Consider the following 57,100-nt stretch of genomic DNA (forward strand, 5'->3'; position numbering starts at 1 on the left):
GATATTGTCTCTGTATGGAGGTAAAAATCTGCAAGATACACAGACACATTTCATTATGATTTTAGTGTAAATTAATAGGGTATGACCTAGTGATCTAATCTAATGAGCTAATGATCCACATGATGTAATGCTACTGATGCAGTAATGAACAAGGCTTCTCCACAGCACAGCACTATATTTGGCCTGTTCACTAATCTCTGACCTTTGTGCCACATTGGTGTATTCCTCAGCGTCTGTCCACAGGGGTAGGGGGTACAGATCAAGGGAGAGAGGGATCAAGAAAGAGAAATAAAAGCGAGAAAGAGGAAGAGTACTGATGGCTGACCGAATGGATGAAGACATACAAAGAGAGATGTAGTTTTATCTTTAAAAAAAAAAGAAAAGAACCCTACCCATTTTGTCTGCTCTGAGCCTAGCCTTATCTCAGTGAGAACAGCAAGTTTATTCAACAGGGTCATAATGGGGTGTTCAGGGGGGTCACCCTCCCAAAAGCTTCCAGGCCATGGCCGTAGAGGGGGGTCACTCTCCCAAAAGCTTCCAGGCTATGGCCATAGAGGGGGGTCACCCTCCCCAAAGCTTCCAGGGACTGCTGGCACTGCCATTCGGCTGTCTGATGCTGTGAGAATAGATTTGGGTCGTCTCATACTATTCTGCTGTTAATGCTGACAAATAATAGCAATCGAAAATCACACAGTACATAAACTGTCGACAGAATATATTTACTAGTTGAAGTTGGAGAACATTCAAATGTGCAGTCAGATCTTTTAGGATTTTACTGTAGGTCGATTTGTAGGTTTGTGTATTTCCAATAAAAACTCATATTCATGGGATGTCTTGGATCATATGGACACATCGGTGTGCAGAAGTCAGAGAGAAGACACTGAGAGCGAAGTCCTACCTTAGAAAGCCAGGGTTCGCATGGTGGAGAAGAACGAGGACAAAACAGACACCAACTCATTTTGGAATCCCTTTCCCTGCTCTTTATACGCAAGCAGATAGTAGTACACACCAGGTGGTACTAAGAAAGTTCCACTGGAATTTTCTAATGGCATTTCACCTCAGGTGTGCGTGGGAGGGCTGTCTTACCTATTACCAGATCCACGTCCTAAGATCTGGGCCATGTTCCTGCACTAACAGATGCTACAATTCTCTGCTAAGTCCACAAAGACTAATACCCAGCCACAGACCAGACGTAACTGTTGTCTATTTCACTCTAGGAGACTCTTGAACATGCACAGAAACAGAAAACACGCAAGTGTACACACACACACACACACACACACACACACACACACACACACACACACACTTGTGGAACTGCAAGTCCTTTCAATCTGCCTCAGCTACTGGGTTAATCCTCAAAAAGCTGGGCAAAGAGGGGGAGGAGGAACACACAGGCAATCCTGAAATAGGTGAACAGTTTATAGGTGAATGAAGCAGAGAGCCTTCCAAGAGAGGCTGAAGCATTCTTGACATCTGTGTAAAATTAATAATGTCTAATAATGTAATTTCATATCAGGGCTGTGAATATATTGAACATAAAAGTGCTCTTATTTTTTTTGTACACATCCACTTGACCTATAGAACTGTATAAAATCTCTCTCATAAGCACCCTATTTCGGTAGGAGGAATTCTGCTGTGAGATTTAGCATTCAGTGTCTTACAAATTTAAGGCATTTTTTGTATAGTTATGATCAGCTGTTTATTATGCTATTCTGGTTGCAGTACTGAAGGGGAACAGGTTTATTTGCATTTACAGGTCACTGCTGGTGCATTTTCAGTAGCTTTTTCTGAGGAATCATTTCAGAAATTATTGAGAGGCATCATGTGTTTCAAACAGAGGTTTGTAGACATGACCCATGTTACAGAAGCATTGTGGTGCCTGATATTTTAGAGAATCAGACACACTAGCCCATACATTTACACCCCTGATAAGTACTGGTCTGTCACATCTTCAATGTCCTCAAGGACTTTAGAAACTAAATACACCACAGATTAAGATACACTAGAGATTAACCAGGCAGTTTAATTGTGAACAACTGAGAGGAGATGAGGAGTGAACATGTCTTTAGTTACAGTGTTCTGCTCAGCAATATTGCTCTATTTTTGCAGCTGACTATTAGAAGCTTTATTCGATGGACCTCCTCCTTTCTACACCAATATTCTTCTTCACACCTTAGTTCAATCACTGCACCAAGGCCAGGGAAACAGATAATGAAAATAACTGGGCTACCCCTAATTTTATAGTTTTAATTTGTGCTTGAAGGCTTCATTCTGAAGACAGATCCACAGAGGAAGGCCCAAACCATATGATAAAATTCCTGACAACCAATCTATACAGTGCTTACTAAAGTTTTTGCCTTTAATAAGCTGTTCTTTGTAGGAAGATGAGCACAGGTTTCATCACATTTGCCACAGCTGGCTTTAACTCTGTAGAGAATTGTAATGAAATAACAAAGATATGCAGTTGAGTAAAAAAAGGAAAAAATTTATTATTTTTATTATTATTATTATTATTATTATTTTGTCTAGAACAAGAAGTTTAAGAGACTGTGGAGGGTAAAGCCAGCAAGAAGCAGCAGAGTCTTAAAAAGACCAGGCTGAGATGAAACTGGGCAGGGCAACCTCAGTTTCCATGGTTATGCCAGGGCTCCCATTGGGTCCCAGGCAGGAAGAACAATGGGTTCTTGCTCCATGACCTCGAGCACCTCGGTGGAGATGAACTTCTTGTCCACCACTACTTCATACACATATTCAGAGAACCAATCGTCTGTCAAGATTAGATAACCTATGGGGAGAAGCAGAGAGGTAGAGATTAGGTAAAGATACAAGGCAAAGTGAATGAGAGATGAATGAGAGATGATGAGCAGGAGCAAGAGAGAGTAAGTGAGCAAGAGTGTGTGTGTGTGTGTGTGAGTGAGAGAGAGAGAGAGAGAGAGAGAGAGAGAGAGAGAGAGAGAGAGAGAGAGAGAGAGAGAGAGAGAAAGAGAGAGAGAGAGAGAGAGAGAGAGAGAAAGAAAGAGAATATCAGATGGAATCCAATGGAGAAGAATCCATATGTTCAGTTTTGAATACATCATCCATAAATCTGCAGATTCTTCTTATTATGTCTGCTTAATAAAGATTTAATAGTGGATATTCAACAGCAAACTGTTGTAGGCAGCACATAAAGGGTAAAAGTAACAAGATTAATATCAAAAACCTCTGATTAAAGCCAGCAGTGCCAAGAGAAAAACTGAAAATGAAGGCTTATTGTTGCACTCCTGAAAATGAATTTCTTGTGACCCCCAAGCTGACTATAAAAACTGTTAATATTTTTTTGCACTGCCACCTCTGTTAAAAGAGGGCGTGTTCTTAACAGTGCTGGCTGATCCCCTATTCTCTCCATCACCGCCCCTACTGATGTAGTGCTGGAAGGGAGGGAGTCTGTTCTACGGAACCAGCCCTTTATCTACCACATGTCTGTTCACACTTCCTCCTTCCACAGCCAGCCAATCCTACAGAACACATGCACGCACACACATGTGCACACATACGCAAGCACATGCATGCACGCACGTATGCACGCACGCATGCACACAACCCCAAACATATAGTGAGGTGGATTTTTTGGTCTCATGCACACTACTTCAATGACCTGTTTTTTTGTGGTTAAGTCTTGGGCATAAGGTAAAAGAACCTTCTAAAAACTTCAGTTCTGTTGTTTATTTAGCTTTACGTTATCGTTAAAAATGTGCTGAGGTTTGACCAAATGCGGGATGTGGGACATGACAGGAAGCCTTTAGACATGGTTCCCAAACTGAGTGGCCAGGGTGGTCCCACTTACACCCAGCAGGAACAGAAACTGTCTCAGTGACAAACACCTGAACCCAGAGACAAGAGAGCAATGTCTGACTTGGAGCTCTCCCACCCAAACACCCAGCCACCCACCCACTACGATGTGCTTTTTCTCAAACTTCATAACTAACAGCACAAGCAGCTTACAAAATATACACATGCTGGAAACAATCCATTGGCCGTGACCCAGTATGACTGCAGGAATGCACATTCATAAATTCACGTTAAGAAGGAAAAAAAATTTACAAGCCTCAGACGCCACTGCTGACGCCACTGCAAAAACAAATATTCTGTCAAGATCAGTCACAGAAATATTTCCCCTCTTTGTTTTTGACATTACAGTCAAAACCACAAAAAAGGGCAGAGACAAGGTTAGAATAATCAATCTTAGCTGCTCTGTGCTTTACCCCTCCTCTTTCCTCCTTAGCATATCTCATTACACACTAAGCTCAGGAGGGAAACTGTTAGGACCAATCTGAGGTCTGCTGACCGCTCTAACCTTAAGCACACATTCTCTCCCAGAGTAACAATCTCCCCTCTCGCCCTTTCTCCAGCTGTCAAACAAATATTGCTCCAAAGTCCCAAAAAAAGTGGCAAATAAAAAATACAAATATAAATGTACTCATGTACAACCACGGTTCAACTGAAATAATAACTCACAAGAGCTCTCCAAGCAACCCAGCAAGATTCTTAACTAAGAGGTGGTTCTGGAAAATTCTGTGTATCTTAGGCAAGCTTTGAACTTTTAAACACAGATGATGAATCAGTTAGTAGGCAAATAAGCTGCAAAGCATCACTAAGCTGAAATAGCTTTAGAATCTGCACAGGAATGCAGGGCTTATTACACAGAGCAAAAGTGAACGTTAACGTGAAAGCTACCGAACCCTTTTATGACTTCATGGGACAGACCTACCAGTATTAAATTCATTATATAAGTATCGAAAAATATTGAAATGGAATTCTAAAAAAATATTTTTAGTGGTTTGCCATACGTGTAATTATGGCCTATGGTATTAAAAAAATGTACCACACAGAACATTTAGACATTTAGATTTCTAGTATATTTCAAATAACTTATGTATTTAGGCTCATTTTGCCACCCATACTACTGCTGGGTGACAATACAGAACTCCCTTTCGGGACTAATAATTTAATTACTAGGAATTTAATCTGCAGTTGTGTTCAGAGCAGAACCAGACTTATGTTTTATGTACAGTATGTATTGAGTATTAACTCAAAGACCATCAGGGGACCAGATCCAAAGAAAAATCACACCTGAGACAGCTTTCCTCAGCTAAGAGTCTATCACCTCATAAGAGTGGAGAACCAGAGAGAAATGAGATGTAATCCTTCTGTAAATTAGGTTATCCCATTTATAAAGTCCTAAATGTTCCGTCTACAGAGTGCTATGAGGTAGGCAGACTGGACCCACTCACCTTTATTTCCACGATCGTCACCCCATGAGTTTTCCACTCTCCACTTCTCAAAGCATGCCTCCTTCTCCTCCTAATCAAGAGAGTCAGTGGGAGAGAGATGCAGAAAGAGACATAGAGAGAGAGAGAGAGAGAGATATACATAAACAGAATATCTGGAGGATGTTTATTCAAGGCGATAGTAAAACCTGAGCTGTAATCTCCTACCTTGGGAATCATTTCTATGAAAATGTTTTCATTAGGAAGAGCATTAAGAAAATCCTAAATTGTCTCCGTAACGCCAAAACAGCCCCAAGGGGTTCGTTTGTTTCAGCCAAGTACAGCTGTAATCAGTGAGCTGTAGCTCTGGGAGTATCTCGCCACCAGTCTGAGCAGCATGTTTAAGACAACGCTGTAGTGGTAAATGCTCCACCAGTTCCTGCTGGCCTTAACGTGGTTGGGGGGGGGCGAGGCAGAGGAAAAGGGACCTCATCCTTTTCACTATACACTAGTCTCTGACTTATAAAGGATAGACAATTCCTTCTCATGCCATGTTTCGATCAGTTTCGTAGTGACTGCATGAGTTGTAAAAGGAAAGTCCAATGACAAATGCATGCACTGCTCACTGTAGCTTTTTTGGCTGAAATATCCATTTGAGCCATTCTGTGTGAACATGCAGAACTGTGCGCACTCTGTACCTTGTTGGTAACAGCAGTAAGGACCATGGCGTGTGTCATCAAGGAGTCTCCGAACATCAGCCTCTCTGCTTTGTTCAAGTTTTTCACCGAGATGCCAAACACCAGCTCGTGGTTAAACCTGAGTACAGACGCAGAGCCTATCAGACTCAGGCACTCCTCAGACACACACACCCCCCTGCCCTGTCTCCCTCCACATAAACACACAATCAAGGAAGTGGGTAATCACTCACACATTCATGTCGTTGATGCCCAGTTTGCCATGGAAATGCTTCCCTACATCACAGCCAAACCATACAGCCTGCGAGAGAGAGAGAGAGAGAGAGAGAGAGAGAGAGAGAGGATGCAGTAGGACAAAAGGTTAGACTATTAATGATTGTAGAGGCAAGTGTGACACCAGCATTTCAGAGTCCAAGCACTCTGAAATCACTAGAGATCAGGCACACCAGGGTTGGGCAGGGCACACGAGAGTTACACAGCACTCTGAGATCTGTGTGTACGTGTTTGAAAGCCCCGTCCCCGTTCCGTACCTCCCCTTCCATGATGGACTTGGCAGCGGCTGTCTTCAGCGCTTGGATGGGCTGGTTGTTGTAGAGCGTTCTGCGGCCCCCCACCATGTTCCCCAAGAACTCCACACTGTACAGTTTGCTGAAGGGGTTCTGCGGCCGTGGATCGTTCACAAGACACACCTGTGTAGGTGGGTTACAGACCATAAGCCCTGCCCCACACAGGTAAAGGGTGGTGGGCGTGTAAAGGGAAGCACTGCAGTTGGATGTGATACCTTTTCCTTGAGGTTGTACAGTGGCTTGACATGCTGCGTGTAGAACTCCTTGGGGGTCAAAGGGCCGATACGGTGGAAGTTCTTGTCCTTGTCCCTATACTCCCAACAGACGGTGTCAGGAGGACTGCCCAGACACACACTGACCACTCGAAACACCTAAACACACAAACACACAGGTTATACATACTACACACAGATTACCTAAAACGACAACACAGGAACAGGACACATACTGTCAAGCATGTGGGAATGTAAAAGTCACAGTTACCAGGCTGTTCCAGCAGGCCGTTGGCCTGTTCTTAACCAAGTGCTGTTTTCAGTTTTTTAGATTAAGCCTCCCCTGCTCTGATAGAGCTATCTGTGGCATTTCCTGCTTTCTCCTGCCTAATCCTTGAACTATATCTGCTGGAATTTTTCTTTCTCACAGCAGAGCTTAGCCCATCAATAATAATAATAGTGCGTGTGTGCCGACGTTGATCATAAACATGCACACAAAAATTTGCCCATGCATGCACAACCCTCCCCTTTTATTCTAAAAACTTCCAGTCGACTATTCACCGATTAGCGTCTGAAGTCTGGACAAATAAAACTGCTCCCATGGTGAAAATAGAGCTCCAAAATTATTTCTGGCCTGCTGAACCTTATAAGACCATGGGCACCCAGCATCCCTGCACCAGGCCCATTTAAGCCTTGCAGTCTACTACCTACTCTTAACTCTAACTTAACAAGAGAGTTTTCTCCCAGGACTGCACCCTGTATCTGCGTCTCTCCAACTCCAGCCTCCTCCCGTAAAGATAGCCATTAGGCCTTTCCGTTTGTTTTCTCTGTCCAGTCCCCCTTGGTGAAGGGTAAATGCCAGGGCTGCCCTGCCCTCTCTCTCCCTGTTGACCTAACGCTGGACCCAGATGCTCTAGGCAAACAAACAACCTCATATGCCCCTCCTCGTCCCCTCACTCTTCCTTGGCAGGTCAGACAACCGCGGGCAGCTCCATCCAACAACAACATGGGCTCCTGCCTTTCTTTTTTTTTTTTTCTCCTCCCCCATGCCCGCTGAAAAGTGCAGCCCGCACAGAACAATGGCCGGGCACCGCTGACGTCAGCCGACAGCCAGCGAGTCAATATTGAGACACCTGCGTGGGGCAGAGCAGTCCGGGTCCCACGGTAAGGACAGAGACGCTTGTCTCTTGTCTGGGGAGGGCCAGCCGCCGCAGGAGACAGGGAATGATGCGGAGCCTGCTGTGAACACTTCACTTCAGGAAAACGCGACACCTCTTCCAAAAGCGCCACATCTCACGCCCTCCACCTGAGCTCCGGCTCTCACCCTCAGCACGGCTGCCTTGCAGCAGAGCTCATAGCAAGCTCAAAAGTCTCCTGCTCAATTTGAGCAGAAAAGTGTTGTTATAACCTGCTGTCCAAGTGGGAACAGCCCACCTAATGGGCTAGAAGGAATGTAGATCTTTCTTATCTGTGAACATGTGTGTGCTACAGCTGTGGTATATGGCACCAGGATATACTTCTTCCTAACTACACTGTCAAGTGTGTTTGTGAGCTGACTTTAGAAACTGTTGGAGTTGTGACTGCCTTCTGACACCCTCCGCAACAGCAGAAAACATCCAGACAGCGTGCTGTTGGAAAGGGGATCGCAGCAGGCAGTGTGGAACTGCTGCAAGGGTGGTTCAGGCCACACAAGTATGTGTTTTGCTTTCCAGCACATCCTAATTACTGTCTTATCTGAGATCACAAGCACCTGCTAGGCACGCCAGGGCCTCCAGAAACTGTTTTTGTGCTCATAAACTCCAGGAACATCCCTGAAGCATTGTGTGCCTTCACTTAAAGGTCTGGATGGCCCAGGTTATGTTTATGTGCACTATCATGTCAGATCATAATTGTGTCTGAGGTGAACTAGTGCAGGATGGTTTGGCTGTTGACCCCGTTCCAGTGTTACCTAGGTGGGGTGGCCAACCTTGTGATTGCCCCCCGCCGCCCCCACCCTTCACCGTAAACACTGGCTCGTCTTCCAGCTTTGTTCTCCGGCGACTGCGGCCTGTTCTTCGGCAAGCATTTGTTTGTTTGCATCTGTTGCCCAAACACATCTTTGCCAAGATGGAAGCGGATGGGTCAACAACGTCCATCTCAACACCTTGTGATAATTCTCCTGAGTTCTCCATTACGCTTGCTTTGTGGGAGATCTGACACAACACAATTCAAACATATTTATGGCACAGGCAGATGATACATGGGCCCGGGATAGCCAAGTACAGGCAGAATAGACTTGATTGAAACTTCTCATGCTGTAAACATAAAACATATGTGCATCTTATAGGTGCTGACAAAAGCATTTCAATTAGATAATGCAAGACTGTGACAGCCTGCCTTTTTGGGGGGTGTCTCAAGCTCTTATAATTACACACAAGCATTAACACAAATGAGAAAACCCGAATAAGAAATATGAAAGAAAGCTCTGACCAAGCTTACTACAATCAACTCAGACTAAGCCAACAAAACTGGAGAGGTCTTCAGTCTGGTGTATTTAGGTTGAACCAAGCTCTCAACTGCATCAAATTTGATCAAACTATTATCAAAGTCCACTGATCCAGTGCTGTGTTTCTAAGGTGGTAGGGCCCTAGAAACCTTAATATTCAGGTGCTCCTGCAGTCCATGACAGGATGGACTAGTGTGTTAGATTAGGTCAGCAACTAGTCTCTGCAGGTCAGATGTACACCGTTCAGAGTTGGCCATCTCAGCAACACTTTATCGACAGAGGAAAAGGATGCAGACACAGACCAGTAGAGATTAACGTGCAGGCTGGCTGTATGCTGTCGATCAGTGTACAGCTTTTGTACGGACCTCGTCACGCGTCTCTGCTGAGTCTGTGCTACATCAGCTCACCCCTCTGCAAATGCTTTACCCAGGTTAGAGCAGAGCGGCTTTGATCTGCCCATGATCACAGACACATGCGTTGGCCACATGAAACAGGCATATGCCCAACTGCACGCATACACAGACAAAGTCAGTTGCAAATACTACAAAGTACAATTTGGGTCCATAACCAACAGTATTGGCACATGCATACAATGTCATTACCACTTACAGTCCAAAAAGTGCCAAACAATGCAGGTCAAGCATCCACAATACAGATGCAAAAACAAAAAGCTTGTCACCACCACCCACAAGATCATAACAAACTGAGGCAGTGACTCTTCACGGTCAGGTCCCATGTTTCCTCCTCCGCCTGGCTCTTCTACTGGCATGGACCAGCTCCATGAGTCTAACCCACACCAGGTGGACAAACACACACTGCATCAGCAAATGGGAAGACGTCAGCAGCGAGTGGGTGAGGCAGCCCAGCCGGGTGCAATCGAGAGCTCGAGACCTGGGAAGCAGAGCCGTTAGGCCCAGGGCCGATAAAAGCATTCGATTCAGGGACGAGGAGGACTCAGAAAAGTGGCAACAAGACTGCTGGCCTGCCCAGAGCAAAACCGCTCGTGTCGGTACGCGATGCGAGCTCTTTACAGATGGTGCAGGTGTAATAATATTGCCGGTGAGATTGCTTTTGCCACTCAGTGTCAGACAGAGAGCGATAACGATCTTGTTTGTGGAACATTCTGTCATCAAGTTTCGGAGCCCAGGAGCCCAGGAGCCCAGGGCTCGCTTTCGTTTCCTTTCTCCCTTTAACACATGCACTGCAAAATCATGACAAGCGCATATGAGATAATAACGCAAGGTAGTTTTGTTGGGCTTGGTGTACAGGTTATAGCTTTTCTTTCTGTTGAAATAGATGGTATTCACGCTTGGTCAACTCAAACATTGATCAAATCAAGGTAAACTAAAACGAATAATGACCCTCATGATATTCATCTGACAACAGTAGTCAGTGGCTGAACCATCTAAAGCTAATATTCTTCAACTTTCCTCAACTTCCTAGAGCTTTTGCATGGACCATTATGGGTTGTAAAGTGGAGACAGTAAACCTGTCATTATAGACAATGCGATATGGATCAGTAGAGTATCTAAAAACAATGTGAAGTTCTGTAATAATGCAGTCAGTGAGTATGAGTGTGATTTTGAAAACTTGGACTATGAAATTAGTGCTCTGCTAGTGCACTGTGGTAAATGATGGTCTTCAGAGTTTTCTGCTCGTTTCCTGTCATAGCCCGAAGTTTAGGAAAGGAAGCACACCTGATAAAGCCAGAACCATCTCATTTCTTGGTGGAACAATTGCTTCAAATGTTGTAATAACCGGTGCTGGTTCCAAGAGTCATCTCTCAAAACTATCCAGTGTATTGTATTTCTGGCCAGGTACATACAATCTTATGGTGCCCTCTTTTGGATGCAGGATGAAGTGACATTTTAATTTTAAGCACTGCTCACATTGCCATGAGGGAGGCATACAAAAGGTGCACTCACCTCCTCCATCATGGTGTACATGGCATCATTCAGTTCAGCTTTAGAGGCCTCACTGGCAACCATGTTCCTCAGTCTTAGACAATACTCTCTCAGCTATGAAAAACAACAAGAAAAACAAGAACAAAAAAAAAACAAAAACATTAATGTTACACAAATATTAAAAGCTATGCAAGATCTAACAAACAAAGCCAAGATGAAGCATGAAACAGAATATGGACTAGCAAGTACTGGGTGTTGGTGATATGGGGATGAAATGGATCAGGTAGATTCAATATGTATAGGATAAATCTCTGTATATTTGACCTCTTTTGGGACTTATTGCTTCAGAATTAGCACTTTATTCACATTACATATTTCTCCAGAACGTCTGTACGATCTGTTTTGTAGTAAACACCAGCTGGGTTGTTAGCTGCTGATTAGCCTTTAAAGTGCAAGCAAAGGGCATTCCCACAACAGCAATATTTTCTTAACATTACCTAAACATGGGGCTTCATATCGGGAAAGGTACATTACTGAAACTCTTACGTTATAGCAAGCATTTAAAAATATTTTTAGTTTTTCCTAAAATTACGATATATATCAAAAGGAATATCTCCCACAACTTTCATTAAAGCCTTGACACACAGACTCCGTCCGGAGGAAGTCAAGCACTTAACACATCATACCTTTTAATCATTTGTTTTATGACAGTAAGTTATCATTAATTATTTTATGACTGTAGGTCCAGGGAGGTTTCTCAGTAAAGCCTGTTGTCACCCATTATAGATTAAGAAGACTACAAATGAGTAGAATAAATACAAGTCTAGTAAAATACATGCAATAAGTGCATGTACCCAGAGTGGGGCTAGGTTGCTGATTCTCAGATCTCACCCCAGCACTCCCAGGTTGACGCACAAATCACATGTTCATTCATTCACCGGATAAGGAAATGATTACTTGAATTACACATGTGCAAAGGCCTGCACAGAGTATGTTAAATAAGCCTGCCAAATTTCCATCCCCTCAGGCCCTCTAGCCATTCACTGGCTGACTAATTCCCCATACACTAAATGTCAGAATTAAGGTTGAAGAAGATGTAAAGGGTGGCAGCAGTGTTAGGAGGAAGCATGTAAGTGAACCTTGTGATTGAGGATGTCATTCATCCTACGGGAGGCCTCTGAGCTGTGAGACTCGGGAAAGCACTTCTTTGGGATGACACCATATTTTTCTGGAACACACAATTTATGTCAGAAAGATATGATTATTCCACTTGCTCAATTAAGATTATAATCTTTAACATCATAAAATGGAGAGGCTATAATTTTTCTAATTTGTTCACACACTAGATGCATTCACAGATTTATTTTAACTGCATACCATTTTAACCGCAGTCCTAGATGATTTAAGGACAGTCTGAGGAATTTAGCAAAAGTCTATCAATCAATTAGCAGTCATATTAGCAGTGTTTTTTTAACAGGTCTTAAGGTCCTAGAAAGAAAAGGTAATGTTATAAATACACTGTTGATTTCATTTAACAAGATTATATAAGTGAGAAATATAGCACAAATACAAGTGCATTGTGGCACTGGTCGGGACGTTTGTGGTACAGACTAACCAATGAGGTTAACTAGCATGTCCCACTGTCCACCATCATTGGTGGGATTAGAGAGTAGAAATTGAACCAGTCGACCGTCTACTGGCTCCTTTCTCTGGGCTGTCTCCACGTAGGCGTGCAAAAAGTAATAGCAGCGCTCCACCTGAGAAAACCAGAATGAGAGAGAAATGCAAATTCTGCCTTTATAAAGACAATGCAAATACTGGTATAAAACATGGAGACAAAAAATTTAGCAAAAATAATAGCTCTCACTCAAAAGAGGAGTCGACACCTACATAGGGTAGGGTTAGCAGAGTGGGGTATCTTCAATGACAGACAACAACCAATACAATGCAGAGCACTACTCAATTTCTATACATTTTAATTCCCACAGCTGAGTAAAACAATATTGGGAAGTTAAATATTGCAACCTACTGTTAGGAAACTACCAATACAGTATATGGTCATTACCTTATCCCAGAAAAAGAGATAGGACTGACTGAACTCAAACTCTTCAATGTTAAACTTCTTCATAAAAGGAAGTCGCATGACATTGAGGCATGAAAATATCCAACATCTCCCTGAAAGAAAATGAAATTAAATGACTTTTAATAATGTTTGTTTAAGTTGTAGCCAGTCAGATGCAAATGTATGAGATTATGCAAATTCTACTGCTGTTTTATTTTATTTTAATAACAGTAGAGTATGATAGTAATAATACAGTAGCTATAACAACACAGATTTTTAACAGAAATCTTCTCAGATGTTCAGGGGTTGGGGGCCTAGCTTTTAGTACTGTTTGGTGGCTTTGCTTTGTGTTTGGTTACCTGAGTTCTTTTGGTTGGTGACAGGCTTGCCCTCTGTGGGGATGGTGTGCTGGAAGATGTGTACTGTGTCTTGGACTGTCTGCCGATGCAGGCACACCTCAAGTGGGTCAATGCAGGTAGACACATTCTGGGCCAGGAGGTAACGAGGGTCGGCGCGCAGACGCTTGGCAAAGGTAGACACCTTCTCTTGACTCAGGCCCAGAGCTAGATACAACAATGCAGCAGTGTGAACACTAAAATAGGTTTGCTTCAACATTGACTCTGGTTTGCGCAATACTTCTTACAGTAAAAAGCAGCTTTAAAGTGTCTCTGGACTGGATAGCTAAAGGAAAACACAGGAAACCGTGGTCAGGAAAACTGAGAGGAACTGGACCAAATAGGTTCCCTTTTCTCCTCCAACATGTGACCATAAGGGGGGCTCAAAGGCATTGAGTACAATCACTGTGAACAGTATTAAAACATCCAGATGCCTTGCAAAGGTCTAGTATATAATTAGAACTGCACAGAAATAGAAAGAAATTAGTCTGATATTTTGTCTGAACAAGCAGTGCAACGTTGCTTAATCATATATGTTGATCAAAAACCAGAAAATCATATCTGACTGGTTGGGTTTAAATGGCCACACCTTTCAATAGCTTTACATGGTGTGGAAAATCATAGCAAATAAAACAATGAAAGGGTTTTTATAAATGTAATGCCACCCTCATCTAAAGAAAGCATGATTGGGATTGACTAGTATGTTGCTTTTATTTGGAACCGGGGCCAATGGGCAGCTGACAGGGTGATCTGACTCTTTACATAATAGCAATGGTTTTTGCTCCACGGTGTTCCAGTGCCTTCATCTTCATGACCATTAGACTACTCTGTAACTCAGTTACTACGCCGAATGAAGAAGTTTTATTCAGCTAAACAGACATCTAGCTTGCTAGCTAATGCTGTGACCTACAAAGTCACCGCCTCATAGGAGGTGAAAAAAGATTAACTTAAAAACTGAGCTTAAAAACACCTGCAGGTCAAACTGAAAACAGTGAACTAATGAGAAAGCTAGGTTATCTTACCTAACCCTAGTGAAATCAACGTCCAGCTGTGTATAATTCTGCGATATGAGATAACAAATAGCTTCTACAATCTTTACACCTTCATTACTCTACGTTAAGTCGGTAACTTGAAATCGAAACCTATAACTTAGCTATTCAGAATGTAGCTAGTTATCGTCCTTTTTCTGACTGCTTATGCAGGTCTAGGTGTTTTTAAATGAGCGAAGGCAATTACACTGCTATCGACAGCTAGAAAATGACACTGTTGTTTGCTCGGCTTGATGGTTGAAGGCGTAATCATAGATCCTGGTGATCAAGCTAGATGACAAACTTAGCCAGCTAGCTATGCTACACACTTCCCTTTAGCTGAACAAAAAAAGATGTGTCAGGCTGAACCGTTGTGGATCAGCATTAGTGACCATGATTTAAAACATCACTATGTACATACCGGTTTCCATGTTTTCACGCAAGAAGATCGGGTGTCTGCAATGTTTTTCTAACAGTCAGGAGTCTTTGTCTTTGTTTATTTCATTCGCCGACAACCAGTCAGCACGCTCGGAATTCCGGAAACAGGATATTGAGATAGCAATTTAACTGGACACGTTGCCTTTTCAGTGTAAAGTCCCTCTCTCAATATGTAACGTTTGTAATGCTTTCAGTCATAAGATGGGGAAAAGTTAACATAATAACAAACAAACAAACAAATGAAAAGTAAAAATGAACTTTTAAGGAGCAGGTATGACCAGTCCTTGGTCGTTCCGTACAAAAACTGAAAAAGTGAAAATGTGAAAATAAACCCGATCTTGTCACCCGCTCAATGGAATAACAAAAAGCAGTTAAAGTAATAAAATGCATGCTTATTAATAATAATGGACCGTGTTGATTAATGACATAGTACTAGTAACATTGTATTACGAATTATAAATGATAAATTATAAATGTTACAATCAGGCAGCGTGATAGAGCCTTCTTGTGGTTGTGAAGAGGTAGTTATCCTATTCTAACCGGAGCTGGATTGTTGGCTGATCATGGCTAGGAATGAGAAAACCTTGTTTAAAACCTTTTAAAAAGTTTTTATTAGTTTAAGAGCAAGAAAGGGCAAGTTTTCTATTATGCATTAGAAGGTTGTTCAGAAATAATATATGCAGATTCGAATGTGCTATTAGATTTGTGGAGGGTTTTTTTTTGTATTTTTAGCTCTGATGTACTGTATATGAGAGGCATTCAGTATATTATAGATTGTAGCTGTTTTATTAGTTAATACCGACTAAAATAAAATGTTGGTTTGTTTTGGTTAGCGTTTAAGAAAACGCTGTTCTCTGGTGTTCGCATTTGGTGTCTTAAGCGCCCTCTAATGGAGAAATGAGAATCTTTGGCTGGTAGACGTTTTGGCTGCTTACATCGTTTAACCTCAAGATGGAGACTCTTCTTTATCGTTTGAATGTAGTAGACCAGCGTATTATTAAGATGTGGTAACCTTTTATTGTACTAAAAGTATACTGTTTCTTTACCTGAAATAATAATAATCTACACTAGACATTAGCTGTGGTATAAGAATAAAACATGCTATAAACAATGCATAAATTAATGGTAGTTATAGTAAGTGCTTTCAATGAATCATATAAGAAATGTATGTTTTTTGTGAATGTAGTTAGTATTTTGGTTCTGGCAGGAATTATTGTTACCAGACAGCTCTCGTTATGTTCATTATGGTTTTTGCATGATGAGAACAGCCAAAAAAAAGCCCATTTATGATTGAGGGATTATCAAACACCCCCATCTCTCTTAAACTACAGGCGGCCTTGTTGTGTCTCATAAATAAACTAGGAAATTTATGCCAGATGTTACCTAATCTGGCCAGCTCCTAGGGATCTCTCTGTGGGCTGCATTAACAATAGTAGCGGTGGCTGTTCTGGGGCAGATGGGGTCCCCTCTGCAAACAATGTCTGCAGTGTGGGGGGATGGGGCAATGCATTGAAAGTCACCCATGGCCACATATCATGCTGGCTTTAGTCAGGGTAGTGTTGGAGGTAGGGTGGTGTTGGGGCTTGAGGGGGGTGCTTTATGTGAACGCTTATAAATCCATACTGCAGGAATGGAGAATGTTATGTCCAGCCATCTGTCCAAAATTAAAAGGTGAGCATCTTACTCTGCTGGCTAGCACACTCTGATCTCTCTCTCTCTCTCTCTCTCTCTCTCTCTCTCTCTCTCTCTCTCTCACACACACACACACACACACACACACACACACACACACACACACACACACACACACACACATATATATATATATATATATATATATATATATATATATATATATATAAAAGCTGCAATAAGTGTATTACAGGTGTCAGCTGTTTATCGGTTAAGGGTGATTAGAGCATCTATTATCAGTTTTGAGAGCAGCATCTTTTTTGACAGCAGTGGAAAACACTGTAATAAATTGAACATAAATACAGAAAGTAATATATTTATAGCAATCATGATACAACGCACGGTGCTACGTTGTGTCCAGATGATTTCATGCTTTGCTTGTTGTAGACTGTTACACTATATTATCTTTCACAAATCAAAATAAACACTAAAATAATGATCCCTGTGCTCATTAATGAAAGATTTGGCAACTGCAAAGTGTAATGTCCCTTGCTGCTGATGTCAGTAAGTTAACAGGCACATGACGAGATAGCTGCTTTAATGCAAAATCCTTTAAGAGAAAGAAGGGAGGCAGTTTTCAGAAACGCCCAGGGCAATTCAGTTAAAATGACTGACCATAAAGAATTTACAACGTGGGCCTCAAAAAACAATGCTGCAGCTGTTTACAGGTTGCATATATATTAGTCCTGACTGGTTCTGCAGCTCCAAGAGTTCTACGGAGAATTTGAGTTTCGTTCTATACAGGTAGTTCCTTCCTTGTCATGCCTCTGTGATAATTTTTTTCCATAGAAGATAATGAATGACTTGTATTTGAAACAATCCCATGTCCCAGAAATTACTTTACAGCTTGTCCATTCATTGAGAAGATACAGTTGCATGGAATTTGGGGCTATATATAACAATTCTGACCATTAGGCAACCTTGATGATCTGGAAATATCAGTATTTGTTTTCCTTAGAGTTAGCGGACATTTGGTTGTGAATGCATATCGCAGTGTCATAAAAACTGAGAGCTATAGTTGCTGGTGTCTTAAACCCTTCTTATATGATCATTGAAAAACAAAAGACATTTCAAATGCTGCAACGGAAAAAAATTACTCAAGCACTGCAGTTTTGTTGCACCCACCTTGGAGGATTTTACTCTCCATGGCAACAGATGCAGATGTATGACTATAGGATAGACAGGCTCTAATTTTCCCACCACCCTCTGGCATACCCTACTCTATGTGATCCTCGGTCTGCTCAGTCATGTTTAGCCATCACTCCGCTCCTCATCTCAAACAATGCAATGAGCCTATGGTTTATGGGTACCTGTGATGACTGTATAATTTATTCAGTGCATTGTTGTTGATTCCTTTTCACCCCCCATTTATTTATTTATTTATTGGTACTTGCAGACAAACATTTACTCTATTACCCACTGACATTCTATAGTTTAATAGCCCCTTTAATAGAGTTAAACTGAGACAACCACTGAACAGCAAATCAATTTATAGGCCTACCAAATCATAATTAATTTTACTCTGATGTTATAACTAAAGACTCATCAAAATAGGCTTGTAAAGAAGTAAGCTATACCTGCAAAAATTACTCCCTTTTGAGTTTTGTTTCAACATAGCAATGTGGAATTAGGTGAGATAGCCAGCAGTAATATCACCTTGTTGAGAATCTGGAGTACTGTGAGAGCCTCTTTACATCAGGCCCGGTGTGGACAGAGAGAGAGAGAGAGAGAGCGCGAGAAAGAGAGAGAGAGAGAAAGAGAGAGAGAGAGAGAGAGAGAGAGAGAGAGAGAGAGAGAGAGAATGTGGTGCGTGTTAGAGGGAACTGAAGAATGCATGTGAAAGGTATGTGGCAGTGCTTGTCTAGTAGTTAATGTGCAGAGGAGTTTCATCTGGAGACACTAAAGAAAGAGCCTTTGTTGCCCTAGGTTATTATGCAAGGATTTGTTATTTTTAAACTTTATCAGCTGGTTGCAAGAAGCATTGTTTGGGAGTAACTAAAGATTTTTTTTATTAAAACATTAAATAAGTGTAAAAATAATAATAGCAATCCATTAGACAAAATAAAAAAATAATGAACACAGCCCATCATAATTGGGCCTAATCATGAACACATAGAGCATTAAATTAGTTCTCTATATATCTGATGTTTTGTAAAAAGGTTATGGTTATGGAATTAGTACAACTCAAGTTAATTACAACTCAATCAAATTTTTTCCTTTGTGTATTGTTGTTTGTACAGTGACCTTGGTATGAGAAAGATGCAATAAAAACGAAATGCATTGTTGTTGCTTATCCTCACAACCTGGAACTGGTTTTGGAAATCAGTAATATGAAAGTATAATGTGATATAAAGTTAAAATCTTCATTACATTTTCACAAATGTTATACTTCACTTTGATAAACCAGTGTTATTTTGTTATATAGTTATACATTATACAAATTTTAACATCACAGACCTGCACTTGTCCATGTCCAATTGTATTTAAACGATAGAGAAAGGGTTAATATGTTTCCTTACCAATGAAGCACTCAGTGCCCAAACATGGTTTTATATTTTCTCAAAACAATGAATGGAATAATTGTCTTGAAATTTCCGAAGAAATGACACCCTATAAAAAAATACAAAAAAATATTAACTAAAAAAATGCATAGGCTTTAAATAAAACAAGGCAAAGGGGTCGTCATATTTAAATTCTAACGACACCTCAGTACCCAGTGTTTGCGTTCTGGAATATTTTTAGTAGCGGTGTTGCGCTGCATTTTCAGTCAAGCAATGTATATGACTTGCGCTGGTTATTTTATGAGTTTTATGAGTTTTGCAGTTATTGCCAGGGTCTCGCCTGTTTTTACGCCAGTGTGCCCGTCTCACAACGACGCTCCCGCGTTTGGCCACCTCCCCTCTCATTATCATGCGACGCTCACTTCGTTTGACCGGAGAAAGCTAGACACGTCCAATCACATCTTGAGGGGGGAGGTGTTTTTTATCCACATTTGACAGTGATCCGTGTGACGTCACACGATACTCCGTGCTCCAACAGTAAGCGCAAAGATGCTCTGAACGCGAGACTGCAGCATCTTCCAGTCAGACGACACAAAAAAACGCATCTCTGAAAAGCTTGTGTCCAGACACTGCATTCTGTTCTCTGGACTCTTTTGACATATCTAACCCCAGCCCTCGAACTTCGAACCGCAGTGTAGGCTACGTTCATGCACAACCCAAGGACCGATTTAAACATAGTATTTTTTTGTTTTACCTCTTTTCTTTTTCCATTATTTATTCGACTAATTTTTCGTCTAACCATTTAAAAATATTTTTGATACTTATTTTACTGACCGTTGGGTCTATATCCATGAGGAGAGCGCCATCCCAGAAGACAGTGCTTCATAGGAAGGAATTAACCGCTTGAGCCACAACTGAAGAAAATTTCCCCAGCACCTTTCTTTTCTGGGAAGCCTGACAGAACATAATCTGGTCCCTGAATATTGATGTGACTCTTTAATCCTGCCAATCGTTTGCAAATACAAACTACTACTAGCACTCGGTGTGGTTTTGCCAGTGTTTGGAAGGAGGTTAGCGCGCCCTGGGGTCCGTACATTGAAACGAACGACACGGTTGAGTCGGCGCACCCCATATTTCGATTTATCGTAGTCACAGAATTACAGATAGGTTATTTTAATACATTACAAGAAGGATAAACGTAGGTGAGTCAGTGTATATAAGAAAATGATGGCCGGCGGGGCAGTGCAGCAAAACGGGATTTTCTCGAATCCGCACCATCACAATCAACAGCCGCACATGGAGTCGGATCCCCCGGATTCCCGCAAAAGACCGCTGGAGACTCCGACGGAGGCTAGCAGCACCAAACGCACAAACACAGGAGGTAAGAATATAAAAATGCTAATGTGACTTTGAACTGTGTGGCGTTATAATATCAGTGGTGAGGTGGAGTAACGATGGCGTAATGGCAGGAATCGCAGGTTGATTTGTATTTTCTAATCGGTGCGTCTCATGGCCTTTTGAAAATATTATGTTGATCCAGAGCATGAAAACAAAAGTTATAGAGTAATTAAACACTCCAACGTGAAACCGGATATGTAACATATATGTGCGTCCATTTTATAATAACAGTGGCCTTTGATGTTAGTGATGGCTGCGACCATCTGTAGCCTAGCCTGGTGGCGATATGTCAGGGAAGGACGGTTTAAAACATATTCGTTGCGATGTACTTTTTAATCAGTCTTTGCTCCGGATAAACATGGTTTAAAAAAAAAACAGCGGATGAATTTACCCAAGGCAATGGACAGGAGGAAAACAATAGAAAACATGGTTCATGCATGTGCACGCGCCCGCATCCTTGGCATCACCGCAGATGACCTTGCATTACGAACCGGTGCTTCCGATTTAGCGAAACTGTACTGTGGAACATCGAACAGTTGGATGAAGATCATTATTGTTTTTGCTCGAGCACTGCGCCAAACTCTAAGAGTAGTAGACATGGTCACTATGTATGGTGTATGCAATTACAAAATAGGAAAAATGGCCTGGATCATGCAGCCCCGTCCTGTACAAACTGGCGTGCCAACCCACTAATCTGTCACTAGGCTACACTGTCAGCATCGCGCTAAATGTGTGTAGACATTTCGGACCATCGCACTCAAGTTCAGTTTCCCTATAGTTGCTGTAGTTCGATGCAACACGATTCAATTATATCACCATAGTCTGCTGTGTACAATCTTTGCCTTCCACACCCCGTCATATAAGATGGTATTTACCTTATAGAATGAGCGTTACCAACAAAAAACAGCATGCAACTACAAAACTGCACATTCGTCTCTTGCCTGGTGTTTACATACGAAGGAATCATGGAGAAAGCATTACGCATTGCCAATCAGAAAAAAAACATGCTGCGCCCGTGGGAGGCATTATACACAAACACCATCCATTTGCCCAAATGAAATGGCTGTTATGATGGCAAGAGCACCCCTAGACCCAGAGATGATCTGTTAGTGATCAGCATACCCATAGCTTAGTGTCCTTCAGAATAGCACAGCAAATTCATTAAATAGGCAGACTGTTACATTCACCAGCAGTAAATATGTTGATGAAAAGCTTTAATATCAGAGTTGCCTCGTTTAAACTGAGACTTAATTTTCTGCTGGTTTTAGACTCTAAAAATGGGCAGTATGGTGAATGGGTGTTTTCAAAAACTACATCAACAAGTAAACAACAGTGAGCTGAAATATTCAAGATTTAAAAGCATTATAACACAGATACTAACAGAAATATTGCATAATTTTAAATTGGATAATTCAGTAACAAGGAAAAAATAAAGAATGGCAGTATTTTTAATTAATTCACTTTTAATAAATCAGTTATTAGTATGTGTTGTCTTTCATAGATATGTAGCTGTGTGATCCATTTGTAAAATGTTTCTTTAAATTTTTAATGCGGGAAGTAGCAATAGCCTTGTGTGTATTACATTTATTTAGTAAGGACAGGATAGAAAAACTGTATTATGTTGACTGAACTTGTATTTAAAGAAAAAAACTGTTACTTCAGTTTGACCTTTTATAAGGAATACAATTTTACAATACAATAAAATTTCAAGTCAGGAATAGCACAGTTATTGCAGGATGCTGTTATTGCACCTTACAGATTGAAAGTGGTATATGTGCTTCATAGTCATATCCAGAAATTACCCACTTATACAGAGCATTCGCTGTTACTTAAGATCGTATAATTGATCAATTTGATGATCTTGTAATAAAAGGTTAAATAAACAAATATCCATAAGTGTTTGGTTATATGGAAATACATTGTTTTGTAGAAATAATTAGTAGCACTTATCTATCCATAAAAGAATCAGCAACTGAAAAATCATGATGTCACACATTAAATGGTGCCTGGTAAAAACTCTTTCGTACATTGTGAGACTGAGCTGACTAAAAATGAAGACTAATTTGCTTGCCAAGATGTCATTAGAAGAGGAGTGTTATTTTAGCCCCATCACCACCATAAACCTTTTCTCATTTTCCATGACCTGTGCCTTGAGATATAATGTGATCCATAAGATAGAACGTGGTCATTTTGTAAATGGAAGCACTGGCAGAGCAGCAGGCTTGTCGACACTGTTGTAGGGGATGCAGATGTCCTTGGTGAGAAGTGTGAGGGGACTGTGACCCTCTTATGGAAAATGGGCCAGATAAAGTGTCTGTGTGTGGGTGTGTGTGTGTGTGTGGGTGTGTTTGTGGGGGTTTATTGCAGGTTTGTCGCCGGGGGGTGGTGGTGCAGCAAAGGTAGATGATAGGGATTTTAGCTGGTCTATAACTGATTTCTTTTTCCATTTTATTAACTGATAGCTATGTAGCTCTCTCTGCTCTAACCTACTCAAGTACCTAGCTACCATCCTCCTCCTCGTGTGAGAAAGGCAGAGAGAATGGAGTGTCTCCTGTTTAGTGAATAAGCTGAGGAGCTTTCTCAAAAGACAGTCTTACATAAACATGATTTGCCAGCTGTGGTTGAAGATACCCCCCCCCCACACCATCGCCCTAAGACATTTACATGGAGCACAAATAGCTGCTTCCTCACTCTGGCCCACTTCACTGAAAGAGAGGTGTTGTACGGTGACACTAATATCTCTGCGTGGCTAGCCAGACCTCCCATCCTGGGAAAACTGTAGTTTTGTATTGCGTGTGCTGTGTTCTGCAGATCTTGGCTTAGGGTGTAAGGCATTCACCCTTTTACCTCCCAATCTCCCCTCCTGCTCTCTCAGCAGCCTTGTTGAACACTGCTCACGTGTATCACGTTGACCTCCCCTCTCCCTGCCAGTCCACCTCCTTCTGCCCACGTGTGCCATGTTGGCCTCCCCTCTCCTCGCCAGTCCACCTCCGTCTCGCCCATCGGTGGTGGCCAGGTCCACAATTACCTTGGCAACAACTGCCCTGGCTACCTATTGATCTCTTAACGCTTTCAACATAAAGAGGGCGCTGCTTCTTCCTCTTCTTCTTCTCCTTTTTTAAAGCACTGCGTCAAAGCAAAAAAAAAATCTCCTGATGGGCAGGGGGCTATGGGTGGGCGGTGCTCTCAGAAAAGGTGGTGCAGGATTGGACAGCGAGATTGCCTCTGTCTGCTTGCCTGCGACGGAATGGGGCATGGGGCGCTCGATGAATATGGATGAGAACAATGAAAAGAGCGACACGAAAGGAGTCAATTCAGTCCTCCCTTCACGCCATTTTCTGTGCCAGTGCAAAACATGCAACCCTTCGCACTTTCTTTACGGTGTAGGGAGAAGGAGTTAGCGTGAGCTTCTATATTTTGGTCAGGCAGTTTATGGGGCAGACCCATTGTGTCCATTTTTTCTCAGTTTAGATGCACTTCGCCTTGTGGATGATCACAAATGAATTTTAAAATAGCTTTGATGAAATGCTGCCTCAAGCAAGTAGAATTGTCCTACCCGCTGAAGAAGCAGTGATACCATTGTTACCAGCCACCTGGCTAATATGACAAACAAGAAACACAGAATGCAACCAGAGTCTGTTCCCTTGCTCTTTCTTATGTATCTTAAAGGAACCATATTTGCCCCTGTTGCCCTCTAGCTGTGGCCTGGCTTGCTGTCCTATACGACTCCCGACACAAGATCCTAGGATTGGAACCTTCAATCCCCAGCCTGATGCCGCCTATTCTGGGCATCCCGTGTCTAGAGAGCCCCTAGCAACCAGCAACTTTGTTTACACATGCCAGTTAATGCATGATACCCATTTGGTTTATGTTGTGACCTATGTACAAATACAAATGAACACACAGTCAAAAAGGTTTAAGAGGGAATGTAAGTGTAAGGGAAAAAGGTGCTTATGGCACTTAGAATTAAAGTATATTGTTCATTCTTGTTTTCTTTACACAGTTGCATGTTTGGGGTGCAAGTCTGGGTTTTATATATATATATACACACACACTCACACACACACACACACACTCACACACACACACTCACACACACACACTCACACACACTCACACACACACACTCACATACACACACACACACACTCACACACACACACACACACATACACACACTCACACACACACTCACACACACACTCACACACACACACACACACACACACACTTCCCTCGATAACACTGTAGCACATGACATGATGGGGGTGAAGGGGTGTGTTGATATTTTCTAGACTGGGCACTGTGCTGGCAAGTGACAGGAAATAGCTTTGTTCCTGCTGAAACCTGGACTGCCGAGTCATTGCCCTCTGTTTACACTGAATTGGAATTGGGGGACACTAAGTCCCTCTGGTAGCAGAGATCCAGGCCAAATATATTCCACATTTGCCAGAAAATTAAGCCGTTCTACCTGGAAATACCCTGGGAAATCCTGCGAGGCACATTGCTGGTCGGAGCGCTATGCCCCAGAGGGGTCTGGCACTCTGCTGGACCTGCAGGGCAGTGTGGCTCTCTTCTCTTACCAACAGCCTGCTGCAGCCACTATCATCCACCTGTTACCTGTTTTAGCTGAACACACTGGATGACCAGCAGATTTATTTTAAGATTGCCAGATGACAAATCAAAAAGGATACCCGGAGGAGTACAATTTGTGATTGCAGTATTTGATTCATGGCAGAATTAATACATCGTATAATTGTAGAATTTTGAAATTGTAGATATCTAGATATATTATTAGACCAGGTTGTTGATTTTTGTTTTTTTATGGTATAGTTTTTTAATTGATTTTTGTGAAGATTAAGTAATTTCCACAAAATGCCATGAGATTCTTTGAAGTTTTTGTTTTTATTTAACTCAGCGAGAGCTGAGGATAGGTCAGGCAGGTTTTTATATTTGATATCTACACCAGTCGGATCATATCAGCCTTCATAATGTCCGATAAAAAACAGGCATAAAGGTGACCTTGTAGGTTGTGATGCTGACATGTACATCTGATGTTTTTATTCTACACTGGTCTGTTATACCCTATTACTGCATTTAAGTCTTTGGTGAGAAATTGCATGCAAGTGATGATCATTGGTCCGTGTTTGTCAAACGCTTGTTCCCCATTTCCCAAGCAGCTCTTCCAGCAGCAATCAATAGATCGGCAGTCTGTTCGACAACAGTCAATCAGCTGCATACCAAACATGTGCCGAAGTCTTCTTTCTTAGACATTTTTTTGAAGATAGAATACTTATAAACGCAGGATACACATTATTTATGAACCCCCTGCTATATTAATCAGGGGTGGTTAAAATTAGACACATCCAAATCAAAAGGAGGGCAGTCTTGGCTCTGTGGGGAATCTGGGTCACTGCAGAAAGCGTGTACTTGCGCAGTTTTATAGATGTTTGAATTTGCACTGCAATATATATCAAAACAAAATACTAATAAAATACTAGCATTCCAGGCAATGAAACAAAAACAGGACCTGCAAATTCATTCTCCTTCATCCTTGCAGTATAATGGACTCAGTCAAATCCAGGGACAATAGTGGCACTTTCGTTTTTAATCTAAGGTCTGCACAGACTAATCTTGCCACACAGTGATAGTGTGAACAGCCTGAAAATTCTAATGAGATTAAAACAAGAAGATTGGATAATTAAGAGACTGTTAAACCTAGCCAATTAGAAGTGTGTTATGCTAAACCCAGGAACCCTTTTTAAGCCCTATAGTGTATACCTCTGACCCTGTTGAGACAGAGCATCTTTTCCAAAATCCTTCCCAACTTTCCCAGGTGCTAGCGATTACTGCTTAAGCAGTATTACGTTTGCCACTTTTCTCCCAACCCAGACTCGCTGTGCCCTCGTGTGTTCATTTCCATTGTTGCCTTGTTGGCACTCTTTCTTCAGCTGTGCCTGGTAATTAATTGTATAGTTACTGTTTTTTTTTTTGTTTTGTTTTTTCATGGCTGGCGTCATTTGGCTGTATAGTTTAGACTGTCCTCCAGAGTGGTTGTGGATGATAAATCGCTCCTCCAGAATTCCAAACCAATCTGAAGCACCCGTCTTCTGGGAGCCGACACGGATTAATTGTGGAGGAATATTAGGTGTGTACCCGAGCGGCGGAGGAGAGTGGATACAATGTCATGTTAAAGTCAAAGCACTGCGAGTGCTGTGGCTCTGCTGACCTGGATAAACAGGGAGGCAGGTACAGCTCCACCTCACTCCTTGCCATCTTTTCTGGGCCTGTGCAAATAGCCTTTTGTCACTACACTTGCACATCAGTGCTCAAGTAATCCTTCATGCCCAAAGTGATTAAAGACCTCTGTTATATGTGATATTACACAAGCAGTGGTGCCTTTGGGTCGTGTTCGGTTGCTGTAGCTCTGATCATGATGATTGGACCATACAAGCCATAAAAATGTTTGAGCATTGAAATGAGTCAAAAACAAAACAAAACAAAACAAATAAGCAAAACATTTTTTGAGAATGAGGGTTCTTTAGGAGAAGGCTGGAAAGCAGTTTAGGTTACTAGTGTACCTGGGCTCAGCCTTTTTTCATTTTTTCATTTTTTTCATTTTTCCCAATATGCCTTTTAAGAGTGTTTGACTTTTGAATTCATATCAGTTTAAATATATGGTACCTGCATCCACCACTGTATCTGGGGTAAGATCCCCTTAAAGTTTTGGTTAGGTAGCGAAGTCTTATTTTGGTCCTGTCTTTCCTTCCCCAGAAGAAAGGCGAGTACTTCTTGAAGGTGCTGATTCCCAGCTATGCTGCAGGCTCCATTATTGGCAAGGGTGGTCAGACCATCGTACAGTTACAGAAAGAGACGGGTGCCACCATCAAGCTGTCCAAATCCAAAGACTTCTACCCAGGTGAGTCTCAAAATGTGAAATTGCCATGTATGGAGCCTGTGAGCCCCCCTCCAATGTTCTTTTCTCTTCTTTGCTCAGGTATTCTATTATTTCACCAGTCACACAGTGAAGCAAAAACACACTGGCTATTTTCCTTAAGTGTTTAAAAAAGGTGCATCATCCATAGTCTAAACTAAGGTGCTACAGTCTGGTCTTCCTTCCTAGAGGCACCCGGCCTCATCTTCAGTGAGAGTCATATGGGAGGACGTCACCTTTGGGCATGTGGCCACCACACATGGCCTTTATCAAGGCTCCAGGTTTGCACAAGCGTGGCAGATCAAGAGGGGACAGGCAAGCAGATAGACTGTAGTAAAGAAAAAGAAAGCTATACCAGAACATAGAAGGTTCACTCATTCTAGATCCTGGAACACTTCAGTGATATGTGCATTGTGCTCTGTATATCTATGGGTTCTTCTGTGGAGAATAGACACTTTTTTGGCAGGCTAAGTGTCTTTGGGATGTTTCTGGGAGGAAGTGAGGACTAGCAGGGGGCTTCTGGGCTCACGCTTAAAAGAGCTTTGTGCACCCTGTTCGTCCTCCCATGGCTGGCGCAACTAACAGGGCACCTCTGTCCCTCTTCCTCCCGGGACCCTCCGAGCTTCAAGCGGCAGCCAGTTACGGCGGATGCCAGATGCGAGACACCTCGAAACAAAGCCCAGTCCTACTCCCTTTTCGAGGGCTTTGCCAGCTTTCACTGTTCTAATGCTCCAGTGTTTACAGTGCCGTTGTTGAAGTACCTAATGAATTATGGAAAGAGAGAGGGAGGGAAGGCAAGAGAGAGAGCAGCGGAGGGCAGCACAAGGACAGGGAGGCATTTTCGCAAGGGGATGATGGACGTGATGGCACGTGATGGTGGTCTGTTGGCAGGGAGCTCTGTGTTGAGGTGTAGGGAGGGGTCTTCCTCTGTCGTGAAGGGGGCATCTGTATGGAAATGAGTGCGAGCTTTTCCTTGATTACAAGTCAAAAGATCCACCTGCTGTGCTGCCTCCAGGGTGGAGGAGGAGTGGTGACCGGCACGCCTGATCTAGGCTGGTTTGAAACCTTTTAACAGAAGGCCCACTTCCCTCCGCCACAGACTCTCTTCTTACTTCATCTTGGGCATGTGCCACAGCAGCATTTAATTCAGAGGCAATTAGCTGGCCACAGCAGTATTGGCCTCCAGACTGGCCAGCATTCATTACTGCAGGAGAAAAGATATATTAGATGCCTTCTCTCCAAATATAGGCCCTGCAAGGTTTGCTGGAAAACGACAGCCATATTTTACAGTGACCTTGCTTCTGTGAGATACTCTCCCCTAACTTGCAAAGGCAACCAAAAAAGTGATATAACTGCATGATATGGTCAAAGATAATTATCATGACAGCATTTGGGATGAAAACATTAATTATGCAGGGAATGTTTCATGTACAACTTACAGAAGATTTTCAGTGAAGGTAAAAGAAAAGAGGATATCGAAAATAACTACAAAACGAATCATAATTTGCCAAAATGCCATGAAATGTCTGAAAAAAATAAAACACTCTACAACTAAAAAAATGTGTTTCAGAAATAAAAAGCTTCTGTTTATATTTTTGGCATTATGTTTTTGGAATGAGATGCTGTGGTGCATGAACTGACTGAAGTGAGTCAGTCAGTAAGAAAGTGAGTGAGGGAATGAGTGAGTGAGTAAGTGGGGGAGTAAGTGAGAAAGTATGTAAGTGAGTGAGTGAGAGTATGCTAGTGAGTGAAGGGGTGAGTGAGAGAGTATGAGAGTGAGTAAGTGAGGGAGGGAGTGAGACATGTGAGAAAGTGAGTGAGTGAAGGAGTGAGTAAGGGAGTGAGGGAGTGAATGAATGGGAGAAAGGAAGACAGAGTGATTCTCACTGACACTGGAGACAGAGGTGTTTGCTGCTTTTTGTAGACCACTGTGTCAGGCAGGAGTATCTGCTGATCAGCTCTTTGGCTGCATGATGATGGCCGACAAGCACTAGCGTGGCAACACTAATTTGCTGTCATGATATGGCATCCCCAGGTTGTTATTTCCTGGTTGTTATTTGTTCAAGGACTATTTTTTCGATAGTTTTGGCTGACATAGGTATTTGTGTTTACTAATTTAAGATAGGCATCGCCCCTCAGGCTTAAAATCCTTAATCATTTCCAGACTTGATGGACTGTAGCCTGAGTTGGTCAGCTCATGGAGCAGGCATATTGGTTTCACTTTCTATTGTTTACTAGCTAACACTGCAGATCCAGGGCACAAGCAACATGCATCCACAAGCCCTACTGGTTGTTAGAAAACTTACTGATGTCACAACATATAACACTTTTATTTTGTCTGTCTGCTAAAAAAACACGCCAGCGCCATTAACACCGCCAAATATAAAAGCATTTGTGAAAACATGTATGGCTATGAAAAAACTCATTACTGAGAGAGGGCTTTTAAGCCAAACTGTTTACTGATGTTGATATAGCTTTTATCATCATATAGGCCTGGGGGGAGCTAGATTTAGAGGAGCAGGAAGTAGGCACAGTCAGACAGCACAAATCCCCGTTGAGATCACACAAGACGAAGGGCACTGCAGGTACTCCTTACAGTAATATTACAAATCACATGCTGACTTAGGAGAGGACATTAGCATACATTATTGAACTGGCATTTTCTTCCTTGTTAGTGTGGCAATAATTTACGTGTGAGTGACAGTGCCGCTTATTGCATCAAAGTATTTCAGCGTCCGCCACCTAAATTTACCGTGGAAAATGAACAAAATGTGATACAAATAAATGAAAATAAATTCTTAGCTAACTGACTAATTAAGGGTATTCCTAAAACAGTGTTCATGCCTGATGAGTCTCGTACGCAGCCACTGCTACACCTGACTTGAGTAGAGCCAAATGAGCGAGCTGTTGCATCATCCATTTCCTTAAAGCCGAATGGAGACTGGGCCCTTGCTGAGCAGTCCTGTATTTATTTCAGTCCCCAATCCTGAGTCCAGTGCCCGTGCCTTTGAACAGTGCATGGCACAGTAATAAAGCTTTGTCTTAATCCTGCACCACGATTGCAGTTTTCAATAGTTAATACCCCGGCAGTGGCTAGTGCTCCACCCCCACCCATACATACATACACACACACACACACACACACACACACACACACACACACACACACACACACACACACACACACACACACATAGTGTCACTCACCATCCCTCCCCCACGCATTATCGACATTGTTGATTTCTCCCCCGTAATCTTCTTAGGGCTTAAGCTTTTTGACTGTAGGATGAAAAGCTGCAATATTATGCATGGAAATTAGTGTCTTGCATGTTTGATGGTTTTTCACCTTTCTCTTTCTCTTGGATTTACCCAGAACTGTTCTGGTTTCATCCCAGATCACTTGGCCTCCTGTGTGCTGCAGAGATATGAGGTTCTTTTGTCTGCTGCTGCATCTGTAACAACAGAGTGATTCAATCATCATTATTAGATGTTATCAATTTCCAAAAAAGATACTTGTTCCAGTAATTAGTGGGGTACTTGTCAGTGGCTGTGATGCCACTGACTAGTGGAGACTAACAGATTAAGAGAATCCTGAATTTCCAAGATGTTGAAAAAAATCCTTAGTTGATTGTACCAAAATTATTTATGGCAAATGACTTCTTGAAGTGTACCTTTAGTTTATTTAGTTGGTGTTTTGTGCTAATATTTGCCCAACATACCGAAAGAAATAAATCTAGCTAAGGGCAAAATAAATAAGGGTAGCTGAGTAAGCCCAACTAATTAGATTTTACAGTGTAACTGTGATAGAGCTTTTAAACTGCATGTCCAATATTTTCATCAGACCAGTAGAATGTGTTTAAACCGGTGTGAAACCCTGGAATCAGTTCTGTCTGAGTCTCCCCAGCACAAAGAGTCACCCACACAGGCCTCACGTTAGCTGAGTATTATTCTCACTGGGGTGTGTAAAAGCCACATTGTCCTAGAAGATGGGGGTGACGAGAGCGCTGAAGGAGAGGCGAGCTCCCTTTAACTCCCAGGGCTTTGTGTTCGTTCCCATGCGCGCAACGTCATGCGCGGTTCCCCCTGCAGGGCCAGCCGTGCTCTCAGTGCCAGTCCGTGCCTGAGACCTGTGTTTCTCCCGACCTTATGGAGGAGTCAGGCGGCGCGGGGCAGCCCACTGCCTGGTTTGTCTGGAAGATGGGGCCTGTGCAGAGGGAACACTAGTGGTGGAGCTAAGAGCAATAACTGCATGAGCATGTCATCTACACTGACACGAGGGACCATGCTAGCACTTTTTTGAGTTAGCATCTCACGGGCGCTGGGTATTTCTGTCTGTAGGGCTTGTAACTGTAATTGGTTTTGGGGGTGATCATTTGAATTTGATGTTTGATGTCTTTAGCTATTGTCATTCACATCTTTCCATGGCTTTCTTTGACTATCCATGCCCCACTTCAGGTCCTGTGGTCTCACGGGTTCTGTACTTTTGTAGATCTTACACGGCGCTTTTTAGTCGATTAAAATAAAAGGCCACAGTGGGACCTGCCATAAATACAGTGACGCAAATTTACCCCATAGATCAATTGTGGAAAGTTGAGTGATACCTCGTTCTTTGGCCAACACCTCCCCTCCCCAAGCTTTGGCTGAGCTCCTTCCTGACGTGCCCACAATACAAATACTATTGATCCGTTCTGCGGCAGTGAAGAGCACTCACTCCTTGAAATGAGATTGTGGCTTAATGCACCAGAGAGAGAGAAAGAAAGAGAGAGCGAGAGCGCGAGAGTGAGAGACTCAATCTACTCCCTGTAATTTTGCCTGAGATTTTCATCTCTTTCTTCCTTTTCTCCAGCTGCTTCCCTCCCCAAGTCATTTTGATAATTCACACTGTGCTGCAACCCAGGCACTCAGCTCAGCTCCGTTCAGATGAATCTTCAGATGACAGGGTGACTTTCACATGCAACAGCAATGGGTTGCCTTTTCACCTGCATTTTATAAGCACAACACAAATCTATGACACGAGCGTTTCACCTGTGTTATGCAGTAATTGTTTTCCTTAGCCGCAACACATTTAGCACTGCTTTTAAATTTAAAGATAGCGCAAAAGCCAGATGAGCTGCAGTCACGGGTCCAGACGAGGAGAGAACTGGGAGCTATGGATGGGAAGTCGTCTGCTCCCGCGGCTCTCCTCGGGGCTTGGATATGGCAGTTCCCTGCCATCTATGCCGCTCTTGGGGGGTGGGAGGCTGACAGGGGGACTTCGGGCCAATTTTGCGTGCCGAGCTTCAAAAATAGAAGTGCCTGAATCCCTTCTTTGTACTATGCATGACAAAGGTTCTGGACAGCTGTGCTGTCTTCTCTACTTCGCCAGAGAAGAGTGAGCTCACCACCACAAGCTTTAGACATCATTCCATCTGTGTGTGTGTGTGTGTGTGTGTGTGTGTGTGTGTGTGTGTGTGTGTGTGTGTGTGTGTTTGTGTGTATGTGAACATAAAATCATCAATGAGTCACTGCTATGTTTAATATAATGTTGTAATGTCCTTTTGTGTGAGAGTACACTAAGCTGTGCACATCAATGGCATGGTTTTCCTAGGACAAAGAGGTGGAGGTAAGGAAAGAAAGAAGGAATGACAGAGGAAGGCAGAAAGTGATTGAATATCCAGTTGTTTGAATGGTCAATGACTGGTCTAACCGTCCAGGACAATAAAGTGTGCTGGGCCACTCTTAATGACAATAGAGCCTTTGACATTGTTGACCGCACAGTTCCTTCAAAGTGGGGGGAGGGTAAACAGGCTAGCCTCCCATCTGCCTCAGGAGGTGTGTGTGTGTGTGTGTGTGTGTGTGTGTGTGTGAGAGAGAGAGAGAGAAAGAGAGAGAGCAGCAGGAGAAATTTAGTGAGGTTAATAATGCACTGTGGGAATTCCACAAGGAAAAATTAAAATTTTGATTGCGGTGCTATACAGTATGTATATAGCAATTGCACACAATCTCTGTGGTGTGCTCTGTAATGGAGTAGTAAACCAGTGTGCTCACAATGAGAGTCCTTACGTAAAATGGTGTCCTGGGCTTCAGAAATTTCTGATGTGTTACATAACCAGGACAGTTGCGGTATCTTTATCTCGCTCTCTGTCAGCAGAAAAGAGTTGATAACTACACCTCCAGGAGACATGCACCCCCATCTTGCTCTCTCCCTCATCACTCTGCATTTCCTCATGAGCTCATCAGCAAATCTGGCCAGACCCCCTTCTGTGCGCACAGTCCGGGGGCTTGACCAATTTTATTTATGAATTCATATATTATAGGCTATACCAAGATCTTGAGCACGCTAGGGCTGTTAAATGTCATATGGAATGTTAATTTCATAAAATTTGAAATATGTCTAAATTTAACTATATAAATTAATAATTACATTACCATTGCTGTAGTCAAGCAGTGAGCATATGATTCAACATTTATTATGCACTTTTTGTCCATTTTAATGTAGCCAGCTCATTAACAGTGGTTTCACTTGAGTCCCATTTCATTAATTCTGTCTGCATCATTCAGCTTTATTTAAAAGCAGCTTTTAAAATATTGTTTACTGTAACCTATTTCTTGCCATACGTAGGAATGTCACTTATTATAATTTGGCATTGCCATTACTATTAAATGTACAGGAGAGAAAATGTACTCTCATTGTTCAGTGTTTGCATTTTCTGCTACAATGCAGTTGGAGATAGACTGTATCAGTGATATCAGGACCTCCTCCGTTGCATGGAGAGAGTCACACACACACACACACACACACACACACACACACACACACACACACACACACACACACACACACATACACGTGTGCAAACACATGCGCACATGTTAGGTCAGCATGATTTGACTTTCGCTTCCATGTCAACACTCTACAAGACACTGGTCTCAGGTGTGCTATGCTATGTCTGGTCATAAGTGGTGTGATAACAGTGAGGTGATTATGGCCTAATAAGAGAGCAACTTTAATCATGTAGTGGTTGCTACCCATCCTGTGAACGCTCATTCCAGACTGGGCGCGGAACGGCAGCGGAGGTTTTGCGGCCGGCCCCGTCACAGGAGCTCAAAGCCACTCCCGCCCGTCCACGCCTCTCCCTCCCCTGAGACAAAGCCGGCTTTGTTTGCCGCACACTCGGTCGCCCCGGAGATGAGAACTGAAGTGATGTCTCTAGAGGCAGGAGGTCCCCCCCCACCCCCACCCCCACCCCACTTGTCCCAGAGGTCCCCCACCGTCTCTCCTCCCGTCATCCCTGCTCCGCCAGGCAGATGGAGACCTGGGGGGGGAGCAGCAGAGAGTGGGGGGGTGAGGTGACGATGGCGTCTCGCACCTCCGTATCCTCACCTCCCCCACGGAATCCGGCTGAGGTGGCGTGCGGCTGTCGCACTCAGATGTGGGAGGAGCCGTGTGCTATGGCACGCCGGTTGGGCCCTGCCCCCTCACAGTCAGTCAGAGGGCAGCCTCCATTTTGAAGCTCCTGCCGTGGAACAGAGGGAGAGAGGAAGGACCCAGTGGTGATTGTCCTGCTGGTCATGGAGACTGTTTTAAAAAGACAGTAAAGCAAAACTGGCAGTGACGCTGTAAAAAAAACACTAGGCCTGGATATTGATAGTGAAATGTCCAAAATCACTGATTCAAAGGAATTTTAATATACACAGTTTACAAAAGATGTAGTGAATGCATTCACAAGTATATACCTATACAGTTCAATATGTATATTGAACGTATATTGGAATTTTGATATTTATTTGGCTCTTAAATCTTTGGTACCCGGTGTGTTACTAGAATATTTCAGCCCTTATGCAAACTTCAGCTGAGAAGCATGGGGCACGAGGTGACAGGTCATCCGACAGCAGCCTTAATGTGCACATTATTCTTTGAATGCGGAATAATTACGTGACCATAAGCTTTGATGAAAATCAAATACTCCTATGCTAATCAGGCCATCTGGTCGCCTTTTTCTGGCCTGAGCTTAGATAACCAATCACAGGATGCAGAGACATCGAGCACTCTTCTCTTCTCTGATTGCAGATTCAAAACGATGACACTTGGCACGTGCGTGTACTGTAGTGGACCCCTCCCATTGCCTGATGAGTCTCTAAGTGCAGAACCACATCATGGCTATATCTTGGCCCAGCGCAATTTAGCGTTTGTGCCTGGAGGTTTGGGATTTAAGGGAGAAAACCCCCCTGATGTGGTTCTAAACAATGGAGGGCTGCATTGTGTTGTGCAGGGGGCCACCTTTCTCTTTAAAACAGAGAGTGGTGCGCAGTCACAATGAGTGGCTTTGAGTGCAGACGGAGGGTTCCTTTTGGAGAAGACCCAGCCTTCTTGCACAGTGGACAAAGCTCCCCCTCTGTGCCCCCCCCCCCCCCCCAGCTCCCCAAAAGAGAGTTTGCAGCTGCCTCCTGCTCCCCCCCATAACCCCCACCTACTCCCAATTTCTCTAATCCCCCATTGAATGACCCCCTAACTCTTTGTCTCACACTTGCTCTGTCTTTCTGTCTCTTGCACACACACACACACACACACATACGCACACACGTACACAAACACACACGTACACATCACCCATATTCCTCATCTTGTCTGCCAAGCTCTGATGATTCATGTCTTCTTTGCTTGACAAAGCCATCAGCTGTCGGAACGTCCCCTTCAACACACAGCCTGGGCACTTGCTTTAATTGCAACGGATTGGCCACTGCTAATTATCTTTGACCCCACAGCCATGCCACAGTTGAATATGCATACGCTTCATATAGGCTTGAGAGAAATTAATTACATTCTCCCCACTGAATGCATGAGCACCCTTGTGTAAGACACCTATTAGATTCAGTAGATAAGAACTGCCATGAGTATTACAGTTTCCAGTTGCTTTTGTGGGGCTGGATGTCAGGGCAGTGGGAGTGTGTAGGCTGGCAGCAAGATCCAGGCCACACAGCTGCTGTTCCAGTGAGGTCAGAGAGGCCTCAATCACATGATTAGAGTTATTTAAGAGGAGAACAGGAGAGAGTTAATGCCCATTGATATTTGATACTATGTTTTACCTCTTGTGCTGTGCAGCGATTGTGAAAAGAGGGGTGCAGGTCAGTGGCAAAGAAGAAAGGAAATGGATTGTGATGTAGAATGTATAAACATAAAGTGAATGAAGCTGGTATGAAGTTTGTATAAACTAGTAGAAGCTTGCTACTATAGATGATGTCTGTTTTTTGTAGTCATTAGTTGTAATGGGGAGCGGTAAGGAGGCAGACGCATGTGTGGAGAGGAGCGAGATTTAATTGGGGCAAATCCAGAATCAGAGTCGTTAAAGCAGTCCAGGGTCAAAGAGCCAACACGGAGAGCACGGGGATACATGATTAAACGGGACGAGGGCTAGGACACACGAGTAACAAAACGCAGAGGCTAGAAGTAAATACACAGAAGCAAACAGGGGAGCAGGCTATAACATAAACTAGGAAACACGGAGTCTAGCTGAACACAAAGACACAGAGTACAAAGAAACCACCATAAGAATAAACATGCAAACGCAATGAACTAACCACATACAATAATTCAAAGACCAGCAAAACACAGGGAAACAAGACATGGTTTAAATACATGAACTTAACGAGGGACAGGTGTGGAAAATCAAACGAGGGGCGGAAAAAATGAAACTAAGGCATGGAACCATGGAGTGCAGGAAAACAGAAGACAGGGAAACCATGACAATAGGGATGCCAGGAGGGTGGCCATTCGTGACATTAGTGCATAGAACTTATATTTGTGGCAAATATTTTGTGGTGGGTTCAAAGTCTTTACAAATTTCAGCATGCTTCTCCTAAGCTATATGATTCTGCCCTTTTAGCCATGTGAAACCACAGACACAAAGGAGATTGCTAATTGCTATTTTGCTGATTGCTAATTACTATTTTCTTACCCAGTCATCATTGATTCCTTCAAATGCCCCCAAAACCCTCCAGCACACCCCTTTAAACTAGAGCCCTTCCAGATTAGAGCAAGAGAACAAGGAAGCAGGATGAGAAACGCAAATGCGGACAGGGGACGTGAAGAGAGGTGGCTTTGAGTTAAAGGCTCTCCTTCCCCCTCCTGTAATGACTGCCGTTTGTACTGGTCCTTGGACTAGGGTGCGGGGGCGGAGGGGGGGATAGACAGCGGGCCACACGTGCATCACAGACATCACAATCGCCGCTTTCAGCCCCCCTTTCAGGCCCGGTTTCACCTCCCTCTCCCACGCAGGGCAGGTGCAGCCCAGAGAAGGCGGCTTCTCAGAAGCCCTTTTGTCGCTAAGTGCCCAGCGCCTTCCAGTGCTGCGGCGGGCGTTGTATGGCTCCCTCTGCATGCTCGCCGCCAAATCCCAGGAAACAGAAGAAAGGCCAAGTTTCACTGCTGAAAAGACTCCTATACACACATCAAGGAAAAGAAAGAAATACCTCTGCACGGTCTCAAGTGGGAATCTTCCTTGCTTGGAGCGGCATGTCATGACCCCCTTAGTATGTAGCTTCCTGCCCAGGCGAGGACGATAGCACATGCCTTTTGGCAGACATTCTGGAATGAAACTACTCTTGACATACAGAGATGATGGTGTTCTTTCATACATGGGCTGTGGATTTACCTAGGTCAGGCTAAAAGAGATAGATCCAAATGGTAAGCCTTGCACAACTCAGCGGTTTCCCTCATGGGCCTAGAGAACAGGCAGAAGAACGACTGTCCCTCTGCCTCACAAGTCTACGTTGTCATGGCAGGAAAGCTGTAACAACTGCATGGCTCTCTGACACTCCTGTGCTATATCATACAGACACTCCTCCCTCATGCATTAAGACAATGTAGATGCTATGTGTGGAAGGGGCTGTTTTTATGCGTGTGCGTGTGCTGGAGGTCCGGTGCATGTTTTGTGTGTTGCTTGTGCGTGCAGAGCTAGACGGGAGAGCGGCTTGTAGACTGGGCTTTCAGGCCTCGTTTGGCTCCAGAGCCCTTTGCCTCACTGGAATTCCAGCTGTACAAAATCGGGAACAGATTTTGTGCATGATGTAAAACGGCAAGCATTCTCCTGTCACCATGGATAAGGTTGCTGGAGGAGAAGCAGAGGTGATTAATACCAATTTTGAAAGCAAGCATGGTTTCAATCTGAGGATACCTTGAACATACCCTGTTCCCCAAAAAACAACAATAATAACAGAAAATCACAGACAACCCCCACTGTGGATCCAGATCTGTTGGTCTCGGGTCAGTTAGAGAGAGTTTTGGTGGGTGAGATCCAGAAACACTGATGGGGTGGTGTCCTTGGGGCTGGAGCAGGGGGACAACTTTAGAGATGAAAGTGGAGACTGTAAATGGAAAAGTAGGCTTAAGGGCTGTAGGTTCTGCAGGGTTGTGATAAAGAGCCAAAGCTCTGAGCTAGCTCTCTCTGCCGGCCTGGCTCCCGCACGCAGACCCATGCAAATGACTCACTGCCTGCGGACCGGCGCTCAGACGGAGACATCTTTCTGCAGTCAGTGCAACCCTGGACTTCTTAGGAAGTGAGAGGGCGCACGGGGCTGGGGGCCTTGGGGGATGTGGTGGTTAGGGCTTTTCTCAGGGGTAAGAGGGGTTAGTACAATCCGTTTGAATCTGGCAGTCCTCCAGACTGGCAGTGTTTAGACAACTTTGACAGACTGCGGGCAAGGGGGGACAGGTGTTTGTTGGGCTCCGAGCACTTGTGTGGAACCCAACACCACCGTAGGGAGATGCCCTCAACGAGCTGAGGACAGAGAAGGGAAAGCATAGAGGAGGATTTTACGTGGCAGGGGATAGCGCTTCAGCCCGTACCCCCACCACCAGCCAACACCCCATAGTCCTGGCTACAGAGATCTTCTCATGAGCAGGAATGTCAGGCCCATACTCACCCGGGAAAAGGTCGCTGCCATTTCGAATGCACATCAGTGTTCAGCAATAGCTCAGCCAAACACAACTGTCATTTCTACACAAGTGCTGTGTTTCCTGCTTCCCTACGCTCTGTACAATCAGCAGATACATGGCTCACCTGAGTCATTGCCTTGAACAAAAGGATCTTAGTATTAACATTTGATTGCATAATAGCCCTAACAGAGTGGATGCCTTTCAAAGTAATTAGCAACTGGCTATTTCTTTTTAGTTTCAAAAAAGGTGACAGTGTGGATTTTTCTATTTAAAAGTTTAATTCCACACCAAAAAAGAGTAAGATATTACTCTTAAAATACTAGAACTGTCCAAACTGATTTGTTTTGCTCTTAACTAAGTCTTACCAAAACATTGTATGGACACCAGATACTGTAAGCAGAAAATACTTTGATGTACTGTGTCTCAGTCTGTGCTAATTACCTTTGGTTTTCTACTAACTGGATATCAACATCAGAAGGTTGGGAGAAAGCACTTCTTAGGAAATTCAAGGTGACATATTAATAGCAGGTAAAATGTTTTAATATGAATATGAATAGATATGAATCTATTGGGCAACATCACATTTGCAAGTCCACTGATGCCACATTTGTATATCAGACAGCCATTTTTTGGGTTGTTTTTTTTTTTGGAAGGGTTCCTGTAGATGAGTCTGTGGTAATTTGTAGGGTCTGACAACAGTCACCTGTGGGGGGGAACACTGAGGTGTTTCTCCGGAGCAAACCCAGACCGCAGCAGACGCATGCCAAGTGTGATCGCTGTTAGCAGGGGTCCGAGCACCCCAGAGGAGCAGCCCAGCTGTGGAGGCAGGTAGTGTGAAGAGAGAATCTCAGCATGTTCTTTCCTCTGTCCTGCTCTCTCTGTGCACACACACACACACACGCACACGCGCACACGCACACACACACACACACACACACACACACACACAAACACATACAAACACACACACACGCAAACACATACAAACACACACACGCACGCAAACACATACAAACACACACACACACACACATATTTATTTCTGTCATTCTGCAGTCATTGTAGAGGCTGCTTCATTATTCATACTAAGGACAGAGGAAGGAGTGGAGAGCAGGGAAGGATCTTAATTAGGTCGCCTGAGCGCCCCCACAGGGGATGATGGGATAGTGGAGGCTGGGGGATGGGGGGTTGGCTCCACCTCCTATGCCCCTCAGCCTAATGCCAGATAGCCATCAGTCACTGATGGAATCATCTGTGCTGACCAAGAATTCACACCAGGTCCAGTTACCCTAAAGGCCTTCAGAGACCGCAAATGGGGTAGGGGTTGTGAGATGGTGTGCATAAAGTAAGTGGGTATGCCTGCATGTGGATTTATGCATTTGTACATTAGGGCAGGCATACTGTGTCTTTCAGTGTTCACTGAGATGAGACTTGAGAGGGAATCTTAGAAAAATAGAGGGCATGCATTATCTATGTCTGGTGCAGGTAAATGTATGTGATATTAGCACATTTCAATTGGATAGCATATAGTATGCATGAACACACTGGGCTGTTTTGCTTAAAGCACACACTACACTTGCATGTGGAGGGCTGGTCTGAAGCCATAGTATTGTAGTATTTTGCCGAATACTTGAAAACACTTAAGAAGTGCATTCACTGGTCATAAAGTAAGGCTCCCTCTAACAACGAGCAAATGCTTTCAGTATCTTTGGGTTCTACATGTCCTTTCTGTGCTCATGCAGGCCAGAGAAGGCCATTAGTAGGGCACATAAGCACATGGACGAACATGCTGCAGAAGCCAGAGCTGCAAACATGTTCACAGTTCCACGTGACTCAGGCTGCATTTCTACGCTGGGTTTCCAGTTTGCATGGTGTTTAGATTTAAGAAGTCTCACAGTACTTAATAGTTCATCTGGAACTGTCAGTTCGAAGGTCTCTTCAAATTTGTCTCGGCACTGGACCTTGGTGTTAACTCCTGAGTCCTGTTCTCGTGGCTGCAGGACTTCAAGGCTGCTTCTGTGTGCTTTGTTCATTTCACACTTTGTGGAATGTGAGGTGCACAAGGGTGTGAGGGTGGATGCCGAGAAATGTGAGGTCCATATACAGGAGGCAGCCTGAGGCAAGGTGTTGCTGTTTTCATGAATATTTAAGACATTGCATTCGGACGTCCAGTGAGCACAGGCCAGAACCCAGCACTACTTTCTACTCTGACAAAGGTGTTAGCCACCAACCAAACGCATTAAGCAAAAGCTCAACAATTAAAGGGGGTCATGGGCTAATGGACTTGACATACATAGGTATGACACCCTATGGCAGTAAAAGGATATGATTACTAACAGTTATAGAGCAGGCATCATTTATAACATATGGCTCAACACCTAATCCCCCATGGTTGAGTAGAGTAATGGAATATACTGTACTAGGGCTGTTTCAAACGTTTGCTCATGCCTGGCTCACACCTCATGCACAAGCACCTCTAGTGCTCCTCTTCAGTGAATTGTCCTCACCACTTCCTTGTCTACTCCATTTTTGTGTTTAGGCATTGCACTTATTGCAGCTCTTTAACAGGTATGAGGCAAGTAACGTGATTGGATTAGAAGATACCGAATAAGCCTCACATTCTAATTACATTCCACTTCACCCATCACTTCTGGGCATTGCGCTAATGCAAGCAAAAAATATACTTTCAAGAAGTATAACTGGCTTAATCATCTGAGAGTACATGAGGCACCTGGCAAGCCAGTTTAAAGCTCCCTGTTGTTCCCCCTTTTTTACACTAAGTAATGTTACACCTATTTTCCCCAGTATTTAGAAAGATAAAAAAAACTTCTTTTCAGCACGTATCTCTGCTGTACACATGCTCATTTCCCTCTTTATCTGTCTCCCTTCTTCCACGTCACTACCCTTTCCGTACCTCGTTGCATTTGATATCTCTTCATCCAATCTCTCTCTCCCACTCCTTCTCTCTACTGAAAGATCTCAGAGGAGTGTGAAAGAAGGTTTTCGGAGGGTGAGAGAGAGCACGCGAGCATAGGAGAAGGTAAAAGCCAAGTCATGGTCCTTCAGCTGTTTACCGCCATAGGCCCTGTAACCATGGCGACATCTCTCTAGAGTTGAGAGGGAGGTGGGAGGGGGCATAGCCTTTATATCAAGGCCTTTGTGGTGGGGTGCTCGGGCTAGGGTTAGAGTGAGGGGAAGTTGGGGAGGGTGAGGGTGGAGCAAACCCTCAAAAAGAGTGACATCACTGAGGAGGAATTCACCCTATCTTCCAAGTCTTTTGTTATTCTTTTGAGAGGTTCCTCCACCACTTTCTTGCTGCTTTCTGCTCCTTTCAGGAAACCTAAAGGCCATGCTTTTCTCCTCTCTTGAATCAGAGCTCAGAGCAGCTCGAACAAAGCAATCGTCTACATCTGCAACTGTCGTGTCAGCAGCTGAAGGTGTGCTGGAAGCTCAACTACACGACTCAAGACACACAAAATTTCCCTGACATAATGACATAAGCACATGCGATGCATGCTCACCGCCACTGCCCCGCATGCTGCTGATCTGCTTTAAATAAAAACACATTACATCATCGGCAGCTGCCCCACAATATTTTCAGGGGGTCTGCCAGTTGCTGTGGTGATCAGGCTGTGTTGTGGGTCTGGAGAGCCCCTCCTGAACACCCAAACTCACGCATGACATATATACACCCGCCCATACACACACACACACACACACACACACACACACTCTCTAGTTGGACCCAGGTGTCCTGATGGATAATGACTTTCTGCCTGCTGTCCCAGTTGTCTCTGGTCCCTCTCTCAGTGGAGGCCAGGGCTCCTGTGAGACTTCAACTGACCAGCAGGAAAATACAAGTCACCAAGGTTTTTTTTTTGTATTTTTTTTAATTTATTTTCAACCCCATCCCCTCTTTCACTCTCTCTCACACTCTCACTCTCACTTTCACTCTCTCTCTCTCTCTCTCTCTCTCTCTCTCTCTCTCTCTCTCTCAAACCTAAAGCCAGGAAACATCTGTAATCATGTCCATGGGCAGGCTTATGTGTTCCAACGCTCTCTTGGGTTTCACTGGGAATACTCTGAAGGAGCCAATCAAGGAAAGGCCAAAACACGCTCACGTATGCAGCTATGGTATGGGGACCATGTTTCCTGGAAGGCCCTCATGCTCTGTGTCCTCAGCTCTTCTCTTGGACCCAACAACTGCTCTCATTCGTTATGCTGCGCAAAGCAATGTAATTGGTTATTGAGCTTGCAGTTATTTCTATTGGCACGGTGTCCTGTCAGTTACTGGATCGATCTGCCTTCCCTGCCTCTCTGAGCACACTGGGATGTCTTGTGATCAGCACTTTTCAAATAACAGCCATTGTCTCTCCCCAGGGACAAGCTTTAGGATCACAGTGTATGGGGGCTAGCCTGTTGTGCTGACCTACAATACAGCAAAACAGAATGCAAAAAAAGAATTATTGTACAGCCAGTATAGTGATCTTCCAGAATTCTTGGTGACTTTGTTTAAGCTTGGATCTCTGTTCTGCTTCTATTAAACTTTGTAATTCAAAAACAACATTGTAGTCACACCATTTGCAGGCGTAAACTAAGGTTGTTGGATGTGCAGTCCTCTACAAGTCCACACTAAATGATTTACATTGATAGCATTTGGCTGACACATTTATCCAAAGCAACTTGCAATACTGACTGAATACAGCTTGAGCAGTTGAGGGCTTTACTCAGGGGTGCAACAATGGTAATTTAGCAGTGGTGGGGCTTGAACCAGCAACATTCTGACTACTACATAAGTAGTTTAATCACTTCAGATACGCCGTTTTCTATCTTCTTTGCAAGTAAGCTGGTCTTTCAACTTCCAAACAGTGGCAAACATACTCTTTATTCTTTTCCTCTAAGATGTGTTCCTTATAACGGATGTCCCATTATTTTAACATGAGAATGCATGTGAAGGATCTTAGGAGCCAGACATGTCAGGACAAGCTCCATCCTGTGACAGGGATAGAGGAATGTATGACCCATCGAATTAGCCACAAAATTCCATAAAAAAATTTAGCCCATGAGCCTGTGGTGGCAGGGTGTTCCACGGCTGACACCTTCCTTTGTTGGGCCATAAAATTGCAGGCAGTGCTGGTGAGCAGATGTTACTCCCTAATGGCACACTCCTGTGCATCAGATTCTGCTGGAGATTACAATTGTAGGCCATCTCTGCAGAAATGCCAAACTAAACCTAAGCCACAAGCCCCATCTCTGTTGTTCAGTTTTACGACCACCGCTCACCCAGTAGGCTCTCACTCGTGCTGGCCTGAGCACGTTTCCAAGGGCTTTCCTCGTCCCCAGCTGCTGTGTGTGTGAGTCTGTGTGTGTGTGTGTGTGTGTGTGTCTGTGTCTCTGTGTGTGTGTGTGTGTCTGTGTGTATGTGGAGGCAGTGCCTTGGGCCAACTGGCCATACTGCTTGGTCCACAGCATGGAATAGTAACTTAAATGTTTATCACAATATGACACTTTCCTCTACAGGGAAGGAGGCTGCCTGCTAAACTTGTGGTGCCCCCCGCCAAGACCAAACTTCCCGCACTCCCCCAGAGCCATCATACAACACATTCATCGTTGCCTGCCAAGTTCCTGTGTAGTCGCCTGTCTGCACATCACTGTGATGTGCCCTAACTGAACATTGCCTTGTGCCCTAACTTGCTGACCACTGTAATGGTACAGTGGTTTATGTTTATTGAATCGCTTTTGCCATTGACGACTGCTGGGACCGTTATGTTAAAACACATTTGAATACAACTGACACTAATACGAAGTGACTGAGCAAAAGTTTGGCTGTGATGTAGTGCATAGACGTTGCATGCTGTTGAACTGGTGTCCCTTTACAGGCTAACCCCCTCTGATCTTGCTGCCAAGGCAGTAGTGATCTGTGCTCTAATAATCTGCCTCCCTGATTGGTCCATCCCAGATTACTCTTGGGCCACCAGCTGTCGGGAGCTCAGTAAAGCTTTCTTTTCTCAGCCGCCCCCCTCCCAAAATGAACCATGAGCCTGATATTCCTTCATTTTGGTGTATTTATAGAGCTTCATGGAGCCGTGTGGGACCTGGCCCAATCACATTCACTCCACAAAAACAATGGTATGCACAAGGAAGACGGAAGCCCTTACTGCACTGTGCCGATAAGGCCTGATTTGCATCCCACCCTCCCAGGAGCCAAAAGACAGACTGAATCCTGGCTCAGGATCAGTCTGGTAGCTACTCTCTCTCTCTTACTCTCTCTCTTTGTCCACCTCTCTCGCTCTCTACTTTCTCTGTCAGTCTGTCTCTCTCGTCTCTGGATTTTATTGTTTTGATTCTAGGATGTGAACGCCCTCGCCCTTAACCGCATGTCGTGAGACATGACTTTGGGTTGTGTGGGTGACATTGCGTTACCTTCCTGGCTCTGCCTCCCACGGTGAAATGCAGTATGCCTAGAGGGCGCTCACTGATTCTTCTTCACCTGCACTAAAAAACCTAAATCTTGGCAATTTTGTGGAGTAATGTACATACAGAACTTTACCCTTTGTGTGTTCCATGTGGGCACACTCCTGGTGCCCTTCAAGAATGTGAGTTGACAGCTGATATCATATCAGAATTAATTAAACATGGAGACTTCTGGGCGTCTAATAGAAGACTGTCTGTGAATAGACTGCCGAAAATAGTAGCACTGCTAGACAACTGTTATTGCAGCTGCTTTCGTAAGTCCAGTACATATGTACTTAGATCCAGATGCTCTAACCCCGGATCTTTAGTCACTATAACAATGAACTATCAATCATATTTAAAGACTTGACTGCTTAAAAGGATTTAACAAAGGGATTTGTCAGCCAGCAATATTATCTTTGAAAGGTCATGTGGTGTGCTGTCCTATAAATATTGGTACACCAGACCATAATGGTTAGGCCAATAATATGTAATCTCAGCAAAGAAAATGTATTGTCATCCAAGGTGATGTACATTTCTTTGGTGATGGTTGATGGTATAAGATTGTATATAAGGCAAATGTGTTACATCATGGCATCTGACAACTCCAAAAACAAATAAGAACAAGTACATGCTGCATACCCATCTGTCTGTGCCCTCTGGAAACATTTGGAAGATTAGTGAGTCTTAACACAAAACCAGGACTATCCTGTCTAATCATACACAGCAAGGTTTTTTAAAAAATGAGTGTGGAAGAGCACTTTACAGGAGGATGAATGTTATTAAAGTGCAATAAACTTTGCTGGTAACATTGCGAAACATTAGGTTTTGGAGAGCCAAAGTATAATTTTTCTGTTATCTTTTGGTACAGATCATTTAATGTTTTCATGGATTTAACCATTGTAGTGCAGCTTGATTCAGCTGAGTGACTGAGTGACCCTGCCTTCCTCTCTCTCTCTCTCTCTCTCTCTCTCTCTCTCTCTCGTTCTCTCTGTTTTTTTCTCTCTCTGTCTCCCTCTGCCAGGAACGACTGAACGTGTGTGTTTGATCCAGGGCACAGTGGAGGCCCTTAACAGCGTCCATGACTTCATAGCCGAAAAGGTGCGGGAGATGCCTCAGAGTGCTCCAAAAGCTGAGCCGGTCAGCATTCTTCAGCCACAGACCACTGTTAACCCAGACCGCATCAAACAGGTGAGATTTCAGTTCCTGTCTGCCCTGCAACCTTACGTACCCCCAACCTGTCAGTCTGCTGCTTCTCAGACTGTCACTTCCTTTTCCTGTTACTTCTTGTTGTTTCCTGTCACTTTGTACATGGAGAGCTGTGGGAACTGCACAGGATAGGGCTCTTATTTTGGAAAGTCTCACTGCCAAGCAACAGAAGATGAAGATGTTAGGACTGCATCTAATACGCCTACCTGTGATGCTCTTCTATCCTATATACAGCCTCCTGGTCTTGTTTTACTTCAATTTAGTGTGCTGCAGTTCAGAGCCAAATGCAGATGGTTTTTGTTGGAAAAGCATTCGGTGGTGACTCAAATCTTGGGCCGGCTAGAGTCCACTAATAAAATCCACATCTTGTAAACACGTTGCTGGATGTTGCAGGACTGAAGAGGCCGAAGAGCGACATTTTAATTCCATCAGCCCACACTGTAAACATTGTTCTACTTCGTCATAAACGGACCCCCTCGGTCTTGCCTTTATACTTGAAACAAACAAACTTACAGAGATCCTGAACGTGGCTCAATTAGATATACCATTGATTGTGCTCTGGCTGCCTGTTTAAGTGGTTCTCACTACTTGTTGCCTCTTGATTTTGCTCCATTGATTCTGCAGGCTGGTGCTTTGTTTTGAGCATCGATTGCCTTTGTCTATATGTCATTTCCTTAATTACACCACCCACAGCCTGAATAGAGTGCAAGGCCCAATATATGCATTTGTGCATTATTTAAAGCAAAGGGGCACCTTTCTTTACACTGTAACCGTGTCAACTGCATCACTAAAGGCCCCTTGCAACTTATAAGGTCATTCCTCATCACAAGATTGCCTCTCGTCATGAGGTCATCGCTCGAACTCAACAGTGAGAGGGAGCTGCCTGCTCCTGTAGCCTAATTATTAAAGCATATCATTACAGGCCATGTGAGTCAGGTGGCACACCTCTGCATGGCTGGGTCAGAGTGTGGGACTTCTGACTCTAATACTCCACCGATTTCCAAAGATACCTGCTTGCAGCAGGGCCGGTGCATGTCCGACCGGGCTGGTCTGGGCAGTGCCGAACAAGGCACTAACCACCATGCCGGGCGACAGTTCTGGCATGTGGCTCATTACGGCACGCCCCAGGGAGCGCTCCGCTCGACGGATGTAAGCTAAGATGTGAAGTCATGTTAAGCAACAGCTGCCAGCCAGATCGACCGCTGCTAATCCCATAGCCAAATGGCGGCCAGGCAGGAGCACGGCGGACACCAAGCTCCATCTAAGGCCCACGTTGCTCCCCACTGTCACAGAGCTCTACTGTTGCATGAGAGAGCAATGAGTTCATATTATTGCACTGCCTTAGATGACCTAATAAATTAGGGAGTGAGGCTTGTTAATTGCTAATTGTGAAGGAAAGAGCATGCTCTGTGCTGTCCTCCTTTTACTATGCTTGTGACACAGGCTGAGAATACATATGGCAGTTGAATTTATTTCAGGCAGTACTAGTTTACTAAACTCAGATAAAGTCTCAAAGTAAAAAAAAAAAGAAGTTACCTCTGGAGGTATGTGACCAGAGAGCTCCCATGCTTACTGCCTCCTCATCCTCTTTCCCTTGAACTATGTGATATTTTCATACCAGGTCAGGAAAGCATCAGAAGGGTGGGGGAAGACAGCAGTCTTGAGAGAATCTGAATGTAGCTGGCTCCTGCCTTGTTTGCTTTCTCTCTCCCTTACCCTGTCCCCCCCCCCCCCCCCCCCAACTGTAGTGGATTTTGTGGGGCGAGGCCGGTTTTCCTCTGACCTCTTCCTCACTGGAGCACCACCTGCTTCCCACATCCTGTTATTGCTCGCTCCACACAGGAAATGGCCCGCAAAAGCACAGGAAGTTGGGACTCTGAGCACCTCCAGGAGGGCTCTTTGCACATACCCAGAGGGAGCAGTCGTGAACACTTTTTATTTTTGCACCGAGTACAGGAAAAGAGGCTTGATTGCGAGGAACGCAGCTGTGTAATAGGATCTGCCCAAGAATGGCTGGTAAAATTTATGCTGAGTTTTTTTGGTAGGAAAAATGAAGTTTAGTAAAGCACAGAATGTGAGAGTAAGTAAGTAAGTTATGTATTGGTAATGGATGACATGACCTTTGTGTTTAAACAAAGAAGGCTCCTTTTTTCCACCATTATAAAATGACCCAGATTTTTGGGAACATTTAAGGAGTCATTTTGCTTCACATAACATTGCACTGCACTGCATAAAGTGTATTGATCATGAAGATATTTTTTGCATGTACTTATTATACTTGTTACTCAACATTAATATTTTTAATGTGGAAAATTAATAAAACAAATCGCATAACAAGAAAAGGTCAGCACTCACATTTCAATATATTTTGGACTCTCAAATAGAAAAATCATTTCCAAATGTGTTTCTTTGTTTTGTTTATTTGTTTTCATCTGCGTTTTATCAGCAGTGGAGATTGCCTTTAGTGGTTATGCTATTGCTATTTCAAACCATCCACTCCCCTCAAGATAGAACCAAACCCAGCCTATTTAATTATCCTGCACCTTGAATCTAATAAGAGTTCTCAATGGAGCGATGCTTACACACGCGCTCGCACACACACACACACACACACACACACATACACACACACACACACACGGACACACACACACGCACGCACGCACGCACAGACACATACACATGAATGAGATGCTCATCTGCTAAATTAAAAGCGACATCAGGAAAATTGCTATAACATCCGAAATGGGGGGAAAACACTTCTGCCTCACACTAAACCTCCCCCCTTCTCCTCTTCTGGTCTCTGGAGAGCTGGACGCAGCCTGAAATTTTTATGCCGTTTTTAACCTTCAAATCCATCTGCTGGCTGTGAAAAAGGTCACTCTCTCTCTATCTCCCTCTCTCACTTTCTCTTCATTAAGTATCGATCCAATTTGGAGTGTAGCCAATGCTGAGGGAAAGCCGTACACAACACTGGTTGTCTGACAAGGAAGCACATCCCCCAAATGTTGGGCTCAGATCTCTTCTTGGAGAGTGCAAGGAGGAGCTGGCTGGGAGTCTGAGTGGGGAGACGGATGGAGGTCTTTTGGGGGAAAGGGTTGTTGTTGCTGTTGTGTGCAGATGTGTCAGTGTCCACGTTTTACACTATGCAATGCTTTCCCTTAAAAAAAAAAAATCAAATGCTGAAATATATTATGAAATCTTTTGTATCATGAGTCAGTGATCTGAATATTTAACCTCTAACATTACTAACATTATAGCAATATGGAAAATATAAATGTAATGACATACCATGTCAAACATTAATGTTTTTCTGATTGCATACAGCATAGCCTAGGAATCTGCATGTCTAGATTTTCATAATCAATGTCAGAGTGGGTTTATTAATACTGCATTGGCTTATTCTTACTGTATGTGTTTATGGCAGTATAGATCCTGCCTCCAGTCTTTGTTCATGCCTTGTCTCTGACCTCTTGGAATATGACTCAGGACGTCTTTGATGAATGCAGATCATAGAGTACTTAAAATGCAAGAAAAATTCATGTCAAGTTCAACTCTAATAAAATCTACATTTGTAAAGAAGGTATTTTAATATTGCATGGTGCGAGATAATGCAGGGAATGAATTGTCATAACTAACACATCAGTAGTATCAGGCTACTGTAATCAAATGGTTTGCTAACACCTACCTTAACTTCCCTGAAGCTCCTTCAACAGATAAATCAGTCTAATGGTATATATTATTACTATCAGTCTGTATGTGCTATATATAGGGTGTGCATGATGGTGTGTATATGTAAACATGTATACATTATAAATTTATTATTAGTCGTCTTGCTTCAAGCACCAATTATTCATGTCCAGTTTCATGTGTGCGCTTGATCTGTTGAATGCTTCAGCATAAACAGCAATTAGTTCCAACCCTACATAGATCCTTAACGTAACTATCTTCTTAGTAAAGCTTTAAGTACACCTCAACACCTCAGATTTAGTATTCAGATTTGATCTAAAATGACAAAGCTGAAGACCATTTAATATTGATTAAATATTAATATATAATATAATATAACCATGTAAGCTTTACTTCTGTTACAGTTTATTAGAACTTTTATAAACTGTGCCCTTACAAATGAGACTTAGTCATTTCAAGTATAGATTCATCCCGGTCTGAGCATTACAAATGATGCCATTGTAATAATCCCAGCCATTCCATATCGTGACATCATTCAGGGACGAAACGGCACTCCCCTTCGGAGCAGCACGTGGACAGGAGTGGGTGCGGCTATACGGTTGTTTCCACGGTTGTCAGAAGACCCTGATTTGGAAACAGCCACAGCTTGCCTGTTATTGCCTATTTTCAGAATCATGAGCACTTGCAGATTTGTTGGGGGTCACTTTATGAACCCCTGACTCGAGTGGCTGGATAACAGGACTGGGTGTGGGTGTGAAAGAGAGAGATGCACCATGGATTGTTTAAGTTATTCATTTCCTTGTTTGCAGTTTCCCTCTGTGTCTGAAAGTGTTGAGATGAGCAATGCTCAGGCATCTGTAGTCCACAGGTCTTTCCACCTCATCAGTTCATCTTAATGTGTACGTGAGATGAAATCGTTTGGCCATTCACTGTTCAATAATTTGGAACCCGTCCCTCTGTGCCTCTGTTACTTGTGTCATATTTGGGGCATTTCCACAAGAGGAGGAAGTAAAACACAGAGCAACTGAGGGAGGGATGGAAATGACAGACACGAGTAATTCTAGCCTCACTGCTCATTCTGACCACACCCCCCACTCTACCTCTCTCACTGGAGAACAGTGTCCCCTACCAACCCCCAGACTACTGGGGTGAAAAGGAGGGCTAGGCGTTACTTTTAACCAGAGAATCTGTTTGTGGGTTTTTTGCCCAATAGCAACAACATGCAGCGGAGAGATGAGCGGGTAAGCTGTGGATCAGGAGGCAAGCGATTAGCCTAAAGTAGCGTGCTTAAGACTTCAAAGTGTGAACGGCGTCAGTGGTAGAATCAGGCACCACTCTGGGGGAAAGAAGTGGGGGGAACAGGATGAACAGTTGCTGTGTTCCTGAGGAGGGTGGGTGGGGCTGCGATGGGGCATATGAGGGCATATTCTCCAAAGCCCCTGTCCCCTCTCCATGCCTCTCAAAGCTATTGGGGCTTAAGCATGATGGTGTTTGGGACGAGACGCACATTCTGGTCTCCGGTTTACATGGCTAGCAGTGGTATGAGTTTACAGGAAGCTTGTAGTGAACGCACATAAAGTGTGGTCTGTAACAGCATGCAGTCAGATCTGCTACTACATAGACTCAGGGGGGCTCATTTGCAGCTCCAGAGAAAGCTAAGGCGAAAGAAGACATGTTCTTTGATGAATGTGTGCAGGGCTCAGATGCTGGCCTCATTATTTTTGTTTTGTGAAGCAGAGATGTGGTGGAGAGAAAGTACGAAAGTTTCGGCTGGAAAACTTTGAACAGTGGTTACACATACATATGCCCTTCATATCCAAGCTGCTTTTTATTGCCAGTTTCCCACAACCCCCTGCTATATCTTACACCCTCACAGTTCATCAAAAGCTAGTGATCCCATATGACTGGAGGTACTGCAGCAGATCCCCTCTCATTTTTACTCGTACAGATACAGATACTCCCCCAACCCCCAAGTATGCACGTAGACACACACACGCAAACACACACACGCACGCACACAAACACACACACAGCTTTCTTCTGTTTCACACACACACCCCTTCCCCTCAACTCTGTCTTGTACTCTCACTCACGCTCTTGCTGTTCTGTAGCGGAGAGCAGGGTGCGGAGGGTGTAATGCTCCTCAGCCAGCCAGCCTATCTGTCCACGTCGCTTGTTTCTTGCGCCCCCCTGCGAAGCCTCTTTTTTATCAACACTTGTCTTGCCGAATGTGAGAAAAGAGCAAAAAGGGGGAGAGGAGGAAAATGCAAAAGGAAGCGACAGTGAGAGCACACGCAGGACTCTGATGCCACGTAAATTAAGGGTGTTTTGTGACAGATATGACATGAATATGAAAGCAGTTTGGGGCTTTGAGGAGAAGCCAAGGGGAAAGTTCATCTGATTTGTTGCCGCTGTGGTGAAACATATCTTAAGTCTTGACCACTGCTGAAATTTAGTATTCAGAGTAAGTAGTATAGGTTAAGATGTTTTTCTTTCTCTGAGGCTGGTCTTTAACTGAACAGCAGACTAAGTGTGGCGAGACCACCTCACCGTTTGTATAAGAAAATCAGTGATCAGTGACAGTATGCTTGAACACAAAGACCTAAGTCATCATCAATTAAAAGAAAAGGCTGGGGGGGGTTAGATGGATGTGTACTGCGGCAAAAACATTTCACTTCAGCTTCATTCTGCAAGGTGAAAAAAAAAATGAAAGCAAGAGTCTGTTAGTTCCTGCCCTCGGTTTTCCCATTTCTATGCAAATGCTATTGCGATAAGGCTGGGGTGTCAGGGGCTGCGTAGCCGCTGGAAACGCACGACTGCTGGGCGGAGCACTGTCGCAGACCTCACTGCTTGGAGAGAGAGAGAGGAGAGGGAACACAACAGACCACACAAAAGAAACAAGCGCGAGACTGAGCCAATCACCACCACCCCGACACACACACAGACACACGCATACGCCCCTCCCTCCTGGCGCTGTCAGCCCACTCCTCCCATCTTTTTTGATGTATTTTCCTTTGCCTATTTGTCATTCTGACAGTGTGCAAATACTCAGAATCCAGAATTATGTAAGTGTTGCTATTAGGCTGGGGGTTTTCATTATATGAAATGGAACTAATTAACTGTCAGAACACAGTAGCTTTAAATACTTGAACCACAAAAATGTATAGTACACTTATACATATTTATGCTTACAGCTCCTAAATACAGCTTGGCACTAATCAAGAATATGGTGTTATTTTGCCAGATTTTCAGTTATGAATGAACAAGTAAGTGAAATGTAAAAGGTACAATGTTCCACCTATTTCCCCATTCTCCTCAGAATAACAAAGATGTATGTTTTTTAGCTATTAGGGACCATGATGCACCACACATAAGTGTTTGTGCCTGTGTGTGTCTGTAGATATTTCTTAGAATAGCTATGGAGGTGTTTGTAAAGAATGTGGCTGTATGTGTGCGCAGGTGTATGTGTGTGTGTTTCGTGTGTAGAAAAGGGTGGTTGGTTGCTACGCACCGTTCCGACTCCCTTTCAGTCCCCCTTGAATGCTGGAGTTGAGTTGCCATGGAAACGCTGACCCCTGGGAGTCGATGCTTTTCACGAGGAGCCTCTTTTTACCCAGTGATTCACAGCTCAGAAAGCACAAGGACAGAAAAAAAATTATATGCCTCCCCCCCTTTACTTCTTCCTGCCTCCTGCAATATTCTTGATTTTTTTAGGGGTTTCATTTAGGAACCATCACCTCTGTGGTCTGTAAAAACACAGGTGGCAAATGGCTGCTGTTTCCCTTTTCATTCGATCTACCATCCGGATGTCATTTTGTCTTGAACTTTTTTCACTATTTCATCTTGGTGGTATCTCATGTGTTTCACGCAGTAGGAGGACCCTCTGTTTGTAAATGATGGTAGGAAGAGGAAGTGTAAGAGGGAGCCCTTCTCTTTGTAGCCTATCCACCATGAGTCCAAACGTGGGCCTGAGTCGTTTAGCCAATTCTGACATCATCTCCAACTGACTCAAAACGCCTGAGTATGTTTGCTCTTCAGCAGACTGAATTTAACCCTGTTTTAATGAGTTCAGCATGCGCTGAGAACTTCGTGTACCCATATGAATATAATGCACGATTCACAAGTCCAACCCATTTCAAGATAGGAAAGAAACCATGGCAACCGCTGTTTATACTTCCTCCGTCATTGTTTAATTTAGAAAGGCAATCGGTCATCACATGCATGAGCCAAAACTTGCTTGCTCTTTACAAAATGGTCCCAGTTCACTGAGGGAATTGATTAATTTTGGCTGGAAAGGTAACTCGGAAGAAATTTCGCTTGTGTTTTGCTCGATGCAGTTCACTGGCTGATATACGTCATTTGCGGAGCTGAGTTCTGACCTGTTGTGTTCTGCTTTCTCTGCTTCTTCTTGTCTTCTGCAGGCAAAACTGATTGTACCTAACAGCACAGCAGGCCTCATCATCGGCAAAGGTGGAGCAACAGTGAAGGCGGTAATGGAGCAGTCGGGTGCATGGGTGCAGCTCTCACAGAAGCCTGAGGGCATCAACCTGCAGGAGCGCGTGGTCACCATCAGTGGCGAGCCTGAGCAGAACCGTAAGGCTGTGGAGATCATCGTGCAGAAAATCCAGGAGGACCCACAGAGCAGCAGCTGCCTCAACATCAGCTATTCGAACATCTCAGGCCCAGTTGCCAACTCCAACCCCACTGGCTCGCCATATGCCAACTCAGCTGATGTGATGCCCGCTGCAGCGGCCGCTGCTGCTGCCACCGCCTCCAGCCTCCTGGGGCAGGCTGGCCTGGCTGGAGTGGGTGCCTTCCCCGCTGCCATGTCCAGCTTCTCAGGGAATGACCTCCTGGCCATCACTTCCGCCCTCAATACATTAGCCAGCTACGGATACAACACCAACTCCCTAGGCCTGGGGCTTAACCCCGCAGCTGCCTCAGGCGTCCTTGCTGCAGTGGCCGCCAGTGCCAACCCCGCTGCTGCGGCTGCCGCCAACCTGTTGGCCTCCTATGCCAACGACGCATCCACCAGCACCGGCCACCCTGCCACTGGCCTGGGAGGCTTCACGCTGGGCTCACTGGCTGCCGCTACAGGGGCCACAAATGGTTACCTGAGCGCAGCCTCCCCGCTGGTGGCAAGCTCATTGCTAGCCACAGAGAAGCTGGCCGAGGGGGCCAAGGACGTGGTGGAAATCGCCGTGCCCGAGAACTTGGTAGGAGCCATCTTGGGGAAGGGTGGCAAGACGCTTGTGGAGTACCAGGAACTGACAGGAGCCCGAATCCAAATCTCAAAAAAGGGAGAGTTTGTTCCTGGCACCAGGAACCGAAAAGTTACCATTACAGGATCACCTGCCGCCACACAGGCGGCCCAATATCTCATCAGCCAGCGAATCACATACGAGCAGGGTGTGAGGGCCACCAATCCACAGAAGGTGGGCTAAACAGGGAGAGAGAAGAGTGGGGGATGGAAAGATCCAGAGAAAGAAAAAGGAGGGCAAGAATTTTTAAGGAAATCATCTCCAAGCATTGTGCGTATTTCAGTATTAAAAAAGATGGAAATCTTAATCCATTCTGAAAGAAGAGGAATGAGTCAAACCGAAAACCAAGAAAAAAAATGTGTAAAATGTATATATGGGTTTATTTCTTAAGTTTTGATCTTTTTGGAATTTTTTATTGGTTCAATTTTTTTTGTTTTGTTTTGTTTTTTTGTCCTTTTTTGTGTTTTTTTTTTCTTTTCTGGACAACGGTGAATGGTATTTCAGACTGGCATGCTTCAGCGCTGCAGCTCCCAGCAGGCGGGTGGGGTGGGGTGGGGTTGGGGGAGACCAGGGTTGTGCAGTTGGACTTCAGCCTCCCTGGAATCAACCCTTTGCCCATCGTCATCCCTTCCTAGCCAACAAGAAAATCTTTTTAGTTACTTTTTGACTCCACAGTACCCACCCCCTCGCCACGTTCCTTCTTTCCCTTTATGTGAGTCTGATGAGACTGCGAACAAATGCTTGGTTTTAAGACCTAGGGTAGATCCCCTCCATCCCCCCGTCAGTGGAACCCCGTACCACACTACTAGCTGCCCCAAACCCCTAACTCCCAGCCGGTCCGACCCAGCTGCACACAATGCAGCCTGGGGAGGGAGATGAAAGACCACAGGAGGGTCTTTTGCTGCACCACTAGCCTAAAAACCTGGGGTTCCCACTAACCAGGTGCATGGCTTGCGATGCTAATACAAATGTTGCTAGCTTAAGGGAAGTTTGCGGATCTTGTTGGGGATATAG

General features: G+C 43.9%; 2 protein-coding genes across 3 annotated transcripts; one reads left to right on the forward strand and one right to left on the reverse strand.

Moving 5' to 3' along the window:
* Positions 1 to 2,467: 2,467 nt before the first annotated feature.
* Positions 2,468 to 15,131, reverse strand: blmh (bleomycin hydrolase). Its single transcript, XM_027005817.2, has 12 exons — positions 15,018 to 15,131; positions 13,533 to 13,736; positions 13,177 to 13,286; positions 12,727 to 12,868; positions 12,251 to 12,339; positions 11,133 to 11,225; positions 6,726 to 6,881; positions 6,475 to 6,633; positions 6,178 to 6,245; positions 5,948 to 6,065; positions 5,274 to 5,343; positions 2,468 to 2,788 (listed from the first exon to the last, which is right to left on the reverse strand). The coding sequence occupies exons 1-12, from the start codon at positions 15,025 to 15,027 to the stop codon at positions 2,640 to 2,642; spliced, it is 1,368 nt and encodes a 455-aa protein (XP_026861618.1). The 5' UTR covers positions 15,028 to 15,131; the 3' UTR covers positions 2,468 to 2,639.
* A 4,656-nt stretch (positions 15,132 to 19,787) lies between these two features.
* On the forward strand, positions 19,788 to 56,644 carry nova2 (NOVA alternative splicing regulator 2). Of its 2 annotated transcripts, XM_035533935.1 has the most exons (5): positions 19,788 to 20,608; positions 22,889 to 22,890; positions 27,403 to 27,544; positions 46,951 to 47,117; positions 55,247 to 56,644. In XM_035533935.1, the coding sequence occupies exons 1-5, from the start codon at positions 20,452 to 20,454 to the stop codon at positions 56,267 to 56,269; spliced, it is 1,491 nt and encodes a 496-aa protein (XP_035389828.1). In that variant the 5' UTR covers positions 19,788 to 20,451; the 3' UTR covers positions 56,270 to 56,644. The 2 variants fall into 2 exon arrangements, with proteins under 2 accessions (XP_035389828.1, XP_026861614.2); XM_027005813.2 differs by lacking the exon at positions 22,889 to 22,890 and having other exon boundaries at positions 20,456 to 20,608; positions 27,400 to 27,544.
* Positions 56,645 to 57,100: the final 456 nt, after the last annotated feature.

Source organism: Electrophorus electricus, chromosome 15, assembly GCF_013358815.1.
Source record: "Electrophorus electricus isolate fEleEle1 chromosome 15, fEleEle1.pri, whole genome shotgun sequence".
Taxonomy (NCBI): Eukaryota; Metazoa; Chordata; class Actinopteri; order Gymnotiformes; family Gymnotidae; genus Electrophorus; species Electrophorus electricus.

What these genes read in the sequence shown, in the direction of transcription:
- blmh (XM_027005817.2), bottom strand. An exon ending in TTACTGCTGTTACCAACAAG is followed by an intron (nt 5,344 to 5,947) that starts GTACAGAGTGCG and finishes TCTCTTGATTAG; the next exon opens with GAGGAGAAGGAGGCATGCTT. An exon ending in TGACGATCGTGGAAATAAAG is followed by an intron (nt 2,789 to 5,273) that starts GTGAGTGGGTCC and finishes TTCTCCCCATAG; the next exon opens with GTTATCTAATCTTGACAGAC.
- nova2 (XM_035533935.1), top strand. Translation starts at nt 20,452, where the DNA reads ATGATGGCCGGCGGGGCAGTGCAGCAAAACGGGATTTTCTCGAATCCG. An exon ending in ATCCAAAGACTTCTACCCAG is followed by an intron (nt 27,545 to 46,950) that starts GTGAGTCTCAAA and finishes TCCCTCTGCCAG; the next exon opens with GAACGACTGAACGTGTGTGT. An exon ending in ACCCAGACCGCATCAAACAG is followed by an intron (nt 47,118 to 55,246) that starts GTGAGATTTCAG and finishes TGTCTTCTGCAG; the next exon opens with GCAAAACTGATTGTACCTAA.